This window comes from Neltuma alba, unplaced genomic scaffold (genome assembly GCF_004799145.2).
Source record: "Neltuma alba isolate B1F8T4 unplaced genomic scaffold, ASM479914v2 tig00003176_pilon, whole genome shotgun sequence".
Lineage (NCBI taxonomy): Eukaryota > Viridiplantae > Streptophyta > Magnoliopsida > Fabales > Fabaceae > Neltuma > Neltuma alba.
In genome coordinates this window covers 1-56,658 of record NW_021633173.1, presented here as the reverse complement: position 1 = coordinate 56,658, position 56,658 = coordinate 1, and the positions used below count along the sequence as shown (strand labels likewise).

Genomic DNA, 56,658 nt, shown 5'->3' with positions numbered 1-56,658 from the left:
TGATAATGGGGTTGCTCAAATGGATGCCATATTGCATGCCATCCGTGCTCATTCAAAGGTAGATGGTTTTCTGATGGTCCTACTGTTGATACATATCAAGAGAAGCTCCTGAAGGGAAGCTCCTAGAAACATGGGTGATAGACTGAAAAATGCAAATTTTCAACTTGTTGACGTGGCCAATGGGTTATCTAGTTTGTTTGCTGTCAAGAATAATGAGGAGCTAACGTCAGTTAAGAGAGCAGCATACCTGACAACAAGTGCGATGAAAAACTTTGTTGTTCCAAAGCTTGAGAATGTAATTGATGATGAGAAGAAAATTTCTCATTCCACATTGATGGAGGAGACTGAGAAAGTTATATTGGAACCTTCAAAAGTCAATTGTAAACTTAAGGCAGAGAATGTTGATATTTGTTATCCCCCAATTTTTCAGAGTGGTGGTGAGTTTGATCTCAGACCCAGTGCCGTCAGCAATGATGAGTTACTTCACTATGATTCTGCTAGTGTTATCATATGTGCCATTGGAGCTCGGTATAAAAGCTACTGCTCAAACATAGCTAGGACCTTCTTGATTGACGCAGAGCCCCTTCAGAGTAAGGCTTATGAGGTTCTTCTGAAGGCGCATGAAGCTGCCATTGGTTCCTTGAAGCCGGGGAACAAGATGAGTGCTGCATACCTGGCTGCGCTTTCTGTTGTAGAAAAGGATGCTCCTGAGTTGGTTTCAAATTTGACAAAATCTGCTGGAACAGGTATTGGCATAGAGTTTCGTGAGTCAGGTTTGAATCTTAATGCTAAAAATGAGCAGATAGTAAAAGAAGGCATGGTCTTCAATGTTACACTTGGATTTCAGAACTTGCAGAGTGAAAGCAGTAAGTCGAAGAGCCAGAACTTCTCTATGCTTCTAGCTGACACAGTCATAATCAACAAAGATAAGACAGAAGTTCTTACTTCTCTGAGCTCTAAAGCTCTTAAGGATGTGGCCTATTCATTTAATGAGGAGGAGGAGGAGAAGAAGAAGAAGAGTCACCGGCCAAAAAGGCCAAGGCCAATGGCACTGAGGCTGCCATCTCTAAAACCGCACTAAGGTCAGACAATCATGAGGCATCAAAGGAGGAGCTCCGGAGGCAGCATCAGGCAGAACTTGCTCGGCAGAAAAATGAAGAAACTGCAAGGCGGCTTGCTGGAGGAGGAGGTGAGACAGGAGACAACCGTACTTCTGTGAGGACTTCAACTGACCTGGTTGCCTACAAGAATATAAATGACCTGCCACCTCCCAAGGATATGATGATTCAGATTGATCAGAAGCATGAGGCAGTTCTTTTGCCTATAAATGGAAGCATGGTGCCTTTTCATGTGGCTTTCATACGAACTGTTTCCAGCCAGCAGGACACCAATCGGAACTGCTACATCAGAATTATTTTTAATGTTCCTGGGACCCCATTCAGTTCTCATGATGCAAACTCAATGAAGTTCCCAGGTTCAATATATTTGAAGGAGGCTTCATTCCGTTCCAAGAATCCAAGGCACATAAGTGAGTTGGTGCAGTCCATTAAAACACTTAGGCGACAAGTTGTGGCTAGGGAATCTGAGAGAGCTGAGAGGGCAACTTTGGTTACTCAGGAGAAACTGCAACTTGCCAATAATAGATTTAAACCAATTCGGCTGCCTGACCTTTCGATTCGGCCTCCTTTTGGTGGGCGTGGCAGGAAGATACCTGGTACACTTGAGGCTCACGTCAATGGATTCCGTTACTCAACCACTAGGCAAAGTGAACGTGTAGACATAATGTTTGCCAACATTAAGCATGCATTTTTTCAGCCAGCAGAAAATGAAATGATTACACTCCTGCATTTCCATTTGCACAACCATATTATGGTAGGAAACAAGAAAACCAAAGATGTGCAGTTTTATGTTGAAGTGATGGAGATGGTCCAGAATGTAGGCAGTGGAAAGAGATCTGCCTATGACCCTGATGAGCTTGAAGAAGAACAACGGGAGAGAGAAAGGAAGAACAAAATCAATGTGGAATTTCAGAGCTTTGTCAACCGGGTCAATGATCTCTGGGGACAGCCACAATTTAGAGGACTTGACTTGGAATTTGATCAGCCTTTGAGAGAACTTGGCTTTACTGGGGTCCCTCATAAGTCCTCTGTCTTTATTGTTCCTACTTCCGCCTGTCTTGTCGAACTGATTGAAACACCGTTCCTTGTTGTCACCCTAAGTGAGATTGAGATTGTGAATTTAGAGAGAGTTGGTCTTGGGCAGAAGAACTTTGACATGACAATAGTGTTTAAGGACTTCAAGCGGGATGTCCTCAGGATTGATTCCGTTCCTTCCACTTCACTTGATGGCATCAAGGAATGGCTTGACACAACGGACATTAAGTATTACGAGAGCAGGCTAAATCTGAATTGGCGCCAGATACTCAAGACAATCACCGATGACCCACAGAGCTTTATAGAAGGAGGGGGTTGGGAGTTTTTGAATTTGGAAGCTACTGATTCAGAATCAGAAAATTCAGAGGAGTCAGACAAAGGTTATGAGCCATCGGATGTTGAACCTGAGTCTGATTCGGAAGATGATGATTCTGATAGTGAATCTCTAGTGGAGTCAGAAGATGAGGAGGAGGAGGATTCTGAGGCGGACTCGGAAGAAGAGAAGGGAAAGACATGGGAGGAGTTGGAGAGAGAAGCCAGCAATGCGGATAGGGAGAAAGGGGATGAGTCTGACAGCGGAGAGGAGAGGAAAAGAAGGAAGATGAAAGCGTTTAGGAAGTCACGAGCTGGTCTAAGTAGTAGCATGCCAAAGAGAACCAAGCTAAGGTAGGCTGTAATATTTTTATGCTTTGTTTCTGGCCAGTTTGTAGTTTAGTGCAGTTGCAACCACGCCATTACTGCCTTATGCAGTGCTCAAGCTTGGAGTTGCTATATCTCTGTAACTTAGGCTTTCCCTTCCATTATAAATATCTGTAGGCATTTGGTGGGATCCTTGAAATGCAACTTTGTTGATTAAAATTGTTACTTGGCTTCATATTTTAACAATCGTGTTTCTTCTATGGTTTTCCGCGTCATAGTCAGCTCTTGTGATTGTGTGATTCTTGTTTAGCAACAATGCTGGACGGATCACCCGGGCTTAGTGCCCCCACTACGAGATAAAAATTTGACATTAACATATTAAACACTAGTATTTTTAAAGGAAAATATGCTTCATGACCCCCTCTAAACGTTTTTGCACGCCCCTTTGATTTTTCAGAAATTCAAACGCACCCTCAAAAGTATATTTCTTTTGCACATGTTGAAAATAAATTTATGAAATAAACAAAATATGCTTCTCCGGTATTCAAACTTCTCAAATAAGACTAATAAAATTAGTGAGATCCTTTAGAGGAAAAAAAAAAAGAATATAATTGCTGAAAATTCTCATAACAAGTGAGCAACATGCGAATATAATTCTTGCCTAAGGTATAACAACAAATCTGTGGTGCCTGCTTATGAGATCTTTTATTATATTCCTCTCATGAGATCCCATAATGATTTTATTTACATATGAAATTTTGGTATTTATTTTCTTAAAGGAAGTCTTCAATAGCATGTTAGATTATTTGATATTATAATAATTTCATATATATATATAATTATGTATTATTTTTTAGTATTACTAAATCTCAACATTATGAAAAATATTAATATTCATGATACGTCTCATTTTTCATATTCTATGAAAAGCACGAGGTTCACTTAACTTGCACGTAAATATGTGATTTGAATGAGTATGTTAAACATCAAGATCTCAAGAAACACAAAAGAGCACAAGCTTGTCTCATTGCCAAATCTCAACTTCCTGATTTATGCGTATCTTATCTTTTGGCAACTTTTGTACCTTGTTGTAGAAAGAATCTGCTTTGGTCATTCATGAAAAATTGTAACCAACATTTTAGCATTCCCATATGAAAGCCATAATCCAAGTGCTCAACTTTTTAAACAGTTGGAATTATACACAAAGGACCCCCCGGGGGGGGGGGGAGTTCGGCATTAGGAGTGCAGATCAAGCAAAGTATAAACTAGCCGATCAAACCTTGAGGGATTATTACCTAATTCCCTTTACGAAGAAAAGAAAATTACCCCAAATTTCACTTTGGCCACTAAACTTCGGGCTAATATTATCAGAGGCTACTCATCTCTTTAGATTAATAATGTAAAAATATCGATAGTCATTATTAATTGTGCTGCTCAAGAACATCACAATCAATGGCGGCCGAAGAAAAAAATGCAAAAAACAATGGAGAATGGACCCTACCTGAGACAAGAAGAAACTTGAGAAAGAAAGCACGCTCCAAATTGCCAATCATATTTATGTATTTTATTTTTCCCCACTTTAACACTTCATCATCCCCACTAGGCCCATTCAATTCACCCCTTATGCTCAACATCTAATCATTCCCCAATTTCAAACAAAGCATCACTCTAAATTCAAACCTATGGCAGCCAGCTTTTGCACTTTGGTTATGAAGTCTTGCGCTGCTCATTTTGGACCAAACGTCCTCGACAAAGTTTGCCCACTATATCCCATTAATATAACACTTCCTTCTTTCCACCCTTTTTGTCCTAATAAATATAAAAATTAATAAGGTGTTTGCCTTCAAAATGTCAGATCAAATCTCTTATAATTCAATTCATTGCATATATTAAGAAGTTTTCATAATTAACTTTTCTAGACTTAATTAATTTTTTTTCCCTCACCAAACTACTCTGACTTCTCTCCAAATTAAATTTGAATATTAACGTAAACTATCATGTTAAAGAAAATTCTGTTCCGAATCAGCAAATCCAATGCTTCCGAAACTGATTGAAAGTCTCAATTTCAGGGGGGAAGAATTCCAACAAACGCCTTTTCATGCTAATACCCAAAACACAATATACGACGTATATTACTATAATTGAAATTTTAGGATAATGAAGCGTGTTATAATAATAATAATGTAAAATGTACAGGCAGAGCAACCTCAAGAAAAACAAAAACGCTATCGGGTCGCCGGTAAGCCCGCCGGCGGTGACAGATAAACCTGACTCTGTACCACCGTTTTATCCATCTTGAATCCGGGAACAATCGTGAAACTCACCCGAAGCTCACCGGCACCACCGGAGCCAGCACCGGCTTCTTCACTGCCTGACTCTGAAACTGATTCCGATTCGGCGACATTAACACATTCCATGTACACCTCAGAGAATCTACTGTTCTTCTTCACCTGAAAGATGCTCACTTCATCATCAAACGACAATGCCAGAAAATGTAGGTCCCAGACACGCTTCGCCATCTCAGCGAACGAGTGAAGAAAGCAGAATCTGGGAACCCCCCAGAGTTCACTTGCTTCCTCTGGTTCAAATTCCCAAACAAGGAACACTCCATCTTGGCGTGAACAAGTTGAAAGTACTTGGATTTTAAGAATTTCGCGAATGACGATGTTGGATTGTGGGTTAGATACTGTTTCGGATTCAAAGATTTGAGCTTTTTGAATTTCTCAAAGTAGAGGTTTTGGTTTTGCTTGTGGGGTTTTCTCTCACTGGGCTCATTCGGGACAGTAAAGTTTTGGAAATTGAAACCTTCGAAAATTGTTAAACATACGAATGATTCAAATGCAAAGTATATGTGACTCGGTTTGGCAAATACTGCATGTGGGTGAATGAATTTCACGGCTGCTTGAAGATCCCAATGAGCAGATTCCATTTCTCTGATCATCAACTTCACGAAGCTCTTAATCGCTCTCAAGGTATGCTCAAGAAACTGAACAAAATGAGTCGGATTTAACTTGGAAAGTTGAAGATTATCGAACATTGAGAATGGCCCGCTTGAACTTAACCTCTTTTCAAGCGATTTATTGAAGCTGATACACTCATCAAGCTGCTTCTTAAGCGAAGAACTCTCAGATTCTTTGAGTTCAACTTCTGATTCGAGCTTCTTGATGGTGAGTTCATAGGTCTTCATCAAGCTCTGCTGTTCCTGAATCTCAGCGAGCATAAGAGTCACCTGAGGCGAAAGATCAAGCTCTTTCTTCACAAACTTCCTCTTCAGCTCCGAAATAGCTCTGAGCTCATCAACCACAGCCTGATCAGCTGCTTGAATGGCTTCATTATTGTAGGGTTTCTGAGCCATTTGAAGCTCTGCATAAGAAGCTTTAATGGCGGTAACACCAGCAAAGAGCCTGGCAATGAGAGCCTCCATGATTGCTCTGATTCGAGCTTTGTCACGTTCGTGTTTGGCATTAGAATGATGGGATTTAATGGCGAAGGGCTGTGAGGAAAGCAAGCAGAGGCCATTACTGGAGGAGGAAGAAGAAATGATCTTCGCAGCACCTCGGAAGCTGATGACCTTGTGGAATGTCTTGGCTAATTTGTTGCTGCGATTGTTGATGGCGGATTTGGGTTTAATGGTTTCCATTGGCAAAGAGAATTAGAGGTTTGTTTGAAGCATAAGAATTTGATCAGAGTAAAATGCAGGAAAATCCCAAGCTACTGGAAACAAAACAGTATCATTATGATTATTATGGCGGAAAAAGCAGACACAAATGTTGACTATAACACTACCAAAGTGGACCTTACCATAGACAGCTTTTGCTATGAGATAACATAACATACAATTATCAAATTAAAGTTGGCTTATTGTTTATTACACCCTACCCTTAACGGTTTATTTTTCTAAGGAAAACAATTTTTATTGAATATGTTAATTTGACCAAAGATACTAAGTAGTGCATGCTTAGACTAATTTATTTTAGGAAAAATTGGTAAAAAAATCCCGTGGTTGAAAATTTAATTGATAAAAAAAATCTAAATTTGAGCAAGTACAACTATGATCCGTTAGTGCAACATATCTTCCGTCGTGTGCACACAATGGAAAATATATTGTACTCACGGGTCATACTTGTATGTGTTCAAATTCAAGTTCTTTTAGCCAATTAAATTTTCAAACAGAAATTTTTTATCAATTTTCCCTTTATTTTAAATAATTTTATATTATATGATATAAATAATTAAATATGTGAAGAGAATTTTACTTTATAAAACTTAAAAAATATTTTTTAAGTTAAGGCAAACAGATGCTAAGAGAGGTTAGTATAATTATTTTGAAATTTACATATTAATTAAATGAATTTGTAATGCTACATAAAATTTGAATAATAAACCTATATAACAACTTATAAATAATCTCAGTTCCGATTATTTGTTATATTTGACATCAACAATTAATGGTAAAAAAATAATAATAAAAGGCGGGGAATCAAACAAACAGGGGCAGAGTCCACAAAGCGCGGGAAAGGGAAAGATTGGATGGTTGAGATTTCTGGGGAGGATATGACAAGTGCTTGTGGCATAAGTCTTCCGGATCTTTTTACTTTTTTGGTAGGAGTCTGCCGGATCTGCCCTAAGATGTTGTTTGTCTCTGTCTTTGTTCCGCTCTTTGATAATAATAAATAATAATAAAGGTAAAGATGCCACCAGACCAAATAAAAAATACTCATCCAGTCGTAATTATAAAATTTTTATATTAGTATATATAAGGGTTTTATATTTAAAATGATAAAATATAATAATACTTGAAAGATCATGAAAAGTTGGTTAAAAATATCTTATTAGAAAATGAATGAGTCATAAGCAACTCAAGCTTATCAGATTTAAATTTTTTAGATTTCATCTAAAAAGTCTTGATTTAATTTTTTATTTTTATTTTTTTAGAAATATTATTTTAATGGATATAAGATCTAAAATAAAAATAATATCTTAATTATCATGTTTTAAAATAATTTTTATTCAAAATTAACTAATTAAAAAATTTGAAATCTAAAACTCCCTATCAAATTTAAATGAATCGGTTTCCATGTAACATATCTTTAGTTGTGATATCTAAATTTTTTTATTTTGCATATAATTAATGATGGGTTGCATATAATTAAAAAAAAAAAAAAGTTATTGCATCTAGGCCATTAAACAAGTTGCAGATATCTCGCACCATTAAAAGGAAGCATGCTTCTTCCGCATGTCAGGCCACAGTAGATACCTAGCTATAATTAATACAAGTCTACATAAAATCCAAGTTCAATAAATATTTATATGTAAAACATATGTGAACAGACATTTTTATATAGATAGCAATGATGTGAACAAATTTTTTATTTTATTATAGATAATATGGAATGTGATAAATATATTTATTTAGATTTGTGAAAAATTATGTAGGGATTTAAGAAAGAGATGTGAAAGTGTAATAACCAGTTCAACTTTTGTATCCACACATATACAATTTAATTTAATATCTGTAGGTGTGACTTTATTTTGATATGTTCATAATATATAATATGATAATAGATCCATAAGAGTTTCAAGAAGATAGCAGAAATATATCACATAACCCAATACCTGGAAAATGGTAATCATAAATTCAAATGATATAAATCCAGAGAAGAGATAAATAAATACTTCCAAAATGCAAAAATTCCAAATCCGAAAGAAAAAGTAGAGAAAAAGGAAGAGAATCAGAGAGATGAAAATATTGGAATATTCTCATTTCATTCAAAATATTGAACACATAATACATATTCTCTATTTATAGGCACAGTTTTATAATTTTAACAGAATCTATAGATTACATAATAATAATAGATAATTATAAGATATAGAGATAATAAAGATATTGAAAATGAAAAGATATAAAAGATAATAGAAGATATATGAATACAAGATATTCACGGTATTGAATACAAAGATTATATTCATAACACAAATTAGTTTTTTTAGACCAAAATGAAATTTCAAAATTGGAGCAAAATGGCCTTAGTGCTTCTTAATTTTATTTTTTAAAAAAAAAAGATGCTCCACTACCAAGAGCCATTGCAGCTAGCAGCCCGGCAATTTTTGGCAAAGTGGCTAACTGCGATTTAATCATAACATCTTTTACAATAATATCACAAATAATTTAGGTAAGTTCAATAGCAAGTGAGTGGCTATAATACATCAGTCATTAAGAATATTGATAATAAGTGATTGCTACAGAATTTACATAAACTTGTGATAGATATAACTATTGACAACAACATATAAGCAATTACTCTAGCCTTTGCCAAGCATTGTTCGTCTACGTCGGAGCTCCGACCAATTGGTGGTGGCTTCTAGCCTCCTCGAAACCTCTCCTCTTCCCTCCTCTTCTTTTTTTAATTGTTATATTAACATATTTTAACAGTTTAGATTTTAATTTTTATAAAACTATTTATAAAAAAATTTGAAAAACCTTTACTGCACTCGCAAATCATTAGAATTAAATTTTAATATAGTTTGTAATTTGTTTTTTTATATTTTAATATTTAATATTTTAATAATAGTTTTAAAAAGATTTAAATTTGAACCGTTAAAATGTTAATTTAATGGTTAAAAAAGGAAGATGATGAAAAAAGAAGAAGAGAGATTTCGAACCGGCTTCTAGCAACCAGCAAAAGTGGGATTTTTTTTTAAATGGGTTAAGGTACATCTAATGTTTAAATTATTTCGTGATCATCTAATATCCTAAAATATTTTTTAGACGCGCTTATCACTTGAAATATTTTTTTTTTGTCTTGGTGTTAAATGTACCAAAAAAATATTGCAGCATGCTGGCACCTAATTAAAAATAAATACTTGGACATAAAGGACTTTTTTTTTTTTTTACCAGCGGACATAAAGGACTAATTAAAAAAAATAGGAAAAAGAGATTTGCGTATAAAAGAAGTTTGATCAGTTATACAAAGAAAAAGATGTCGTTGTCAGAAAGAAAAGATGAATTGAGTTACACAAAAAAAAAAATAAATTACACAAAATCTTTAAACACTTTTGTCAATAATTTCGAATGAGAAATTTATCTCCAATTTCTTTAACATAAATCGCTTTTATTTTCTTACATAGAAACAACCAAATGCGGGTGTCAAAGCCTTTTTCCCCCAGTCCTTATCTGTGTTGGCCTTAACTTCAATCTCAATCCCCGTGAAGTCATTTGAACTCTCAGGAAGAGGCAAAGATATAGAGGACAAAGGGAAGTTCAGAGCCGTCAACAAGTATTTATGATAAGTTGTTTGATCAAAATGTTCATATACTGTAAAGTCTTTGCAGGTGAGTGACATTAATCTTCTTTATAAATAGAAGGTGCAGGTTTGATTCCGCATATAACCTTACAATATTAGTACACCAGGAAGAAAAAAGTATTCATATGATGTACTATTCCAAACTCATTCAGGTCCAACAATTTATGCTTGTATTAATGACAAAAAATAACTTGTAATTTATGAATCTATGATTGATGAGGAGGCTTAATGGGATAGGATGGGACCAAAGTCGGCAATTGGCGCGAAAACATCAGAAAAAGACGCAGCCGAAAGGATGATTGTGACTCAAACATGACTCCCCATTAAGTCATCAACTTCACTCATGTCTGGCTCCACATAGTCTCTTCACCACTTCTATTCTTTATGGTTTATACATGCACACAATTTATGTCAATTTTTGACAATTTTTTGGTCAAATGCTAGGTATATAAAAATAAGTAGTCCATTTATATCTGTTCAAGTGCTTATATTTGCTTTGAGCAAGTTATATAACGTTGTGTTTTCTCCCAACAACATCATTGTGCTTTCAAAACAAATCATTGTGTCAAAAGAAGAAAAACTACCTTCAGTCTTAATTATAAAATCTCATTTGTAGATCGCTAACGATAACTTATAATTAAGACCAGAGGTAGTATCTTTTATATATATAACTAATCTTTATTAATTTTCCATGTCTACACTCTTGGTCATATAAAAATTTCAATCTTTTTTATATTCATTTTAACATTTGCCTCTGTGTGCATCTGTCAGAAATTGAGAATTTTTACACTATTTCCAAATTTCATGGGTGAAATTGCACCATAAGATAGTCATCCTCCGGTAAAAGACCCATTTTATAATGTAAATTATACTACAAAATAGGTATTATATTTAGAACTAGAAAAGTATTTTATGGGTGTTTTTGTCCCTAACCATAACACAACATATAAGACTCACATCCCTAACTTCTTAACTCTTGTTTCTTTAATTATATTTTTTTGTCTGAGCATGCAGCTTTATGTTTACACAACGAACATTTGTATATGAATCTCATAATGATTCAAATGTCATGCCTTCAACTGTTTGATCGGATTGGTTTCATCATAATCATGCCTTGTTTGCACGAGCGACAATGGAAACTAAATAGCTAAAAAAATAATAATTCTTCAAACACAAAGTTTTTCATCTTTTTGGACGTGTCCCCTTTACATATCCAAAAAGCAACAAAATCATTGAATAATATACCAATACAGATATCTTCAGAAAATTCTTGTTTGTTATTAGTTATGATATGGGCTCATCATCAAAATATCGAAGCACATTGGGAACCCACAATTGTTTGGTCTTTGGAGTAAGATAAATTCCTCATATCAAAATCTTGTACATTTTTGCCGAAAATATCTTGTACTTTACCTCCTTTTTGATACATAACTCGCCCCCAAAAAGTATAATTCTTCTTCTTTCTCTTCTTTAATTATGAAATAAATAAATTTTATGGTGTTATAGTAGGTTCCATAGCATGTTTCAGTTTTCTTGCAAGTTTAACCTTTTTCAACGTGATATATTATGCTGATGCTTGCTGAATCCTTCTTCACCATTTCATTAACTTGCCTAATATTGTACTATATTAAACATTAATTACAAGAACATAATAAACATACATTTAAAAAAAGAAAAGAAAAGAAAAGAAAAACATACTGGATGGCTGTTAACATGTAGATGAGTGGGTCTAGTTTTCTTCTAGAATCTATCTAGAACCAACTTTAAAAATAATAACCCAGAACTGTACCCAATAATAACGGCAACAACATAGAAAGTTTAAAAGCCCACTTAAAATTAAGTTTATTCCTTTTTGTTTACTAGCCAGTTCCCACCAATGCGTATGATTTTCTTCATAAGGACACTGCAGATTATTAAATAGTCAACCTTCTCTAATTAAGGGCATGAATAAAACTAATGATCTAAAAAAATCTGGCTGAACAATTTCATTTGTCAAGGAAAGAACATTATAATATTAACGGCTTGTATAACCAACACAGCAGCTTTGCCCAGCTAACTATACTAATGTGCAATGGAGACTTGAAACTCCAAAGAAACTATCTTTCACATATAAACATTTGTCTTAACCTGATCCTAAATAACCTATGAGATTGAAAATTCTCCCAGCTAAAACCCCACTATCCCACTGATGAACTGGGGTGCCGCTGATGGCCTATGCGGCAAACTTTTCTCTGCAAGTCACTAAACATCAACCAGATCACACTCCATAAAAATCCAGCAGTGACTCTCATTCCAAACAATCATGGGTTTGCTCAAGCTGGCAGTTTTAGTTTTGAATTGTTCTTCCAGCTGCAAAACAAAACTGATGTTATTCATCTGTTATATGTACAAGGGAACTTTTAATTTAAAAGTATTTAACGGGAAATGGACATTACCTGATGAAGTAGTAATAGAAGAAATCGGCATATAGAGCTGTCTGAACAATACCCGAGATGCAAGCTGAAATAACAGGAAATAAGCTTAGAGTCTTTCCACTATCCTAGAGTATAAGAGAGATTCTTATTTTAATTCCAAAGCATTACTTACCAATCCATCGAGTAAAGCGTGGCTCAGTCAGATATCGGTATATCCAGTTCATAATGTAAAATGCACGATATGCCCTGCAGATCGATGATCAGCCATTATAATATGAGATCCTTAGTATGACAAATCTCGACAAGTCCATTAATATTTGCTGTGATCATGCACAATGATGGAAACCCAAGTGAGACAGGAAACTCTACTCTAAAAGCTAGTTGTTAAGGTAGGAGAATTAAGCATCCCATACTAATTAATGTGTGAGTAAATATCTCAGATTACCAAGTCTTCACCACAAGTAGTGAGACAGCTTATCAAAAACTAGAGATGGAAAATACATATTTAGAAACTGTTAAACCGGCCCAAGAAACAAGAACTAAGAATTTGGTAAAGTAGAAATCACTGTGAATTGTAGGTGAATCGTTTTCAATGTAAGTAGAGCTATACTCCGTAACATATCTAGCAAGTATAATTATTCTGATGCACTTTCACCTCTAAAAGACTTCCCAACAACTCAGCATTATCAACTAATGACCAGCTGACCAAAGAAAGTTCAATAATAATAACCAAGGTTTGAAGGATCTTAGATGAGAAAGTAACATCAACAAAAGTAAGCACATACCCAAGAAAGAATACATATTGGCCGGTCAAATTGTCCACATTTCCACTTCGCTGCAACAAAACCAACTGGGGTAGTATTGCAACTGCTTCCAAGTATATTGAAAATGCCCAGAAAATCTGCAGTAGATTTACATTGAAGTTAATATTCATGATTTTACAACGTTGCCAGGACATACAAACTAAATTGTCCATGTCGACAATACATAAAAAAGGACAAGCATTCTGTTCGCGGATTAAAGGACTCATCAATATGAATAACGAATTTTCAATATCTTTACAATGTTAGGATGAACAAATTAAGAAATAACAATGATGAGCAGCTAAGCTGAAGATTCCTTAAGGAAATAAGATACTATGATTATGATAGCCACCCTATTATGAGGTATGGTTTTCGGCCTTCCACAGCTACCCACATATTAATGCTTAACATGCTGTCAGATAATTTCCATAAATTTCGAAAATGTCAAATTACATGACATACAGCCCTCTTCAGGACCATTGGGCACTTTGTGCAAGTTCCGTGGGAAGCTAATGATATGGCAGCATAAGAATTTGCCACCATCATCAAACAGAAAACCCGTCTACCCCACCTGGATTAACCAGTTGTGACAGAACCGTTGGTTCACTGGTTTCTAGACCAATGTGTATTAACACCAACAATATAATAGAACTGAACTAGACCACGGTCAGGTTCCTGGTTAAACAGACTGGTCAAGTTGATCCAGTTTTGAGAGCATTGCTCCTTTGAACAGAAAAGCATGAAAGCAACCAAAAGAAACAGAGCAGAACGACTGTCACAAGTTAAATTATAGCACGAAGAGCTTTACAATTCCTTTATAAATCCAACAAGGATACTCTGAACTTACTAGTTACAGAACACCAGAGAGCCATGAGCAACCAAAAAGATAAGAAAACTAAGACTTAAACATGACTTGGAACATAGATTTTTTTCCAAAGGTCTGAGTACTCATTTCCAACCAAGGACGCCAACATGTATTAAACACGCTATATAAAATTTTGAACTCCTGTATCAAAACCTTTGAACTTAATCATTGAACATGCTCCAAAACTACGAGCTATTCAGAGTTCACCATATACTCAAAAAAAAAGCCAAAAGCAAATATGATTTTCTGCTGAGAATAGCAGTCGTTTATGAACTAAAGAAACATATCAGACGCATGGTAGGGGATAAAGTGTTGTTAGGTCTACAAATCAGCAGAGCACTAGCACAAATGTTAACAAGAAATATTGTCTAGGTAAAACTTGATCTTCAAGTAGTTTTGAGTTTCCAAAGAAGTTTCTTAGGAAAGAATTTACCACCGCTTCAAGAGAGTCAGAAACTGAGGAAAAGATATACAAGAAAAAAGCACTACAAGAATCAAGATTTTCAAATTCTTTTATCCAAGTTTGGATGGCACCATTAGGGTAGTGTTTCTGATAACAAATTGGTTTTGGAGGAATACTATATTTCCAAGTGGAAGTGGTGGCCGTTGAAAAAAAAAAAAAAAATTTGGGTTGCAACTGCAGTCACCAGAACAAAAATCAATAAGATGTTTGCAGAAATTTAAAATGAGTGGTGGGGGGGGGGGGGAAAAATACAATAAATAAGTAAATAATTAAAGAACCAGCTTATTGCAATGAAATAGCCCAATAATATATGTTTCAGCAATAGAGACACAAGGCATAATCAAAGTGCAAGAGCATGCAAGGAAAATTATATAAGCTTTCAAACTCTTTTTCACTAGCAGGAGTTTGAGAAGCATTCGGATCAACAATTATTAGGATAAAACATAAAGACTGTAAATCATATCATATAGTAGCAAACATTAAAAAAACAAACAGCTACCTCTTGGAATGTGAACTTCTCATGCAGCACAAGTGCTAAAACAAAGCTCGTCCATACAAGAAAATAATGGCGGAATGTGTCGAGCTCTTTATCATAACTTCTCTTAACCCCTGGGTGCATTCGCATGCACCACACGATCGCTAAAGAGCTCGCAATAAAAACAACCTTCATGATGGTGTTATAAACCGAGATAAAGTCTGTGAACAGATCCAAGTAACGAGCCAGAAATACCAATGCGTAGAGCTCCTGGGTTTTAAGAGAAATCCCTGCAGTTAAAAGCAGCCAATGAAACAATTTCCTTAATCAGCGTACTTACTCAATACCCAATTAATAAATTATTATTTCTGGTTCTTTGTTTCCAAACACAGATATTAAAAGGTGGAAAGAATTAACCCCAATTTTTCGATCCTTTCCTACCCTTGTTTGTCCACAACTCACACATTTACTAGAACTATGCTTACAAAATTTCCAACCGAAGGACACGAAACTGCACGGAGGTCAAAATCTAATAAGGAATCGAAAGTATTGACGTAAAAAACCGTTCCTTTCACACTAAATTAACGGGCACAGCAATCCAGAGAACGGCAAAATGGGTATACTAATTTTTTAACAGAGGCTCCGTAACTTCAATTCTTGAGACGATTGCCGCGAAAGCAAACCAAGTGGGAGATCAAAGTGAAGGACTTGGAGAGAAAGTATCACCTGAGCATGATTTAGTTGCGTAGATTTTGAGCAACAGCACCAAAATGCTGATCAGATGGGTCATGTCCCCGGCAAGCCTGAAGATATTCATGGCTCCGACTCCAAATGCTGAAGGTTATGCCGTCGATTAGAGCGGAAGCACAGAAAGAGACGGCGGAGGCAGACGGAGCAGACGAAAATAACCAGAAGTAGGAATCGGTGGTCAGGGAATAGCTGTGGGAAGGAAAACTTCAGAAGAACGTGGGATTTTTTTTTATCTCTGCGAGAAACTGACGTAATTACAAAACCTTTTATAGGACCTCTAGGTCAAAAAAAATAATATATCCATGTGGAATTAAGATAATTAAATTACCTAGGAAAAAAACTAAGATAAATTAGAATAGGTGGATTTTAAATCCGAACAACTGAAAGCATTAATTAAAAATATAAAACAACTAAAAGATAAATTCTTAATAAAAATATGCGTAGTTTTTATTAATAATTTATCTTCTCTCCCTTTTTTGGCCAAATTGCATTATCTTCTCCCTGTTTTTTTAATTGCCAAATTGCATTATCTTCAGATTAGAAATAATCATATTTGAGGAATGGACAGATACTTTTTTGTATACAGCAGAAATAGAAAAACGTAAACAAGCCAGTGATCTAGCCTGCACGAATGGAAATTATCTCTTCTAATACAAATTCAAATATTAATTTATCACATTTTGAAATATCAGTTATTTTCATTATACCAAATCGTGGTTGATAAAATATGTATAATTCAATATTTAAAAGATATGCAGACAAAAACGAAGTTTTATCTGCCAAAAGAATAAAGTTTTCAAAAATATACAATTGATTTTTTATGGTTATATGTGTAGGCTTAAAACTTTAGAGCGATTTATTATTAAAATTTAAATATTAAGGAAGTTATTTGTATATGATTGTAAGTTAAGGAGAAGTTTATGTAATTTAGTTTAAATTTAAATGCAGAAATTTTTTTCCATTATTTTTCATTTTCGGTCAAATTTCCTTTATTTTCATCTTGTCTTTCTTTTTTTCTTGTGAAGCACAAAGTGTTTCTTCTACTCCACGGCAATTTCGAGTTTTGAATTGTATTTGTACTGAAACAAGCAACGCGTTTTAATCCCCCCCCCGTCCTCCTAGCTTCTCTGTTTTTTTTTTTTTTGACCTTGTTCTTCCTAGCTTCGTTGATGGGAAAAATACTAAATAATCAATCAATTTGATTGACTTAAGATTTTTCTAAAAGTGTATAGGCTAAACTTTTGAGACCTTGATCTTAATCGCCAAAAGCTTGGAAAGAGACTGAGTGGAGGAAGGGGAAGAGGAAGACAGTGCTCAGTCAAACTTAAGAGGGCTAATCGGTGCCACATTAGCCCTCTTAATTTAAAGTAATGGCAGCCTCACGGATGACAAACAAATAATAAGGATGAAATAAAAAAAGAAAAAAAACTATAAAAACCTGATTCAAATTTTGATGAAATTATGAGGACTGTCAAATTAATTTTCTTTATATGATTTAGTTATCTAAATAAATTTAATTTAAATTTATAATAAAATAACAAAATTCCATTCGTTATGATGTCTCCTAAAAACTCAACACAGTTACAAGGTTACAATAATGGATAAGATAATTTATTTATGATAATAGTAAAAATAATTTTAAAAATTCATCATGGTCGTGCCAATAATCTTAAGTTTCAATGTAATTTGTTTTTATTCACTAGATGGCTCCTATGAAATGAATCGAGTCATTAGTATTAAAAAGCGTATTCAATGTACACCGGAAACAACTTTTGGCTAGTGATGGCATTAATTTCCTCATTATTCCTATGATGGATTCTCACATGCAATATAATAATCAGAAAAATAACGGACAAAAAAAGTGGAATATATAATATTTCAATTTGAAAAGCTATGGATTTTCAAGAATAAAGAGGAAAGTTTTTCTAAATTAGAATTTTAAAATTCAGCAAAATGACGAAAATGTTTTTTATCATTTTTCTTTGAAAAAAAAGGGCTTAGCCCTTGTCAGTGGATGGCCACCGGTGTGGTGGCTACCGATGGATTTTTTTTTGTCACAACTTTTTTTTGGTCATGTGAAATATTGCAAAAAAGTAGTGGTAGTGGGATTTGATCCCACTACCACTTGGTTATTTTGACCAACAAAAAAAACAAAAGATAACCATTGGGCCATCAAAAACTTATTAACCTTGTAATGTAAAAAAACTTATAAATTGACTCTTTTACTGTGGATGACAAGTCTTAATTAAAAAATAACAAGTCTAAATTTGATATTAATAAATCAACATTTCCTAATACATAACAAGAAATTAAAAATGACAATAATTTATTTCAAAATGACATATCTTTATTAGAAAGTGACAAATTTAAACTTGAGAATAATAATGTGTCTTTTCCTAATACATAACAAGAAATAACATGTACATTAATTAAAAATGATAATAATTTATTTGAAAATGATATGTCTTTATCAGATAAGGATAAATCTAAACTTGAGATTAATAATGTGTTTTTTCGTGATCCATAACAAGAAATAACATGTATATTAATTAAAAATGACAACAATTTATTTGGGAATAACATAAGATTAAACTCAAAATAGGTTAAGCCATAGGTTTAAATCAAATTTTGAATTTATAACAAGATTATATATTTTCATTACAATTACAGAGCTTGCAGTAAAATTTGAATTTGGAATAGATTGAATTTTTCCCCACTAAAGATATCCTTTTGTAATCAACTTACCATTGCAATGCAGTATGACTATGCTTGTCAATACAATTGCCATCACAAGACAGGGTAATGTTATTTCAAATTTAACACTGGCCTTCAACATGTATAGATAAATACATCAGTATTTCAAAATCCATACAATAGGCATTGAAACAAAAACACAGAACCAAAAACTTGCCCCACGAAATGCTATTTCAAAGTCAACATAGATATTTGCTTCAATTAAGATGAATACATCATTAATTCGGAACTCATTGAATATACATAGAAACAAACATATCTCAACAAGGGCATTTTATTTCTGGAGATCGGGATTGCTCAGTTGGAGAGTTAAATCCTCTCAAAGGTCATCTCATGATCCTTGTTAGCATGAGAAGGGGCAACATCGTGGGTAGAGTCCACTTGGACAGCTCTCCTGACTTGCTGTGCTAAGAAGTCTCTCTGTTTAATATTGTTTCTTGTGATCCATTATCTATTTAAATAAAACGTGATTAACTAATAACTTAATAGAATTTTAATTCACCCTTCAATACACAATCACTCAATTAAACATATTTTATAATTATTTCAAATTACTTATAATTTTTATGCACTATATATATTAACAATCAAAAGTTTATAATTAATCTGCATCGCACCTGTGCAGTGCATGGTTATATGATAGATAACATTGAATACTTAGGTAAAATACTCATCTTTCAACCTTCTTTCATTATGCTTATATATAAAAACAACTTCTAACTTTACAAATGGTGCTATGAAGTCATGACAAGTAGCCATCTAAATTAGTTACAATTGGTCTTATTATTTTTTTATTTATTTTACCTGTGAATTTTAAGTTTCTATTATATCATTCAGTTCGTTATAATTTTGAATTCAATTCAAACTTAATTCCATATTAGTTAATAAATATTCTTATGCAAATGTAAAATCATAATATTTTAATTATAAGGTAGGCTTCTTTTTAATCCGTTGCTTTTTCGAGTGATAGTAACAGTTATTTGCATGTATTTTCAAATCAAATAATATATGTAAGTAATGTGTGTAGTGGAGGAAAATTATAAACTTTTTTGTGTTTTAATATTTATATTTTATATTGAAGGTGTTAATTCATTATACTAACACTTCCTTTAGTATTTTTAATTTTAAAATAAATAAATATCATTAATATCAATATATTCACTAAAACATACAAACTTTCCGAGATTATAATTTTTTTAAATTCATTATCATATAAAATTTTAAATCTTTTGGATTCAAAATTAAAAATAGTTGCATGTTGTAAAAATCACTTAAATTTGTTATCAATAAACGAAATAGGTTGATTTAATACAGAAAGAATCTTGATTCAGGAGAATTGGAATGTGTATATCATCTCATCATTAAGACTCTTATCGGGATGCTTTTTAATTTGCAGAAACTATATATTTTTTCACAAAATTTAGAATTTAAATTTATTTCAAAAAATTTAATAAATATAAAATGATGTCAATAAAGTAAAATGTCTGGAAGTTTATTTATAAATTAATCTCAATTCTAACGCTAAGAATTAAATGCATAATATTTTTAGAAATCCTAAAATTAAATAAAAAAGATAGCTATAAATCATAAATTTTTTTAAAAAGATAACGATAAATCAAAATTAAAATAAAATATTTCTAAATTTTTTAATAAAACTAAATTATTTAAAATATGTAAAAATTTCAATTAATCATTATTCATGCCCATCTGTTTCTTTCTAACAACAGAAGCGCATCGCCGCATTAGATAGAGTCCGTCGTTTGGGGGATATGTCAAATTCAATGCGGACGGGTATGACCCGGTTAGAAACAACTCGGGCTGCGGTGGCGTCGCTCGTGATCATAAGGGGGAAGTTTTATCAGGTTTTCTCCTTAATATCGGCTGAGGGAGCAGCTTCCAGGCTGAGGCTTGGGCTTTGATGTTGGGATTGCGTCGAGCTTGGGAGTTGCAATGGAAGAAGGTAGTAGTGGAAACTGACTGTTTGGAAGTTGTTGAATGTATGGCTAGTGGGTGGAGCGAGGAGCACCCTGACTGTCATTTGCTTACAGAAATACACGAATGGTTGGAGAAGGATTGGGAAGCTAGTCTTGAGTGGTGCAATCGAGACTCTAATCGTGTTACAGATTGTCTTGCGAAGAGAGCCCAGGAAGCTAACGAAGGATTTGTTTGCTTCAGTTCACCTCCTGATTTTCTTACGAGTCTTTTACATACTGATGTAAACGCCTAATAGCGCTTTTTGCTCCTGTTTTCATCAAAAAAAAAAATTGAATATTTTTTGCAACAAACAATTTTATAACGGCGATAATCTCCCTTGTTGTCCCTTTTAGTTTCTCTGCGATCTTCATCACTAAAAAACTAATCTTGTTTGCTTGTTTCTATTAAGCCAAGCTGGCTGCACTTGTACATTCTACAAACCAACACAGGTAAAATCAAATCAAAATAACGTCTAAAAACGTATAAAAGTGATATGGATTTTTACAGGGAAAATTCCAAAAAAGTGACTACTAAATTTTAAAATACCAAATCAGGAATTACTATAAAAATGGGTTGTCATTTGCTGTTTGAATGTAGTCATTTTCTTTATGAGTGTAGTAACGAATACTGATTTGAAATTTTGAAATTCAGCTATCACTTTTTTTGGAATTTTCCCTTCTTTTTTTTTTTATATCTGGACCCCTATTCATCTGGGACAACAACCTTATTTTTCACATTTCTGGACCCATACATATAGGCCCATAATAAGCTGTGCACAATCAAAAAATAGTAAAGAGCCAAATACAGCCCAACATCACCACCATTAGGCCCAATATAATTGTGCATTTTCCACATTTTATATACAGACGCATGAAAAAAGTTTGACAGTTTTGGTTTCTAAAATATACATATCTCACAGTTCAAATCCTTCTAATCTGGAAGATATTTGATTAAAAAAATGAATTTATTAATCTCTATCAGCATGATTTAACATTTCGAATAATAATTGTTCTTAGATCTACCTACCGATTCTTCAAAAAAAGTTACATTGAATCCTGAGCAGTCGTTGGTCCAACTTACACTAAGTATCTCCCCAAATCTTATTTCAAGATAAAATTGTATGTTTAACTCTCCGCAAATATGATAGATGCGTGAATTCCTTCCCTGATATGAAGGATGACAAGAAATAATCTTAAATGACTTAAATTAAGTTGATTTGAACTGAAAACAAAAGTCTTCTAGTAACAATTTTCTAAGAAATATGTAAGTTTTATTTGAATTAATTTTAAATAATATAAATTTTGTAAGTGATATAAGCGATGATTATATAGAACCCAAATCACCTACTTTATACCAAACTAGGGGTATATAGGCCTATTTATGGTGGTGGCAGCCGCCGCAAAGGCAAAGGAAGATGCGTGCATGTTATGTTGACCGCATAATTATTAGCTACCTAACTTAGCTCTCTCAAGTATTAACACGATCCAGACCCTAAATGGTAATCTTCAAGTTCATAGGAATTTGCATTAACTTCTCAATATCAGTGTTAGTAATAATATTATTAATTAATAATTATAGATTACACATCTAAGAGAGATTAGATTATTCAGTTTGGAACTCATAACTATGTTCATGTCTCTCCGCAACTAGACACTCTCACTCTTTTCCAATGCCTCTCTATGATTCCCTCCACTACCACCTCTAGCCACTTCATATTTTATATATACATACATACATATATATATATATAAAATATGAACCCTAAAACAAAGTTTGATGAATATATATTTCAACTCTATAGTCAATTTAGTGGCCTAACTTGGCCTATTCTATATGTAATTACAGGTAATAACAATAGCTAGTTCACTATGTGTAACTACCTAGCTAGCTAGCTATGCCTTTAGTTTGTCTATTTGTTAATTTGTGCATAACACTTCTTTGTGTTTGTTAGTTTATGTTTACTATATGCCGATAATGATTCTTTATCAGGTTTCACTTGTATTACGCAACAAGTTTTAATTACAAGATACCCCTTGGCACGCATTATATTATTTCTAGGGCTTGACATTTTGGGGGGAAAAAAAAATCTAGGGTTTAGTTCGTCATATAGTTTTTGGAGACAAAGATTTTATCTATACTTCTCGAGTTAAATGGTATTTAGATTAGCTAATTTTAAATAAATTTGTACTGTATAAAATAAATATAAAAAAAATTGCTTCTCGTAAAACATAAAAGAGTTTTTTTTTTTTTAATAAAGTGATTACAGGGACTTGCTAACAAGCACTTATAATTTGGTGACTCCTGCATGTTATTAAGAGTCAACAAAAAAGTCATGTTATTTACCATATGTAAATGATACATAACTCATTATATACAACAACAACAACAAAGTCTTCAGATTTTCTATTTTTTGGGTCATTATATGTTTTATATTTATATTATTTGTTGAATTTTAGATTTTCTAGTTTTATAGCATCATTTTAATATTTATGGTTAAATCCTTCTAGTTTTACTTAATTAATCACCATATTAAACCTTTTTTTGTTTATATTGTTAAATTATTCAAATATGGTTAACATGTGCAATATTAATACATAAATAGAGTTTCATGCAAGCTCTATAAATATTTAAGTGCCATGGTATGCATGCCATATTCCATAAAAATTTTTTACCACAATTATTAATGGACATAATAGAAGGAATTGTATTAATCTAGTTCATTAATATAAATTTATATAGTAATAGAGATAATTTGAGGATCAACAATGCCAAATCTAAATTACTTCAAGTAATTAAAGAGTTAAGTTGTCTTCATAATATGCAAAAGAATTCAAATAGTAGGAATAATAATAGCTTGACTCATTTAACTATTTATTGTGATATCTCAAATTTTTGAAATTTATCTTAAAAAACTCCCCTGAATATTAAAACAAAAAGAAAAATTATGATCTCCAATCCATGAAGTGATGATTCCAAGTTTTTTATTCTGGGAAGCATGATGATTCCAAACTGAATGAAGAAAAAGAGAAGTTCATTGTCTTTTGTCGTATCTGCCAGAGGAAAAAGCAGTTTATATTTAAATTATAATACATATTTCAATTTTTAATATTAATCAGCCACACTTTCACTTCATAATTCATCGACTTCACTAAAGTTGCTTTTGATTGTTTTTTATAAGAATGTAGTCAAAGATATGCTGGCATAATGAGCAATGATTCCATCTTCTTCCATAAGATTTGATCTCCTTTGATAAATGCAGTCAAAAGAGATTGTAATCATTTTAAAACAAATATATATATTTTAAAATCTAAACAATGTTTAAATATGTGAATAAATATGAAAAGAATATAAATAAAATCATACAAAGTCCAACGAACAAAACTGAAAAGATAAATAATAGTCATGCAAAGTTTGAAGTCACTCATACTATTCATTTGCTTACAAAAATTGTAAGTTCCTATAAAATTTTATATTATATATGAAGTGATATTGATATGTTCTTTTAGTTGACGAAAAAAAGATTTCTTTTTTTTTTGTTTGTATTTGACTAATGGATGTTAATATTTATGTATAATATATATTTTTTATAATGATCAATTATGTCAATATGAAATATAAATTAAAATCTATTGCAAGGACTGTCTAACTTATGAAAAGAAGTTGAATTAATATATGAAGACTTTGTGCGAACTTCAAAATTTCCTACATATTTTCTTACAAGTTACGGCAATGCGAGAATCCCATATCTCCAACTCTTGCCGTAATAATTAAAATAGAATTTTATGAGCACAATGTGAGGAACATTTTCAAGAGTTTAAAATATAAACCAACTTTTATCAAATTTCGACAGGATTGAGTTCTTTAAGCTGAACTAAGTTGTTGAAAAATGCAAAACTCATATTTCAGGAATTTACACATCCTAGAAAGATTATTCTTTAGCTATTGGATTGTGGATACAGTTTGATTTCTAGCAACAACAAAAAAGAGAACCAAATACGTAGAAAAGGCACTATATTTTCATATGAATCATCTCGTAAACCAAAGGTTTAAAAAAAACAAAAGAATGTTTGTTTATTAAAATTATTTATATATAAAACCATAAACTAAAAAGGCTTGCTGGTCAAAAAAAAAAAACTAAAAAGGGTTATTATGTGAATTGAAAAGAGCATCCTACAGGGAAAGTGATCTCCACGACACGCAACAAAGAGAATCAGAGACTTTCTTTTTAATTTTGTGTTTAAGTTCCAAAAAGCAACATAGAGACCTTTTCAGGTCTTCTTTCAGACTGATTTGTGAAATCACGCATAGAACTAATATAATGCCACCGCTTTCAACTACACAACTTTTAAGGAAATCATTCTCATCAGCCCCACAATCTCATTATACATATTCTTATTTTTAATACAAAAATTAGTTAGAAAATTAATTTGATTTTAAATATAAGATTTGAATTTATTTTATTTTTATTATTTATTCATTTTACCTTTAAATAATCTCTACAGTAATTACACATATTAAGAATTTTTTATCCAGCGATAGCTTTAATGTACATAATTGATTAAAAAAAATTTAAAAAAATAACATTTACTTATTACAAATAACTAATTTAACTAATTTTTATAATATTGATAGATCAGTTATCAAACTCTTATACTATTACTATTAATTATATCGATAGTTTAACCAACTATACTCGTCATGTTGATGTTGGAATTGGGCTATACATTTATTTTGGAGAACTGCCAAAGCATGTAATTGTGTTCAATACTAAGAAAGCAAACTGACATTAATTTCACAAAAAAATGACACTATTGCCCCTCATATAAATAAGAGTGGGATAGCCCATTTGCAAGTGAGACTATAAAATTTGTAACATGCATACATATATTTACAATTAGAATTGGTCTATTTACATGTCACCTCCTTCATTTGAAGAAGGTATCCATGAGTGAACAAGTGTGGGAGAGTCCATTTGCAAGTGGGACTAGACAATTTGCAATATACATATCTTTATTTACAATTAGAATTAGTTTATTTACATGACACCTGCGATAAGTATTATGAGGGGCAATAGCATCATTTTTTTTGTAGAATTAATATCAGTTTGCCCCCTTGGTCCAACAGTGAAATTTCAGAAAGTTTTGAAGGTTCTTTGAAATTTTTCCTAATTTTAATGTACATGATTGATTAAAATATTTTAAAAAGAATAACATTTACTTATTACAAATAACTCATTTAATTAATTTCCATAACATTGACAAATCAGTTATCAAACTCTTATGCTATTACTACTAATTATGTCGATAGTTTAACCAGCCATACGCGTCATGTTGATGTTGGAATTGGGCTATGCATTTATTTTGGAGAACTGCCAAAGCATGTAATTGTGTTCAATACTTCCTTGTCTCCCTTCCCAATTCAGTTAATCTAATTTAGTCAAAATCTAATAAGATATCATATCAAGTTATTTGACACTCGTTTAGTTTAAATATAGAAATTAAATAATTAATAGATAATCCTCAGATCAAATTTGTTTTATTCATTATATTAAGTTCTTAAATCACACATAGCCATATATTCAAATTACTAAATTATAAACCCACATAAAACAATTAAGACACATGATAATATGTGATAGGCGAAGTTGACATAATAAATATGAGGAAGTTAACGTAATTTTTCATCTTTAATTTATTATACTGCACACCCTTGGAGGAAGGAGGGGACATAAAATGAGAAGTTCGCAAGAGATTATGATATGTCGTCTTGTTCGGTCCATGAATAATAACACGTGCCCAACCACAATTAATTGGGTTTATCTCCTGACACACGTTATTAGCATATTTTCTTAGTTATTATATTTAATTAAAATTGTACCAGTGGTATATATATATTTTACGCGTTACGAATGATGAATTAAAAATTTCCCACTTAGCAAAATAATTCAAATCATCTTTGTGCAGTATTTATGATGAAAAACCCTGTCGACCAATTTCTGCCAAACACCTAACCAAGTACGCCCATCAGGTAAAATCATTTTCCTTTTTAATTTGCTTCAGCCAAGCCGGTTGGATTATTGACTTTTTTCCACAAAAAAAAAAAAAAAAACTTGACAACGTGAATGTGATACGTTTGGATTTGATTGGGGAGAGTTAGGAATGTGGAAGTTAATGGCAAAAGGGGAAGGATGGGCCTTGTGGAGGGTACTTTGCCCTCTTCTTCTAATCTTGTACTGTAAGTTCCACGGAATGTCTCTGCCTTCTTTCTCTTAATTTCCACCCTGCATCTCTCTCTCTATTAACCCCACACCAACTCTTTTGTTTTGGATGTTTAGATGTTTAAATAGAAACCAAATTATAATTTTAGAAGTGATTTTATAGTATATAAAATAAATATGTGAAGTAATTTGTCTCATTTATTAAAAAAAAACACTTTTAAATAGTACTTTTGCAAGAATCCAAACACCTCGGAATATACATCATGGAACCCACTCCAAATTGGCTTGTTCATAAACTATGAATTAGTCTTCTAATTGGTCCAATAAAAAAATTTCAGTATTATTGCTCAGATTGAATTTTATACTTTTTCCCTCCATTCGTTGAACATGAAACAATATTGTTGCGTTTAAAAAATAAAAAAAATACTATTTTCAGTTTTAATTACAAGATTCGTTTATAGCCCATAAACCAGATCTTATAATTAAAATCGGAGATATTATATTATATTTATATCTTAATAACTCTCTTTTGTTAGATCATTCGTCATTTATTAAAAAATGTTTCATCTACTTGTAAATTAATTTTATGTATTATAATTATGATTAGGTTGAACTTACCATCTATTGATCCATGGGATGAATATCAATATATGAACATATTTCAAATATGGATATAGGGATCCAGAGAGGATAAATATTACACTGAGGGATAGAGAAGTCAGACTGGACCTCATGGTTGTGAATCGGTATGAAACCCAGCAGGATGGGGTCCGCTCTTTTTATTGTTACAGTTCTGATCTTGATGGTCCCCCACCAAACAATGGGCAAAAGATGATCCACGTGTCAGTTTTTTAAATTTTGAACAGTTTCGGAAAATTAATTATGCAGATGACATTATTTGAAGAAAGATAAAAGGAATCGCTTTCCATGCACAGCTTCGTGTGCTTTATCCCAAATTATCTAGATTCAATTTGTACTTTATCTATTTTGAAGTTTATATCTTTTTTTGAAAATTAATATTATTTTATGTTGTGTTTTCTTCAAAATAATTTAAAAAAATACCCTCCAGTCTTAATACATGATCTAATTGTTAAATTAATTTTAGTTTTAAATATAAAACCTATTTCTCAAATTTATCAATTTTTTCTAAATTATCTGTATAGATGCTTCCTTAACCATAATCAATTCAATGAAGGAGGAAGAATATTAAGAAAGATGATTATGGTATTTTACGAAAAAACATGTTATATTTTTTATGATTAACTAATTTACAAAACTTTTTTAGTCTAACCATATCTAAATATGTCTTATATTAAGAACCGGAAGAGTATTAAAGATTAACAAAAACAACGAGATCTAAATTTTCTCAACTAGACTCAACAAACTCAACAACTCATCAAATTAGATCACATCGTGACACATATCTTGAGATGGGACGAAAATATATTGTTTGTAAATGGTTTAACCCCATGGAACTTATTTTTTTTCAAATGAAAATCCATTTATAGATAATTAATTGGTTGACATTTCTCTTTTCAAATTGGAAGCATGCTTAATTAATGCATGCATGGTATAAAATAATTCAAACTCACCAATTGTTTCATTTTTGATGTTTTAAAATGAATTTGAATAAGATAGTTTTTTTAAAAAAAACTAAAATTAAAAGGATGGATGGGATATGTTTTGGGATGGGCATGGGTGGAAGGTAGTGAAAAGGGAATCAGAATCATGTGTTGTTGAACTACGGATCGTCTATTAAGTTCACTGGTTTTCTTTTTTTAATTTAATTGTTTCTGTTATTATTGGGCTGACCTTTTCTTTTAGTTTTTTTTTTTTGTGTTTTGCTCAAATTGATCACATGTAATTGGCTGGTCTTTTTTTTTTTAAATTATTATAATCGTTTTACTTTGTTTAAATAAAATTGCTTTTTACTATAAAAAATTCTCCTCTTTTTATTATTCTTTTTTTTCACCAGACTCTTTTATATTCTCTCCTTTCCCTTTCTTCCTTTTTTATAACAAATTAATTATTTTAGTATTTTCTTCAAAGAAGCTTATCGCAATATATTAACAACATGAAATTATATCACTGAGCTTGAACAATGAGTCATATTATTAGGGCTTCCGAACAATATGATTTTTGTTTTGAATTAATTAATGTAATTCGATTTCCGTAGTCAAATTAATTTTTGATGATATGACCAAACACATTATAAAGGAAAAATCAGTTTGAGGTTATAAGGAAGGAATGTAATGTCATGCAGTAACAAGTTTCACAGTATAAAATAACTATAAGTTCATATAGCTCATTTGCAGTGAGATTTTATTGATGATTGTATTGATTAATTGAGACTTTGAGTGATTTTTCTTTAGGCTAGAGTATACATTTGATTTTTTAATTTTATGTAAAGTTTCAATTTGGTCTCTTAACTTTAAAAAATATAGGTTTAGTTTTTTAATCTCAAAATTGTAACTTTTAAATAATGATATTTTGTAATAATCATAGTTGTTTTGAATATTAAATTTAATATATTAGCATTACGTAATATTTTATCAGCATTTAAAACTCAATATCATTATTTTTTGTTAACAGTTTTAGGATTAGATAACTAAAAATTTACTTTTTAGAGTTAAAAGACCAAAAGAAAACCTTATGTAAAGTTAAAGGACTAAAAGTATATTTTAGCCTTTTTTCTTATGATGAATTCAGTTTATATATTTGGGCAAATTTATCTGAGATGATTCAGCATAAGTATAAACAAAATATTTGAGGGAAAGAAAAGTGAAAATAATATAACTTCGGCCCCCTTTTTTTTTTTAAGTGTCATGAAGCATGGGGCAAGAACGTAACGCCTGTTATTCAATGAAGTGTAAATAAAGATTATAACACCAAATCATCAATTAATACAAACAATCCATAGATTAATTAATTAATTAATTAATGAGGAAAACTGCAAATTTTGGTGCATTGACTTGGAGGCAGGCACGTGACTTTTTTTTTAAAATTTTGTTGGGCCAACAGGACCACACTATTTTTAAATGGGCAAATCAAAGATAATTTCTTGTAAGATTGTGAAAAATTAAATAGGCATTTATATTGTTTGGAAATATCATTCAATTGGCTTGCGTGAGTTGGAAGAAGAGTCATAAAATTTTGGATTGTGTTGGATAACTCATTTAACTCTCTCCTCCACCTCATGATTTGCTCGCTTCAAAGTTTATTTTTTGCCCATAATAATTCGGAATAATTCCTATGCCTCTAATAAAAACTATTTAATTAATTCTGATAAATTAAGAAAATTAAATAAATTACTTAATTTTAATAAACGTGACGTGATTTTCGAAAAATGCACATATTATATATACGTAACATAAAATTATATATCAATTTATAAGTTATATAAATTAATTGAGGATAAAATGATATTATGATATCATATTTAGGACAAAACTGATACCTAATAAAGAGTATAAAAAAGGTTTTTATATTGGGAAAAAAGTCATTGATGGTTTAATAAGTCAAATTCACTTGCATAATATTAACATGCATTCAAAATGAAATTAATTTTATCAAGACATATGATTTAACAGAGCTTGATTTTAATTACTGAGAGCTCAATGTAACTTTTTGACAAAAAAATTAATGGATATATTTAAAAAATAATTTTGATTGACGGACAACTATTATTGTTATTATTGCTTTATGCTTAGTATTAATGGTAACTACTAGTATTATTTTTTATTCTATTCCAAATATTGGCATTGGATTCAGTTGTTTTTGCTGACAGAATATTAAGGTTAAGCCATTACCCATGTCTCTCTTGAGAATATTAAATAAATATAATTTATAATAATTGAGGGGAAAACGAGATGAAGTGACATGTGCATATAAAGGATCCTATGTACGCCACCAATGTAAGGAAAAATTACATTAAAAAAACCCAATGTTTTGTGAAATTTAAAAAGTAAACTTTTTCTTTTTAATTATTAATGCCATTGGATTTGTGCAGGTAGGTAAATTGAACTTACATCTTTGATAGCAATTTGATTTACCCAATGTCGTTAAGTTTTTTTAAAAAAGTTAATATCATCTTTAAAGTTGTAGCGTTGGATATAGTATTATAACTTCTATTTTTACAAATTTGATAAATTGATTTTCATTTAACTCTTTTCTTAGTCTGCCTGCATGTAGATATGAATTTATTTAATTTATATTATTTTTATTGAATAAAATATGAATGACATCATGCAATAATTTGGCAGAAATGATTTAGGGGTAGGGGGTTGAATGGCCATAAATGCAGAAATGCAGATCTGCAAAATAAATTCATGTGAAGGGATTGGCCAATTTGGGGATAACAGATACCCAATACTTATTATAGGCCAATCTCCTAAGGGGAATCTCCTGATTTTGAATTTAAATTTTACTCCCTCCGTTTCTTATTATAAGAGACAAATAACCGAAATATGTTGATAAAAAAAACAGTTAAAATTAGTTAAGAACAATTAATGTGTACAGAGTATAATTTTTTCCAAAAATACCCTCATTAATAAGGAGAGAGAACATGAGAGAGAACAATTAAATTATTAAAAGAAAGAGAAGTGTGAGGGAGAGAGAGTGTGAGTTAGAGATAATAAATATAGGTAAAATAAAAAATCAACACAAAAAAATAGAGACAACTTTTAAGTGTCTCTTATATATAGAAACATGCCATAAATATCAAATGTCTCTTATAATAAAAAACGGAGGGAGTATAATTCATGCCGAGGTTTTGAATTTGATAGCCATAGCCAGCTCTTTGAAATTTCAAGTAGTAAATGATTATGATAGACTTAGCTAAAAGCATTGACTCTATCAGATAATGACAAAATGACATATTAGCTTAGTAACAACAACTTATAGCCCTTCATGATCACGTTTGGAGACTTCGTTACTTCCAGATTTTGTTTTCTTCAAATTTTATTCATTCATTCTTACTTGTCTTCTTATTTTATGGTGAGTTTTCTTATAGATTTCTTTTTGTCAATTTTTTATGCAAAATAAGAGTTCAAAGCTGAAAAAATTATTGAGAGGTCTTAAACAACAAATAGAATTATCAAAAAATTTCATAACAAATAAACAATATGAACGTGTTGTTATTTTCTGTTTTAAAACTTATTATTATATCCCATTTATTTGTTATTTTAAAACAAGTTTTGATTTTTACCTTGACCCTACTTCATCTTTCTACTTTAACTACTTTCAGGTGGCTTTTTTAAATAAATTTTTTAAAAAGTTGTTAACCACATTTTTTAGCAACTTGTACGAAAAATTCAATTTTTAATATTTAGAGCATTATAATATAATATTCAAATTTAAATTGGTCAATAATATCCATTTCGATGGGATATGTTTGTTAATTGAAAAGATATGTTTCATGTTTTGGCGACCTAATTTTGTAAGGAACCCTATTTGGTTTTCAATTCGAAAGACATTCATTAAATATAAGCAAATCCCTCATGAAGTCCAACGGGGAAAATTAAAAAGTCTCCTCCCACAAGAAGCATAAAGAAAAATTGTCCCAACCTTTAACAAGCACGAACCTGTAAATTTCAACGGAAACGTACCATCGGTCAATTTCCAATTCAAATTATCAAAAAATTCAAACTTTTCCTCAGCCCACAGTAAAAAAAATAAAATTCGATTTTTTTTTTAAGAAAAGGATATAAAACGCTATTATTATTATTATAAATTATTTGCATGCTCGAGCAAACGGACACACCGCTTTCTTGGCTGTGTGTGTAGTGTCCTGTGTTCCCAGAATCGTGTCTGGGTCTGTCTACAACGGATCTTACCACCCATACCATACCACTCACCCCCACTTCTCTCTCTTTCTTACACACTCTTTGCTCTCTGCTCTGCTAGTGCTGCCTTTTTGTTGCTAAGCCAAGTTCCATTTTTTCTCTCTCTTCGAGCTATGGGGTGGACTATCGTTTTCTTTCGAAAGAAACCCTCGTGAAGTGCATGTGAAGCTTGCTGAGAGATCTGGAATTTAATGATCGAAACGGCTCGCTTCGCTTCCTTTTTTTCCCTGATTCAGGTGATTCTGGTGTTAAACTTCTACTTTTTCCTCTTCCTTCTCTCTCTTCTTGCTCTTTTCCAGATGTTACATCATGCTCTTTCTGCCTCTGCTTCATTGATTCCCTCCCATTTACTTAACCATGTGATTCTTTTGATAGAGCTTTTAAGGTAGTGGCTTCTTTGCTTCTGTTCTGCTCTGCTTGCATGATTAATCTCACGAGCTCATGTTGGCTTCTCTGCTTATGTGTTTTCGTGCAGTTGAGCTCAAATGTTGCTTCTTTAATTCGATGGGGTCTTTGAAATACTGGGATTCTACAATCTTATGTGGAGTAGCTGGAGGGAAAGTTTGGGAGATTGGTAGTTCCTTTTGAAATGTATTTTGTGATTTGCGAAACTGGCTACAATTGAGTATGAGGGTCGCTATTTTCCATTTTTGTGGAGGCCCATCATATGCGTTGGATTTTTGGCATTATTATAGCGCTTCCGATTTATTAATGGGATTAGCTTTTGTACTGCCATAATTGCGAAAGTTCAGTACAAATTAAAGGCAAAAAAATGCGATATTTTCTGATTTGCTTACTTGATTTAGAAAAGATTCTGGCGTCAGACTTGTTAGGGTGCTGATCATGACAAGGGCTGTGCGCAGTAGGATACTCAAAGATGCGAATGGTGATATTAGCGATCATCTACGCAACCATATCCATTTAACAAATTGCATTCACTTGAAGAACCATATGCACAAAAACAGCCCCATTCTTGCTGATAGGTCGCTTATGAGGGAACTAGTTGTGTTGCAGAGATCGCGCTCTCTGAGAGACCCTTCAGCAAGTCCTTCTTCATGGCATTCTCCTTCTATAATTGAGGTGCTTTCCAAGAGGGTTGACAATGACGTGGTGCTTCAGGAGGGAAGAAGGTCTGTAGGAATTGAACGCCGGAAAGAAGGAAGGAGATTGTCTGGAACCTCACCACCTGTTGTTAATTTAGGTCCATCAAAAGTTGCTCCGGGTGAGGAGAGCCGGGGTAATGATGGAGTGTCAGCAAGTAGAGACCGCAGCAGCAGGAGTGGAATTGGGGACGGGCGGAAAGTTGGAAGAGAAGAGTCTGGTCGGAAGAGCGACAGGCCTGATTATATGGGTCCCAGCAAAGAGCAACTTCACAGTCAGCTTGGCAAAGATTTGACTGAAGATGTTGTTTCAAGGCATTCTGAATCTAAAGAGAGAAAGAGCAAACAAAGGGGGAAGCATGTTCAAGATGTTCAGTTCAAGACCCTTTCTGAGCAGCTGAACGATGTTCCACTGGACAGTGATGATTTGGCATCTTCAAACAATAATGTCCAAAGACGGTTTCCTAGGCAGCAGAAAATTATTGAGGCGCCCGAAGCCAGCACACGTGGTCATGGAAATGGAGTGAACAGAGGAAAAAGGCGTAAATTTCGGAGTGCAAGAAGAGCTCGGGCTTCTGCGGCATCTAAAGATGTCGGTGCTGAGAATGAACTGTCTGTTGCTTCGAACTCATTTGCTTATGGTTCAGCCCACCATAGATATCACATGGAAGAGCCAGATGAATATGGAGAGGAAAATGTCACCAGGGCACCCAAAAATGGGTGTGGCATTCCTTGGAATTGGTCTAGAATTCATCACAGAGGCAAAACATTCCTTGACAGGGCTGGACGAAGTTTCTCTTGTGGCTTATCTGACTCAAGACTAAAAAAAGGGGCATTGGATGCCAATGGAAGAAATATTTCTGATATGCCAGTGGCATCTGACCAATCAAGCTCATTTACCAGGTCTGATGGAGAGGCAATGCCGCTGCTAGTTGAGGCATCTGGATCTCAGGGAAGTACTGAGAATGCTTGTTGGGGCCATGACTATTCCGGAGAGCTTGGTATTTTTGCTGATAACTTATTGAAGCATGACATTGATTCTGACCTCGCTTCTGATGTTAGATCTGGGGATCAGCCTAAGATGAGAGTGAATCGCCATGGCAGGCATCAAAGCTTAACGCAAAAATATCTACCCCGAACCTTCAGAGATTTAGTTGGGCAGAATTTGGTGGCACAAGCTCTTTCAAATGCAGTCATGAGAAGAAAAATTGGATTTCTTTATGTGTTTTATGGACCCCATGGCACTGGAAAAACTTCATGTGCTCGGATATTTGCTAGAGCTTTAAATTGTCATTCTTCTGAACACCCAAAACCATGTGGCTTTTGCAATTCTTGTGTAGCACATGATATGGGCAAGAGCAGAAGTATAAGGGAAGTTGGTCCAGTCAGTAATTTTGACTTTGAGAGCATCATGGATCTACTTGACAATATGATTGTTTCCCAGCTTGCATCACAATACAGAGTGTTTATTTTTGATGATTGTGATACTCTGTCAGCTGAATGCTGGAGTGCCATATCGAAGGTCATTGATCGAGCTCCTAGACGTGTGGTTTTTATTCTTGTTAGTTCGTCTCTTGATGGATTGCCTCATATAATCATATCCAGGTGCCAGAAATTTTTCTTCCCAAAGCTGAAGGATTCAGACATTATGTATACATTACAGAGGATTGCAACTAAAGAGGGTCTAGAAATTGATAGGGATGCCTTGAAACTTATTGTATCAAGATCAGATGGATCGTTAAGAGATGCTGAGATGACCCTTGAACAACTTAGTTTGCTTGGCCAGAGAATATCAGTTCCTCTTGTGCAGGAATTGGTAAGTTGTTTACCAGTAAAGTATTTGGGACTTTCTATTCTTAATGCCTCTCACATATTTTCAATATGCCTGCACCACCATGACTAGACCTTTATTTTTAATAACAAGTAATGCATTATATAAGACTTGAGTCCCTTGACAAACAAAATCATGAAGGAGCTAATTGCTAGAACCTTTACATATTTTCAATTAGACTCAAGTCCAGCACATATTCATTGCCTGAAATGCCGTTTTTTCTGTCTATTATCAGTAATCCTCTTTTCTATCACGTTGATACCTACAACATCTGTGGTGATGGTTTTAATGTCCATCATTCTCCAGAATTGTCGGAATTTTTTGTTATCATCCGGATAGATGAAAGGTAAAGTCGTAGGTTCTGATATGAGCGCTAGCCCAAGGCATTCTATTCAGTTTAATGAATTTCATTCTTCAGAGGTTCAATCTCATCTCTTTTGACTTTTGACACAAGTGTCCTATGATAATTACTTATTTAATAAAATTGTTTGGTATTTGATGAGGAGCTAGATAATAATGAGAATTATCTTACACTTTAGTACTTTACTGTTAGGAATTTTAAATTCGCGTGTACATATAATGTATCAAACTCTGTAGCAAGGCAATTAGGGGACTTCCTGTTTTGTTTACTTTGGCTGAGTGACATTTTGTAAGATTCATGTATTCTTGGGGGCTTGGATCTCTTGTAATCTTGGAGAAGCTTAGAGACAACTAAAGATTTGAACGGTAATTTGTTGTATGGAACCTGGACTAGGCTGGTATGGCAAGACATGAAAGATTACTTTTAGCACACCTATCTGCGTTTATCAAGTTCCCAGTGAACACAGACATTGTTATCTAGTTTGACCGTGTCACAAGGTTCGGTCACTGATTATATCTTAAACTGTTGTAATAATTGTTATGTATGATTCAATCTACTTTGATTGCCATTCTGTCTGTCAGTGATCATATTGTCAACTGTTGTGATAACTGTTATGTATGATTTGGTCTGAAGTTAAATCCATTCTTCAGGTTGGGCTTATCTCTGATGAGAAATTGGTCGATCTGCTTGATTTGGCACTCTCCGCAGACACAGTCAACACTGTAAAGAATCTGAGGGTGATAATGGAAACTGGTGTTGAGCCGCTTGCCTTGATGTCTCAGCTTGCCACTGTAATTACTGACATACTTGCTGGGACCTATGATTTCACAAGAGATAGGAGGAGAAGGAAGTTTTTCCGGAGAAATCCATGTAAGTAAACAACAAACTTTATATAGAATTTTCTAAATTTTCAATTTATTGTAAACTGGGGTGATAGATATCATATTTCTTCCCTGAATAAGTTAGTTAATTTTTTAATGCTGTATTATTGATATTTTTTCACCCTTCTTTCAGCTTCATTTGACCATCCTCCCTAAAAATCTCTGGCTTGAGATTTTTCTTCACTAACAACTATATATTTTTTACTGCTTCAGATTTAAGTATTGTTGGACCTCAAATGCTTCTCTTAGCATGCCTCACTTGAGACTTTGACGCCTCTAGTGCTTGGAGTCTCTTATTTGGTTTATTTTGGTGAAATTGTCATTGTTATCATTATTCTTCACAATTCAATGATGCTAATTTCTGTCTCAGTATCGAAAGAAGATATGGAAAAGCTACGCCAAGCTTTGAAAACCTTATCTGAGGCTGAGAAGCAGTTGAGGATGTCCAATGACAAACTAACCTGGCTGACAGCTGCGTTGCTTCAACTTGCTCCTGACCAGCAATATATGCTGCCAACATCATCTGATAATAGTTTCAATCATAGTCCCTTGCCCCTAAATAAGGTAGATGGGAGAGAAGCAGCCCGGAGAACAAGTACTAATGTTGAAATTCCTCGCAAAGAGAGACGTTTATCAATGGATTCTAGAATAGAGAATGTCCATGCTGGTAGCTCTGCTGATGGCGTGGCAAAGAGTCTTAGTTCAGATAATAAAAGACTTGCTGTGGCTGGTTTTGTGCCTCAACAGACATCTTCACATGTTACCGATGTGATTAGAATGAATGACAGACAGACTCTGGGTAAAAATCGGAAAGGAACTGAAGAGATATGGTTAGAGGTGCTTGACAGAATTCAGGTTAATGGTGTAAAAGAGTTTTTATATAGAGAAGGGAAGCTGGCCTCTGTTAGTTTTGGTGCTGGTAAATGCTCAATCTTCTTCTTGCCTGTCTACCATTGCAATAAATTATTTAGCACTGTAATACAAACCTTCCTCCGCCAACTAAGAAATTTTGTTGTCAATGTTAAAAGCACATGTAAAAACAAGCCTATCAGATTGAGGAAACTTAGGGCACGGTTGATCTTCGCATTTGAACTAAATGTGACAGTATTGATGAAAGGGTGCCTTTTATTTTTCTGCATTGGAATTTCACTTCTAGTGGGAACTAGATCACACATAATCTTAGCTTTATCTACAGGCTTCAGTGCTCAACGTAAAGTTGAAGTCTTTTATTGCTCCTCTGTAATGCTCAACATTTCATTTGCTGTTACAAGTAGAGTTTCGACTGCATTGTTGTGTAATGGGCCATGTCACCTTCTGTATCCTGAATAATTATTAATAGGGATTACTAGTCTCTTGTCTAATTTGTTGATTGTTGTCATAATATTTTCGTTTGTGTCATGAAATTTACAATCGTATCTAATTTAGTGCATTGCTTTATTATACAGCTCCAACTGTCCAGTTAATGACCAGTTCCCAACAGACGAAATCTACTACTGAGAAGTTCAGGGGGCATATTTTACAGGCATTTGAATCTGTCCTTGGATGTTCAGTAACGTTAGAAATTAGATGTGAATCAAGCAGAGATGCAGGATCAGGGTCTCAACTCCCTCTTATACTGCCTTCCACTAAAGATAGTTCTGTAGAAAAGAAAATGAGTGAAATTGTAGAAGAAGAAACTTCTCTGAAGGACCCTAAGAATAACGAGAAGCAAGCTGATGTTAACAAAAAGCCAATTGTGACTTCACACTTGGAAAGAAGGAGGCTCAGGGAACAAGGTCAGAGCCGAAGCATTGTGAAAAGTAAGGTATCTCTTGCTCATGTAATCCAGCAGGCAGAAGGACATACACAGCGCAGTGGGTGGTCAAAACGCAAAGCAGTTTCCATTGCTGAAAAGCTTGAACAAGAGAATCTGTATGTATTCTATTTCTATCCTTTTCTCTTATAACTGGTACTATAGTCTAAAGCTAGTTGTAGAATGGAAAGCTTGAAATTTTACGATAATATGATAATAGAATTGGAGATCTCCAGGTAAGTAGCCTTCAGATTTAATTGAACATGGGTCATTAATAATGACTATCATGTTACTGGAGAAAAGGGTTATTTGATTGCCTTAGGAGTTGACTTACGAGCAAAAGGTCTGAGGAATTGAGGATATTTTGACCGTAAAACCAAAAGCAAAGAGAGAGTTGTTATTACATATCTCATACTTGCAGATGAATCGGAGTCTCTGGTGGTCATAAATTTTGAATCTGATTATGGAAGAATGAATCAATGTAGAAGGATACAAGCAGAGAGTTGTTTGCATGCACTATTATATAACTAAGTTATATAGGAGTTTTCTTGACTATATGCTAGATTGAGGTTATCCTTTCTCCTTGATTACGAGATGATGGAATAAAAATCGTAGATGATAATATTTTGTCATATTCAGCTTTGGATGCTAACATAGGCGCAAGGCATAATTATGCTGATATTTGAACTACGCATGAGTCTTGAAATCATTGACTTTCAGGAGACTAGAGCCAAGATCAAGGAGCTTGCTATGCTGGAAAGCATCACGAGTATCCCGGCGGAAGGTAATTTTCCCTAAATTCACCAGTGGATATCTTTATTAAGGGTATTACCATCGACCAGAAAGCTCTCAGGTCATTTCTTCTTGTTTTCATTTTCTTTCATACTCAAAATCAATCTTTCTAAATTTAAAACTTATTCTTACCTTAAAAATGAAGAGGAAATTATGTAGACCTTCTCTTTTGTTAAAATTGCACGGATCCCTGGACTATATCCAAAGGAGGTCTGTCTAATTTAAAGAATGGAAGAGATGATTATGGTAATTTAACAAATTTAGGGTCTTCGGGAAGATCGTGTGATTTATTGTCACTTGAAAAGTTTGTGTAGCTTTTATGATCCAAGGTTCAAGGTTAGGGTCAGGAGGATTGTGTTGGCTTTGGAAGTAGAAGAGAGGTTTGTATGATTTTGATAAAAGCCAAGGGATGTTAGTCGAAATTACTCAAGTGTTATGGCTTAGCCATACCGTTAGCTGATAATCCACTCAATTGCTGAAATTAAACTATAAGTGTCAATTTTAAAGTTTTCTGTTATTAATCTATTTTAATTTAATGGATATGAGGATGTCATCGCTGATGTATCCAACTGCATTTGCAGCTTTCGCGTTTGAAAGTTAGAACCAGAAAATCTCATGCGTTGTTGAATCTGGTCTCATGTGGAAAATGTCTCACTTCTAAATCTCCAAGGTAGTTCAGTTAGTTTTTTTAGGGTGCTTCAATTTCAAGGGTTCATTCATGAGCCGTTTGTATTGTCTGTATTGTATTTAGGCTTTTTCCTGATGTTTGATAGGTTCAATTTTTACAGGTCAAGCCTCTTTCTTTATTTGTTTAGTCTAATAAAGAGCTCGAGATTGTATATCTGACTAAGAAAATGTAGGAAAGTAGTCAATTCCAATTCAGTGATATCATATGGTTTCTCCTTCTTAGCGGCAATAAAATTCCTTGTAGTTTCAATTTATGCTTTTGAATCTGTTTGAGATAAGAAATCAATTGTAATAAATGGCTTTGCATTGAAGCTAAACCCCTTGAAAATCTCATCGAGTAAAATATCTTATCTTTTAAATTAAAATTACAAAATTTATGTCGCTAAAGATAATACTCTTCTGATCCTCAGTATAAGACTTAATTATTGAATTGATTTTGATCCTAAATATAAAAATTATTTATCACATTTATCAATTTTTTTAAACTTATCCTTATCAATATTTTCTAAACCATAATCAAATAGAAGAGGGAGATGAGATATTAAATAAAATGATTATGATGTTTTAAGAAAAACATGTCATATTTTTTTATAATTAACTAACTTACCTAACTTTCTTAATCTAATCAAATTAGTTAAATAAATCTTATATTAAAGACCGAAAGAGTACCTTATTAATTAAGACCAGCATCTCTTTTGTAATGCATAGTTGCATATTCTAATTCCAGAAGGATGCAGCATATTTGATGGAAATACTAAAAATATAGCATTATCAATATATCGGTAGTCTCGGTCTTCTGACCCAATGATAATAAACATATTTCTCAAGTCTTTCTTAAACATGAAGTTGTAAATTCAACCTTTATGAGCATAATAAGATTTACAACAAGAAGATCTGACCTCTACACAAAATTCATCCGACCAATTTTCCCCGAGGCAAAGGTGAGCATCTCCTATCTTTAAGATGGATTGACAATCCAAAATTACCAGGACACTAGACTATTAGTATGAAGGCCCACTTCAAATGAACCTTCTTCAAAAGCACCATCAAATAAACCTTTCGGGATCGCATCAATCTCTCTGGGTTCTAATGTCTTCACATTGTAACTGTAAAGTGATGCCTTCAGTGGGGGCTCAATCATTACTTGGAATATTACTTCTTGGTTTATCCCCACACCAAAAGACTCAGAAAAATCAACGTCGTCATCAACGTCGTCATCTCTTGGATAATTATAATAATCATCGAAGATTCCCATCTCATGATGGAGGCTCCATTTTCCAGAATCAGCTTCAAATATGTGTACTCTGAATCCTTTTGCGCCCAGAAAGACAACGGAAGCCAGACGATTTTCTATCTGGAAGAACTCTGTCCACCACCATGGGTAGTAATGTTCTTCGGGAAATAAAAACTTTCTAAATGTTTCCTTGTCAACATCCATCACTATTACATGGTCCTGTGTGATCCAGTACAGATCATTACCTCCACAGTAAATTGGGCTGCAACTAAATTCAAAATCACCGGCTTCTGAAGCGAATCTTGTCCAAGAAGTATCCTTCCCAAGTCTTAGAACATGCCAATGGCTATAACAAACTTCAGACTGAGTTTGAATAAGAGAAGCAAACAATTTGAATTCGCCAGTGCAGGGAACACGTACTATGGCACCGGGAGGGCAGTTCAAATTAGGACCAAGTAATTTAGGAACATTTAAGAGTCTGCATGGTAACAGGGTTTACAACATGAAGATCTCCTCTGGCTTTTTGGTAAAACAGTATCAATCCATCACAACTGTTCAAATATTGTCCAGGGAATTGAGGGCTTAAAGCCGTGACACCATATTCTCCATTGCCCTTGACCTCCAAGAAATGGGCACCATATGGAGGCCTCGTGCTCTGGAGGAAAATTCCAGGTTTTGCACGGAGGAGGTGTGTCTCAACAAAATCAGACCTGCGGATCATAGCAGCCCAAGATTTGCAAGTAAGCCTCGCACTGCTATGGAGCCACTGAGCAGGGAGTCTAGTCAGGATATTAAACATGACATCTTCAGGGAGGCACTCTGAGGAGTTATTGCTCTGGCTCTTGTTCTGAGGCTCTAAGCAACTGCTGCCTCCACTGTTGCAATCCTTTCCCCCATCATCTTTCTTCTCCGAATCCATTTTCAGCTGTTTCTACAACTGTAATGACAAAAATATTTACTGTTTGAATTTGAGCTAAATTTTAAGGATAGCATCTCCACTGTCATATTGCCTTGTCAATCTCTCTCTCACACAAACACACAGAAATTCTTGCTGGCTTCAACTGGTTATAATAATTTGTTTTGAAATTGAGGTTGCAAGATGCCTTCCAGATTGGTAGCAAATCTTGCCAAGATTAACGCTATGATACTACATATGAATTTAGATTATAAAGCAAAAAAGGCAGAAGACCTGGAATATTGGGATCGGTTAATGGAGAGAGTTCAAGCACCAGTAAAGACAAGCCAACGCGTATGGAGTGGGCCCTAGCCTCACATGTAATCTAACACATTAACAACTATTCCTTTTATTGTACTCATAAATAGAGTCTACAGTTTCACCCAAACTCCTAGTTTATCACTATTAAAATGAAGAAATGTCCCAAACTATATAAGCACACTTCAGCGATAAGTCAGGGCTATAACTTGCTACAGACTATTAAAGGAATACCAAAATATCAATATATATAGTCAAACTTGGACGTCCTATTATTCATATGACATGAATAATACCACTCACTTGAGACTTAGTATGAAGTGCAGAGCCCGTAATCTAGTTCTTGTTCAAATGGCATCCAACTCTAAGGGAGGTCCTTAGATACAGAACCGGTGGAAGAAAGAAAATTTTGGAAGAAAAAATGTTACAGAAAAGAAGAGAAGGTGAAGAAGATGGAAGGCGAAAAATCCACCATTTAATTTTGCAGAAAGACAAGACTATATCTCAAAGAAATATATAAGGATGGTAGGCCTCACTCTTAAACCAATCAGAAATTCAAACCTGCTCAATATATATACGCATATATAGGGATGATTACTGAAAATAACCCAATTAACCAAATGAAGAGAATAGCTATCTTTTGCAAGATTCCCACTCCGCAACAAAGGTATTGAATAATTTGTAGAAGCTTGATACACTATATGACAAGCGACTAAAGGATTTTTCAAATTAAGCGAACGGTTAGATCGGAAAATTCAGTCCACATACGCAAAGAACTGCAATAGGCCATGATTAGGATAGACAAGGGCATCCGAACGCGGACAAAACGAGAAGAATGCACAACAGAAACGGAAATCCAGGCAGAAATGCATATACAGATAATTTAGCAGATGCGACATCATCGAAAAGGTGGGAAAACAAAAATCAGAAATTCAACCGCAGTCCTGTGAATCACTAAATAAACGAACATTGAAGCTAATTTGACAGAGTATTAAAAGAAGAAGAAGAAGAAGAAGTTAATTTGAGAGACGATGCCGAAAATTTCAACGAAAAAGGAACAAGCAAAAACTTAAGAATAAAGATCGTGATTCGTGAAAATAAGTAACAAGTGGGAACCTTACGACTTGTCACTGAGATTCGCTTCCTTCCAAGCAGAGTAAATTGCAAGAATGGTGGATTTCTCACTCTTAACAGCACAAAGTGTTAAGTTGGCGCCGGGAGCTTCCGCCGTGTTATGGGTCAAGGACTTTAGGCTCTTTCTAATTGGTTAATAAAGAAGGCACACGGCAAAACAGGAAAATATCAGAATGATATTCATTGCTCGAGGAAAACGATGCTACAGTCAGTCAATATCCACAAGAGATGTGTAAGGTGAAAAGGACACGTAGACATAGTGATGGAAAAATCCAAAATCAGATGATAACAGCCAACAAGATTGAAAATAAACACTAAATGGGCTTCTTATTTGACTTGCTTTGATTGGATTGGTCTTATGCTTCAACAGAAAATACCTCCTTTCCAATTTTAGTTTTGACCACTATAATCTCAAAGGGGATACCTTATAATTTCGTAAAATTTGATCTGAATTAACTTAACACGGTTCACAACCGCCAAAACTAAAATTCCTATGATGTTTTAATTTAATGAGTTTTAGTTTTGATTATTAGTATGTTTTAACAAATTTTAGTTTTCATCTTATATGATACTATAATTAAATTCGAACCAAATTTTTGTAGCAAAAAATTAGAATTAGTTTTGGATAAACATCCTAAACTCATCAGATCTGAATCGTCCATATCTCATTTTGATAATTGAAATTTGATTTCTTTTTTTTATTTGTTGTGAATAATTATTTTAATATGTATAGAATCTAAAATAGAGATAATTTTTCAAATATCATTCTTTCAAAAAATTGCTATTCTATTTAAAAATAACTAATTAAAGATTTTAAATCTGGATCATTCAAATCAAATATAGATAATCCAGATCTGATAAACTTAGGCTGCTCATCAAGATGATGAGTACTGAAACTGGTTGGTCAAAAAGTACAATTTGAACTCACAGGAATTAAGTTAAAATTCGGTAAAAAATTTTTTTTAAAGTATTGGTAATAGCCTTTACCCTTTGTTAGTGTACTTTTGTCAATTTTTATCAGTTAACAGAATCCAATTTTTCTTTCTTTTTTTTGGTTATAATAAAGTTTAGATGAATTGGGCCAACAATGAGATTGAAATTCATAATCTTATATGTTATAAATTGACTTTTTATTACTAATAAGTATTGGTCCAAGTGATAGGGACTTGGGCCCCTTAAACATCATGTCTTAGGTTCGATCCTTAGGACAGTGTGTATGGAAAAAACACTGTTGGGAGGAGTCCCCGCTACGGCGCTTGATAGTACCCTGAGAGATTAGTTTCTTACTATTCGGATGGGAGGATACTCTGGGTAACTAAAAAAATTGACTTTTTAATAACTACATGAATTTTTGTTTTTATTAAAAAGAGAATCAATTTTGTGACAAATTAGAGTCCAATCCCATTCAGAACCCAAGCACAAAATTAGCAGAACACAAGAAAAAATATTTTTACGGGACATGGGAGACCTCATATTGGCTTCATCCAAATATTAGCTTTTTTAACTAGTTAGCGAATCAGCTTGTAACTCACAACTAGAGCTGGAAAAACAGGCTGGTCTAGTCCTATAAAGTTGGCGGGCTTAAAAAATCGACCTTATAGGATCAAAATTTTAAAAATATCCAAATTTATTAGACCTGATCCTTAAGCAGGCGAGCTCATAGCCGGTTTGCAGGCTTTCGATCTGTTTAAAAAAATTTATTTTTCATATTTTTTATATGTTTTATCAAAAATTAAAAATAAACCAATGGAATTACTAGTAGAAGACATAAATATAAATAAAATTAAGTCACAAATATGAAAGATCATCATTTATAAATGTCCATCAACATACAAAAAATCTAAAACATCTATTAGACATAACAAGTTAATGACATTAACATTCAAAAGTTCTATTAAAAGTAGACAAACGTTTTCACTTAAAAAAATGGACAAAATCTATCATCACTATCATTAATTGTAAGAATATTTGATTGTACTTCACTAGTAATAGGCCTTTCTTAACTTCCAAAAATATTATTGATTTCTTCTCAATACTATTTAGCTATTATGGACTCTAATATGTCTTCTTTCGTCTTTTGGAATTGAACTTTTTGCCCATCAGTAAGTTTATTTAAAAGTATTAATGTTAAGTTTGTTTTAGAGGTTTCAACTTGTGACCATTGGAGATTGATTCTGTGTTGTCTACTTACTCCCTCTAGTTCTAATTATAAGACCTTCTTTGACTACAAGTGAGATTTTATAATTAGGATTTGAGGTGATTTTTTTTCTCAGGCTTTAATTATGAAAATCACTTTGCTACATAATCTCATAGGAAGTCTTAAATATTTAAGCATTTTGAATTGATCCATAGTATGCTTTTAATGAGCTAACTATGTCATCTATTTTTTATTTTTGTTTAGGATGATCTTTTTTGGTTTTATCTAACTCGCTTATCTAATTCTATTTAAATATATAGTAAAAATTATGATATAGTTACTATAGAAAAAGTGTTAACTTATTTATTAAAATTTTATAACATATATGCAAATTGATAAGTATATGTTGGTTCAATCATTAAAATTTTTGTTTGAATATGGGGAATATATTTTGTTTATTCTAATATATAATTGTTGGTTTAAAAAAAATTTTGAAATCTAATTTAAGATATGGAGAATATGATTTTATTTATTTTAATATCATTAGAGATTAAGGTATGAGCTGAGAATGAATGAAAGGCTGAAAGTGAAACTTAGAGAGGGAAAGTGCGTAAAATGTTAGAAACTTATATTAGGATAAAAAATATAAATTAAAAAAAATTATTGTTAGCGGGTTTAAACGAGCCAATCGATGGCCCTATACAGTCGACTTTTTTTTTATTTTTGAGCCATACAGGACTAATCCTTTTAAGTCCAAGTTCCATTTGAAGACCCCAAATTATAAGCCCAACCTTCCACTTAAACAGGCTTAAACGGATCAGTCTAACAGGTTTAGCCCGTTTTTCCGGCTCTACTCACAATGTTATGAGTTTGAATCCTACTTTTAATGTAATAATTTTGTTAGTGGGAGACCTGTGATCATCTCTATAAGTGCTTTCTCATCTAAACTTGTTTTGTCAAGAAAAAAAAATGTTTGTTTCTCAACACTAGAAGTATTTTGAATAGCACGATGACTTGTAGTACATTGTTATATTTTCGTAATATTTTAACTTTATCAAAAAAATAATAAACATGTTACATCGTCTGATCTTTTGCCAATTAATATATCTTGTCTTTAATATAAAATCTAATTGGTTAATTTGAGTAGATTAAGAAGACTAATTAAGTTAGTTATTTGTAATAAATAGGTGTTGTCTTTTCTAAAATATCCTTGCTAATTAAGTGTATTGATTAGAACTACTATTATCACAAGAACTGTCTTTGATAAATTTGAATGAAAAGAGTTGCTTTGTTTTCAGACTATTCATCTTCATCACACTGCGGGATTTCAATTTGTCTCGTCTCAATTTCGATGAGTTTGGGATAGGACAAAAATAATTTCGGGACAGGACGACTATGGGACGGGACGGGACAGTAATTGGGATGAGGTTGTCTTGTCTTGTCTCAGAATGTTTTTTTAAAATTATTTATTAATAATAATTATTAAATTATTCAATTCACGTATTAATAATAATAATGATTTTTATTATGTTTTTCAGCTCAAAAGTTATAGTATTATCTCAACAAAATCTTTTTCCTCGATAAAATAATTCACAAAACCATTATATAATATTCCTTTATGGCATTTTTTCTATAGTATTGTTTCACACACACCGTTTTTATATTATATAATTGAACTTTTTACATAATATTTTTTACAATATTTTTTATCTTTCAAAGTCCCATAAAAAATAAATACTCCTCCGGTCCTTATTATAAGACCCAATTTGACTTTTATTTGGTCCTAATTATAAGACCCAATCCATTTTCTCTCTTATATTTATGCATTTTTTTCCAAGATAATCCTTCTAATAATGATAGTTTAGCCAATATACTTAATTAGCAAGGATATTTTAGGAATAACAACACTTATTTATTATAAATAACCAACTTAACTTACTTCCTTAATCTCCTCAAATAAGTCAATTGGGTCTTATAATTAGGACCGGAGGAGTATTATAATATTAAAAAACTTATACAAAAAATTATAGTGGTTTTTTAGGAAACGAGACGTCCCGTTCAACCGAGATAGAACCGGAACGAGACGCACAAAAATCACGTCCCGTTCCTCTTCATTGGGATAAGACCAGGGCGAGCCTATTCCGATCTCACACCTGAATCTCCTTCTCAATCACTTTAACCTTCTCTGATGCACCACCTTCGTCTCCATGAAATTTAAACATATATATCCTGTCACCCTGCAAAACTACAAAATCACCGTCACCACAATTAAACCTCTTACCAACTTAAATCTTTCACTTTCCATCTACTAAAACCTGTCTTCCCCACTCCTCCATGTACACTAGCTCATCAAACAAATAAAGTCAACAACATGAAGATCCATTCTTCTTTCTCCTCTTGCTTTCCTCCTCCTTTTCTTCTTTCACTATAGTTCAGTTAACACCAGCCGCTGGTCCTAAACCCTCGGCCACACCTGCACCAGCTGCTCCGGCGCCGGCTCCGGCTCCGGCAAAACCGTTAGTGCCCAGTGGACCCCAGTCGGAAGATTCCTCAGATGCTACCAACGACAATATCATTAAGATCCTCAGGAAGGCCAAAAACTTCAATTTCCTTATCCGTCTTCTGAAAACTACCCAGTTGATCAACCAAATCAATTCGCAGCTTGTAGCCACCAGATCCGCCAGTGGCTTAACCATTCTGGCTCCCGATGACTGTGCGTTCTCAGAACTCAAAGCCGGATTCGTCAACTCTCTGCACGATAACCAGAAGATCGAACTCGTGCAGTTCCACGTTCTCCCAGTCTACGTTTCGAGTTCCAACTTCGACTCCCTGACCAACCCGGTCCGGACACTCGCCGGACTGAACCCGAGCAGGTTGCAGCTGAACGTGACGGCTTATGGGAACATGGTGAATATTTCAACTGGGGTGGTTAATACCACAATTGCGGGCATTGTTTACAGTGGTAAATCACTGGCCATATGTCATTTGAACAAAGTGTTACTTCTGTTGGATTTCTTCAAGCCAAAGGCTCTGACGCCGGCGCCGTCGGTGGCACTGGCTAAAGCTCCCAAGTCTGATAAGGAGAATCCTTCTATGGGTGGGGATAATGATCAGAGCGAGTCTGTGAAGTAGAAGCCTGGGGCCGTCGGTTCGAATAGCGGCATTCTAGCAGCGACGTTGTCGTCCGTCGGAGCAACTTTGGTTGCAGCCGCAACAACGACGTCGTATTGAAGAACATAAACTGCGCCATTTTGCAAGCTGTTAAATGTTAATAAATACTCTTTTATTCTTTTTTGGGATCACCAATTTCCTGTTTTGTTTTGCGTCGTGTTTTTGTTTGGGTGTGATTGGGAGAGATTTTTGGAGGGTGACGAATCACTCTCGAGATAAATTAGTCCAAAGCTTTGTTGGAGCTTCACATATATGATTTGACATTGAAATAGCTACCTGAAATTCAATAACAATGGCGTCCAAATCATAGATGTACTTTGCCTTTGTTAAATATTTTTAAAAATTGAGAATATAAATTGATATCAAGTTGAGATTGTGGAAGCTCTCAGATTATGTAAAGACATCTCTCGATAGGATTTTCTTCAATGTTATTCTCTCTTCGAAAAGAAGATATTTGGATGTGTATTAAAGATGTTGGGGACTAAGAAATTAAGGAAAGGATTATGCTGCAATCATACTCCCTTTGGTCCATAATATAAAAAGTTAGTTTGTTTCACATACCCAGAAATAAAAATTTAGTATGTGTTCTAAAATGATAAAATTTTCCTATTTTACCCCTAAAAATGATAAAGTTATCTTGAATATTACACTTTTATCATTAATCGTCTTCTCCAATATTTAATGGCAATGAAAGCAAAAAAATTACATTAATTAACCTGCCAAAGTCTTATATTTTGAGTCTCGTTTTTTCCTGAGCAATGGAGGGACTATTATATTCAAAACTTAATGTCAACGGATGATACTATACTAAAAAAATAATCGATGAGAGTAAATTACACGACTCATCAATCTGCAACGGATCAACTCATTAGCATTTTCAAAGAAGGATGATCAGAGAATTATTAATAGTCTATTCAATTTGATTATCGTTGCCACTTCTTCACAAGTTGTAACGTCTATCAATTTCCTTACTGTTTCATTCTTCTTGTTCTAGTTTTTGCTGCCTCTGATTTACTCGTTGATCTCCTTGATTTTGCTGACTTATTACTTTATTTTCAATTTCTTGAAGCAGCGAAACAACCCAGTAGAATAATAGAAGCAATATATATATATATATATATATATCCCTCTCTCCCTCTCCCTCCCTCTCTCTCTCAGCTTAGAGATGGACGAAAGCCAAACCTGTTCAACAGAAGAAAGCACGTGGATGATCAAGCCACTCACAGGGTCACCTTCCAACTCCAACATTGGCTCATTGATTTCGAGTCGTCCCGCTTGTTTAAAGGGTGCGGTGAGTTTGAATGGCCTTGATGTTTCTGCTCTGAGATTGCTCGCCATGAATGGCATAATGGAGGCGTTGACAGATGCTTATGCTTTTATCAACGGCGTGTACGGTACACAAACTGCCATGGCCGATCTGGTAGAGAGAGTTACAGTAAGAGCTCAAAGAGACAGTTTATTTGATATGGTCATTGGTTAGCGTGGCAAAGAAGTCAGACATGAAAAGGACCAATTTATTATTTGCTAAGATTTGTAGGGTGATGAGGTTAGCAAGAAGGAAGAAGCCAGCAGACTTGAAAAGGATCCAAGGAGAACTAGCTAATGCACTGGGCTTCACAATGGAAGATGAGTCTGAAACCAGGAGAGCTTCTCTGTTGATAGAGAGAATCAAAACGCAGCAGAAAATTCTTGTGCTGCTACAAGATCTCAACCAGGGACTAGATTTGCAAAGATCAGGAATTCCATTTCGGGCTGATCACACTGGCCGCAAGATTCTCTTGACTTCTACAAACCAAGAGATATTGTCCAACCAGATGCACGCTCACAAGGTTTTCAAATTTGTCTGACAAAGATTGGCACATATGTTATCGGATCACACTGTGTGCGTTTGAATTATATTGTACTGTACGTATTTTAGTGATGTCCTTGCTGTGGTCTTTGTGTTTAACTCTTGCGTGCCACTGGGGCTTCAGTTTATTGGGCCGCTTATTAATTTTGGACCTTTGGTTTTATGAATTCTTATGGTTCTGCGAGATTTCCTGAATTTTTTTGTCTGGCTGATGAAGACATAGCATTAGAAACATTATGAATCAAGACTAGAAATATTTTGAATAACACTACGTAGTTATATTTTATATTATTTTAATTTTTCAATAAATAAATCAAATATATTCTTTTTCCGATCGTTTTTTTTTTTGGTGTCAATTGTTGCACATCAGATGAACCTGAAAGAAAAGAGTTGCTTCGTTTTCTGAGTGTGCATCTTCATCAACTCACCTAAATCTCCTTCTCAATCGCTTTAACCTTCTCTGATGCACCACCTTCATCTCCATGAAACTTAACATATTCTGTCGCCATCAGAATTAAACCTTTTACCCACTTAGTGATTCACTTTCCAGCTCCACCTATAAAAACCTTTCCCTCCCTCTCCTCCATGCACACTCATCAAACAAAACATTCATTCTGCATATAACAATTATCAACAAGATGAAGATCCATTTCTTCTTTCTTCTCTTGCTTTCCTCCTCCCTTTCTTCTTTCAGTTTAGCTCAGTTAACACCAGCCGCAGCCCCCAAACCAGCTCCTAAACCCCCGGCCAAACCTGCACCAGCTGCTCCGGCCCCGGCTCCGGCGAAGCCATTAGTGCCCAGTGGACCCCAGTCGGGGGATTCCTCGGACGCTTCCAACGACGACATCATTAAGATCCTCAGGAAGGCCAAAAACTTCAATTTCCTTATCCGTCTTCTGAAAACTACCCAGTTGATCAACCAAATCAATTCGCAGCTCATAGCCACAAGATCCGCCAGTGGCCTAACCATTCTGGCTCCCGACGACAGTGCCTTCTCAGAACTCAAAGCCGGATTCCTCAACTCTCTGGACGATAACCAGAAGATCGAACTCGTGCAGTTCCACGTTCTTCCCGTCTACGTTTCCAGCTCCAACTTCGACTCCCTAACCAACCCGGTCCGGACACTCGCCGGACTGAACCCGAGCAGGTTACAGCTGAACGTGACGGCTTATGGGAACATGGTGAATATTTCAACGGGGGTGGTTAATACCACAATTGCAGGCATTGTTTACACTGATAGGTCGCTGGCCATATATCATCTGAACAAAGTGTTGCTTCCATTGGATTTCTTCAAGCCAAAGGCTCTGGCTCCGGCGCCGTCACTGGCACTGGCTAAAGCTCCGAAAGCTGATAAGGAGAATCCATCTATGGATGGGGATGATGATCAGACCGCGTCAGTGAAGAAGTCTGGTGCTATTCGTCTCAATGGCGGCTTTCTAGCAACGCTGGCTTCCGTCGGAGTTGCTTTGGCTGCTGCAGCATTAACGACGTCGTATTGAAGGAGATAAACTGCGCTATCTGCAGCCTGTTTTTTTTTTGTTTTGGGCCCACAATTTTATGATCTGGTTTTGTTTGTTCTGCTTTGTAAGAATGGTTCTCATTTATCCATTTTCTTTTTTTGGCCAACAATTAACTATCCATTTTTAAAAAATCTTAATTATGAGAAAACATATACATGATATACAAAAGCAAGGAAAATGAATCCTACAAGATACTACTTTTGATCTTTTATATAAAACCCAGTCAACTAATAAGAAAACTAAATAAATTGCTTAATTATAGTATATGCTACATGATTTATTTAAAATACTCATATATATCATTGGATATATCAATTTATAAATCAAGTAAATTAGTTGAGAGAAACATGATAAATATAAATATCTTAAAGTAATTTATATAGCTTCTCTAATCTCGATAAATCAGTCGATATTGTTTCATATATAAGGACCAGAGGTACATAGTATAAGATTCACTTGGCAATGCGTTTGTACTTCAAAATAAACCTTATAATAAGCAATACAGTTTCTAAGAAACTCTGTATCTAATGACTAATGGCATCAATTTATTAGATAGACAATACTAGATTTTAACACAAATTTCAGCTTTAATTTTACTATAGTTAAGAATATTAAACATTTCAAAATAGCATAAAGTTCTCATCTTTCTACATGTAATAGCGTGTCAATAATAGTGTATATGACATATTTCATAAATCTATAATGGTAGAATAAATGTCATATTTACTCATTTTCAGCATTATAGAACACACGAATAAAATAATCGATGATAATCATTAAAAGCAACTAATTCATCTGTTGTACGCAATCTAGTTTTCTATAATCAACCATGGGATGTTTTGGGTATGTTATATTTGCTCCACACAAAGGAGCTTGCATAAATCTAGTGCCATATCCCTAAAAACACTTGTACTCAAGCCAGCAGCATCAATGGAAACATGCTAGTCCTTTAGAAATGCAAACTTCTTTCACCATCTCTATAAGTCAAGATGAAGGATGATTAAAGACATTGCTGTGGTAAGGCACATAATGGTGAGCATACTTAACTAACCTATCTCTGCTGCTCATTTGACAAAGTCTTTATACATAAAACTACAGACCAATTCCTATTAAGAAGCATATATTCTAACTTGCTGTGAAAATGTCCACATTCTAGCTAGCTAGCTTTCTGCGAAAGAATTTTGTAAGCCTTATTATAAAGTCTCAAGGAATTACATATAAAAGTTTGCCAAAAAAAAAAGTCAGTTTAAGCAACTTCTGATTTTTTGCTATGGGTTTTTTTTCCTCTTCTTCATTTAGCTCATGCACTTTGCCTATCTATCTCCCTTCATTTCTTAATTCTAGCTAGCTTTTTTATTTCAAGAAAAGGCATGCTAAACCTACTCCCAATCCCAAAGAGTCGCATCAAATTGTGAACAAAATTTCGAATCCTAGCTATAAGGACATACATACTATAAATGGATTTTTCCTTTGAGAAATTGAGGTAAACTCGACACATACATGGTTTTTTCAAAGAGGTGAAAAAAAGTTTTTTCCTTTTTTCAGCCCAAATATGCATTTTATCAACTTGCACCTAATCCCCTTCTCAATCACCACAACCTTCCCCGATGCACCACCTTAATCTCCATGAAACATAACATATTCTGTCACACATCAAAACTATAAGTCACTATCATAATTAAACCCTTTACCCAACTAATCATTCATTTTCCACCTATAAAAACTTTCTCTTCCAACACCTCCTCACCCATCAAACAAACATTCATTCTAAAATTAACAACAGTTCTCTCGAGCCTTCTATACTGTAATCAACAAGATGAAGCAAATCCATTTCTTCCTTTTCCTCTTGCTTTCCTCCTCCTTCTCTTCTTTCACTTTAGCTCAGTTAACACCAGCCTCAGCCCCAAACCAGCTCCTAAACCCCCGGCCAAACCTGCACCAGCTGTTCCGGCGCCGGCTCCGGCGAAGCCGTTAGTGCCCAGTGGACCCCAGTCGGGGGATTCCTCGGACGCTTCCAACGACGACATCATTAAGATCCTCAGGAAGGCCAAAAACTTCAATTTCCTTATCCGTCTTCTGAAAACTACCCAGTTGATCAACCAAATCAATTCGCAGCTCATAGCCACAAGATCCGCCAGTGGCCTAACCATTCTGGCTCCCGATGACGATGCTTTCTCCGAACTCAAAGCCGGGTTCCTCAATTCTCTGGACGATAACCAGAAGATAGAACTAGTGCAGTTCCACGTTCTTCCCGTCTACGTTTCCAGCTCCAACTTCGACTCGCTGACCAACCCGGTCCGGACACTCGCCGGACTCAACCCGAGCAGGTTGCAGCTGAACGTGACGGCTTATGGGAGCATGGTGAATATTTCAACTGGGGTGGTCAATACCACAATTGCAGGCATTGTTTACACTGATAGGTCACTGGCCATATATCATCTGAACAAAGTGTTGCTTCCGCTGGATTTCTTCAAGCCAAAGGCTCTGGCTCCGGCGCCGTCGCTGGCACTGGCTAAAGCTCCAAAAGCTGATAAGGAGAATCCGTCCATGGATGGGGATGATGATCAGACCGAGTCAGCGAAGGAGAAGTCCGGGGCTGAGGGTCTGAATGGCGGTTTTCTAGGAACAACGTTGGCTTCAGTCGGAGTAGCTTTGGCGGCGGCTGCTCTAACGGCGTCGTATTGAAGAATTTAAGCTTCGTCATTTAATTTGCAAGCTGTTAATAGTTGTTTTTCTTTTCTTTTCTTTTCTTTTCTTTTCTTTGCCCCACAATTTTTCTTATCTTTAATTTGATGTTTTGGTTTTGTGTGCGTGGCATGGGGAGAGATTATTGTATGTGAAGCCTTTGCGTTATATTCGTGCTTTTCAATGAGTAAGATGTGATTGCTTTGTGTAATTTCACTTGCTCTTTTGTGTTTTCGGCCGACATCAATCTTTATATGTTCTATATACATCTCATCTAAGACGTAAAATCTATGTCCTCTATATAATTATTACTACTGATCTTATTAATATAAGAGCTAATTTATTTTAATAATTAATTTTAAATATAAGAACTTAATTCATTTTATCTATGATATTTAGTTATTTTTATCAAATAATCCCTATAATAATTGCACATATTAAAAGTTTTATCAAATGATAGTTCTAGTTAATACACATGATTAACAAGGGTATTTTAGATAAGACAACAATTATTTATTACTAATAACTAAATTAATTTTCTTAATATCCCCAAATTAGGTATTTAGTTCTTATATTAAGAACATAAGTTAATATTTATTAACTAAGCTCGTTCATTTGCTTGAATGAATTTGGAACAAGGGCATGCATCCTCATATTTGATTGGACAAACGTAATTTTATACTTACATTCTACGTATTTAAAATTAAGTAATTATTTGAGCCTGCAAAATTATTATTGGAAGAGTTTGATAGAGAAAGAAGAAAGGATAAAAAAGGAAACACGTTTTTAGAGGTAGCTTTGCTATAATCCATCATAAAGTAAAAATTGATCTATTTTAATACTCTTCCGGTACTAATATAGATCTTTATATACACTATATAAGAATCCTATATTTAGGACCGGAGAAGTATCTCTGAGACCATTTATAACACTGCTTTAATATTGTGATTTTTTTTTTAAGAAAAATCCTCTAATTGTATATGTACGTGCGAATTGCACAACATTGTGAGAATTTTGATGCCAAAAAAAAAGAAGAAGCATACTTAGCATAGTGAGAATTTTATTTCATCACCAATGGGGGATGGGTTGGATATTTCTAAACCCGTCCAAAATTCCATTTCATGGGCGTCTCTTTTTGGGCCTATAATGGAGATTCCTCTTTCATGTCAATTATGTGATTAAAAAATAAATGGAACTCGCTCTATCAGTTGCAGTTATTTATAACACAAATATTTCGGCCAAAAAATTATAACTACAATAAAATCTACCAATTAAATTAAAAAAATTAAGGGGAACCGTTGAACTGGTAAAATACAATTTTTAAAGAGAAAATAATTTTAAAAAAAGAAAATTATAAAATCCTAAATCAGGTATTTTCATAAAAATATATTGTTATATACTAGCTTCGGTCCTAATTATAAGAGCTAGTTGACTAATTTGAGGAGATTAAGACGTAGTTAATTAGTTATTTGTAATAAATAGATATTGTTTTTCTAAAATATTCTTGCTAATTGAATGTATCGGCTAGAACTATAATTATTAGAAAGACTATCTTGAAAAAAATGTATAAATATTAGAGACAAAGTGGATTAGAGTTTTATATTTATGACCAAA

General features: G+C 33.8%; 5 protein-coding genes and 3 pseudogenes across 6 annotated transcripts; 5 read left to right on the top strand and 3 right to left on the bottom strand.

Moving 5' to 3' along the window:
* Nucleotides 1-19: 19 nt before the first annotated feature.
* LOC114740536 (FACT complex subunit SPT16-like) lies at nucleotides 20-3,057 on the top strand (annotated as a pseudogene).
* Nucleotides 3,058-4,827: 1,770 nt separating this feature from the next.
* Nucleotides 4,828-6,465, bottom strand: LOC114740539 (protein GRAVITROPIC IN THE LIGHT 1-like; annotated as a pseudogene).
* Nucleotides 6,466-12,390: 5,925 nt separating this feature from the next.
* LOC114740538 (ER lumen protein-retaining receptor A-like) lies at nucleotides 12,391-16,079 on the bottom strand. Its single transcript, XM_028928696.1, has 6 exons — nucleotides 15,846-16,079; nucleotides 15,144-15,409; nucleotides 13,299-13,414; nucleotides 12,686-12,759; nucleotides 12,535-12,598; nucleotides 12,391-12,448 (listed from the first exon to the last, which is right to left on the bottom strand). Exons 1-6 carry the CDS (start codon nucleotides 15,934-15,936, stop codon nucleotides 12,412-12,414), a joined length of 648 nt encoding a protein of 215 aa, XP_028784529.1. The 5' UTR covers nucleotides 15,937-16,079; the 3' UTR covers nucleotides 12,391-12,411.
* Nucleotides 16,080-32,657: 16,578 nt separating this feature from the next.
* On the top strand, nucleotides 32,658-40,355 carry LOC114740531 (protein STICHEL-like 3). The gene is made up of 8 exons (XM_028928691.1): nucleotides 32,658-32,893; nucleotides 33,133-35,573; nucleotides 36,600-36,819; nucleotides 37,201-37,749; nucleotides 38,276-38,741; nucleotides 39,343-39,406; nucleotides 39,996-40,084; nucleotides 40,203-40,355. Exons 2-8 carry the CDS (start codon nucleotides 33,501-33,503, stop codon nucleotides 40,258-40,260), a joined length of 3,519 nt encoding a protein of 1,172 aa, XP_028784524.1. The 5' UTR covers nucleotides 32,658-32,893; nucleotides 33,133-33,500; the 3' UTR covers nucleotides 40,261-40,355.
* Nucleotides 40,356-41,782: 1,427 nt separating this feature from the next.
* LOC114740534 (uncharacterized) lies at nucleotides 41,783-43,746 on the bottom strand. Of its 2 annotated transcripts, none has more exons than XM_028928693.1 (2): nucleotides 43,665-43,746; nucleotides 41,783-42,272 (listed from the first exon to the last, which is right to left on the bottom strand). In XM_028928693.1, the coding sequence occupies exon 2, from the start codon at nucleotides 42,252-42,254 to the stop codon at nucleotides 41,796-41,798; it is 459 nt and encodes a 152-aa protein (XP_028784526.1). In that variant the 5' UTR covers nucleotides 42,255-42,272; nucleotides 43,665-43,746; the 3' UTR covers nucleotides 41,783-41,795. The 2 variants fall into 2 exon arrangements, with proteins under 2 accessions (XP_028784526.1, XP_028784527.1); XM_028928694.1 differs by having other exon boundaries at nucleotides 43,670-43,735.
* LOC114740535 (fasciclin-like arabinogalactan protein 12) lies at nucleotides 43,718-48,951 on the top strand. The gene is made up of 2 exons (XM_028928695.1): nucleotides 43,718-43,814; nucleotides 48,197-48,951. Exons 1-2 carry the CDS (start codon nucleotides 43,718-43,720, stop codon nucleotides 48,949-48,951), a joined length of 852 nt encoding a protein of 283 aa, XP_028784528.1.
* Nucleotides 48,952-51,424: 2,473 nt separating this feature from the next.
* LOC114740533 (fasciclin-like arabinogalactan protein 12) lies at nucleotides 51,425-52,416 on the top strand. The gene has a single exon (XM_028928692.1). It carries the CDS (start codon nucleotides 51,478-51,480, stop codon nucleotides 52,336-52,338), a length of 861 nt encoding a protein of 286 aa, XP_028784525.1. The 5' UTR covers nucleotides 51,425-51,477; the 3' UTR covers nucleotides 52,339-52,416.
* A 1,733-nt stretch (nucleotides 52,417-54,149) lies between these two features.
* LOC114740532 (fasciclin-like arabinogalactan protein 12) lies at nucleotides 54,150-55,255 on the top strand (annotated as a pseudogene).
* The last annotated feature ends 1,403 nt before the right edge of the window (nucleotides 55,256-56,658 follow it).

Excerpts from the sequence above, each read along its gene's own strand:
- LOC114740534 (XM_028928693.1), bottom strand. The coding sequence starts at position 42,254 with ATGGATTCGGAGAAGAAAGATGATGGGGGAAAGGATTGCAACAGTGGA.
- LOC114740531 (XM_028928691.1), top strand. The coding sequence starts at position 33,501 with ATGACAAGGGCTGTGCGCAGTAGGATACTCAAAGATGCGAATGGTGAT. Across the intron at positions 37,750-38,275 it reads CTCTGTTAGTTTTGGTGCTG|CTCCAACTGTCCAGTTAATG; the intron begins GTAAATGCTCAA and ends TTTATTATACAG. Across the intron at positions 38,742-39,342 it reads AAGCTTGAACAAGAGAATCT|GAGACTAGAGCCAAGATCAA; the intron begins GTATGTATTCTA and ends ATTGACTTTCAG.
- LOC114740533 (XM_028928692.1), top strand. The coding sequence starts at position 51,478 with ATGAAGATCCATTTCTTCTTTCTTCTCTTGCTTTCCTCCTCCCTTTCT.
- LOC114740538 (XM_028928696.1), bottom strand. The coding sequence starts at position 15,936 with ATGAATATCTTCAGGCTTGCCGGGGACATGACCCATCTGATCAGCATT. Across the intron at positions 12,599-12,685 it reads ACGCTTTACTCGATGGATTG|CTTGCATCTCGGGTATTGTT; the intron begins GTAAGTAATGCT and ends CTGTTATTTCAG. Across the intron at positions 12,449-12,534 it reads TTCTATTACTACTTCATCAG|CTGGAAGAACAATTCAAAAC; the intron begins GTAATGTCCATT and ends TTTGTTTTGCAG.
- LOC114740535 (XM_028928695.1), top strand. The coding sequence starts at position 43,718 with ATGGTGGATTTCTCACTCTTAACAGCACAAAGTGTTAAGTTGGCGCCG. Across the intron at positions 43,815-48,196 it reads CTTTAGGCTCTTTCTAATTG|ATCCATTCTTCTTTCTCCTC; the intron begins GTTAATAAAGAA and ends AACAACATGAAG.